Source organism: Anolis sagrei, chromosome 5, assembly GCF_037176765.1.
Source record: "Anolis sagrei isolate rAnoSag1 chromosome 5, rAnoSag1.mat, whole genome shotgun sequence".
NCBI lineage: Eukaryota > Metazoa > Chordata > Lepidosauria > Squamata > Dactyloidae > Anolis > Anolis sagrei.
Window position 1 is genome coordinate 23,409,996 of NC_090025.1, and position 60,948 is coordinate 23,470,943.

Sequence of the window (60,948 nt, forward strand, 5' to 3'; positions counted from 1 at the left end):
TCATGATGTATGGAAATCTCTGAGATCATCACCAGAAAGATGGGAAACTTAGTCATACTTATGAGTATAGCAATTGGAATCAATAGGTCTTAAGATGATCTATCTTGGATACAGTTCAGCCATTTGATTCTATTTTCTTTAACAGCACTCAATGAAGGATAGTGTGTCTCCTCTGAATGAATGCCTGGAGGAGGTAATGGGATGAAGAAAACCAAAGGAAACTGAATCCAGACAAGTCAGAGGTGCTTGCCATCAAGAGTCTTAACCTAGGAATGGAGGTGTGTCAATCATTTCTGTATGTGGTTGCACTCTCCTGAAAGACTGTGGTCACTGCTTGGGAGTGCTTCTGAATCTGTCTCTCCAAATGTCAGCCCAGGTAGATGCGACAGTCAGGAGTGCTTACTATCAGCTTCAGTTCATATGTCAGCTGCACCCCTTCCTAGATCTGGAGAATCTAAAGATGGTAGTACACATGCTGGTAACCTTAAGGTTGGACTTCTGCAATGTGCTTTACATTGGGCTATCTTTGTTTCAAGTTTGGAAACTCCAGTTGGTTCAAAATACAACAGACAGATTGGCTACAGGAACATCCAGGAATATATTACACATATACTCAAGTCACTACACTGACTGCCAATTAGTTTCCGGGCAAAGCACAAAGTGTTGGTTTTGACCTTTAAAGCCCTACATGGTTTGGGTCCAGGTTACCTACAGGATCACATTCTCCCATACAATCCACCCCAAAAACTCTGGGGGTGTCTGCTTCAGCCTGCCAGAACTAGAGTGGCGACCATCACCCAGAGGACCTTTTCATTGGTCACCCCAAGACTGTGAAACAATCTGTCAGAAGAGATCCAACTGCTAAATGAGATGTAAGAATTTTAAAACCACCTAAAGATTTTTCTCTTCCAACTGGTCTACCCAGCCAGTTGTAATCACAAATTTTAAACTTGCATCATATATTTAATCTTTGTTCTGTGTATTTTAATATTCATTTCATAAAAATATGTTTCTGTATGTGTATTTCTATAATGTTTTTAGATTATTGTGTGTTTTTAGCAATGTTCTAACCTGTCTCCAGGAGAAGCGGGTAAGAAATTAAATTATTATATCTTTCCAAGAAGTGTCTTATTCCTATCTCTTGGATTTTCAGTTATATACCAGCCCTTCCAACAAACAGTTCTAATAATTTCTTGGTTTTCCACAAAGCACATTCTTGGCTGATATACTGCATCTCTCAGTTGGTTCTACGCCCACTTTTATTTGCCAGGAAATCATCTTAGCTCCTAACACTGCCATCATAGCAACACTTATTAATTACACTGCCTTTACGTTTTAAAACAGTACAAAAACAATTCATGTACCATGATATTATCTAAACTCCCAGTTGTTTAAATATCTAACAGGCTTTGCCTTGTTCATAATCTCCCACTATCTTAATACTTAAACTTCATATATCCACCTGTCTTTTTCATTTTCTTCACCCTTCACCTCACAACTGTGTTTCTTCCAATATCCTGCCATTTTTCTTCAGTATTTTGCTTTGATGGGTGGTGGAAAATCACTCAATCATTATCGCCTTCCCTGCTTTTGTGTTGAGGCTGAACAATCTGTTAGTTTGGCAATGTCATATATATGTAAATTCACTTTAAAAAAGAAAAGAAATGTGTGCCTATGCTAGAATGCAGACAGCATAAGATCAACTGACTTTTTGAAGCCAATGGAATATTATTATTAATCCAACTCCTACAGTTTCATCCCACGACCAGCTCCTTTTTCTACCTAGTAGTAACATTTTTGAAATCCAGTGTAGTCAACTAACTGTATATATTAAACAGGTATAAAACTAAAAACGTTACTGAAAAAAAAAATCAGCCCCCAAAAAACTACCTCAACTCATCCAAGGGTGAATGTAGGTACTATGCCTTAACTCTTATTACAAAGGAACCACTTCAGGTCTGGAAAGACCTGAAGACTTGGATGTTCAGTGTGCCTTCGAAGAATAGTTCAGTACTGATCAAGTTCTGCCTTGCCCTCTTCTTTTAATAGGATCTAATAAGAAGTATCTCCAGCACTTTATTCTCAGTCCCCCTGGCCCAACAGCCTGCATTTGCACTAGCTATTGTCCTGCCCTATTAGCCCCAAATCTGCACATGCCCACCTGTCCCAACTATTGGTTGGTTTATGTTTTATGATGTTTTATATTTATTGTTCTTACTGTTTTATTTAGCTGTTTGTTATACGTTTTTAACTGTGTATTTTGTAACCTTGTTTATACCGGGTTTGGTCCCCATATAAGCTGCCCCGACTCCCTTCAGGCAGTGGGATATAAAAACAATGTAGTTGTTATCATCATCATCATCATCATCATCATCACCATACCTGTTCTGGTACAGCTGTACCAGGAGCTCCAGCTTCTTTTTTTTTCTTTGAGTGTTTGCATGTATTTCAAAGTTCCATGAATTTTGCTATAAGGTGGCTTCCCTTGGTTTGCAATTATAGGGCCAATGACCCATCAATCATCATTGGGTTATTTAGTTCCGCCCCTTTTTCTGAGTTTAGGAGGGAAAAAAGGGGACCTCTAGTTCAGTTCTCACAGAGAAGCCTTTCGTACAGGGCGTGAGTCAGTTCCACCTGTAGAAAGCTTCGTCTTTTACAGCAGCTCTTTTGCTGGGGGGAATTCAGTCCCACAGCTCTACAGAGAAGCATAGCTTTTGCTGGGAAATCCAGTCCCACAGCTTTACACCAGCCTTCACTAGGAATTGAAGACCTTCTTTCCCCTTGAAAATCTACAAAAGGACTCTGTTTGGTAAAGACCACTCGCGGCAGTCATAACGCAATTTGGACCGGGTGTAGGGGCCTACGCCAGCAGAGCCTAAGTCAGATTGCCCAGGTAGAGGTCAAAGATTTCCCTGATAGAAAAGAAGCAGTTCATGAAGATAGTTGCCTGTCTCTTGTGGACAAGATTAAGAAAGCCACCAGTTGATTCAAAGCCTTGAAGTATTTGTTTGATTTATTGAAGACCTAAGCACTAATAAAGAACTTTGTTAAACTTTCCAAATTTCTAAAGACTAATCATTTTGGGACTTTTTGAATGTCTGGGTGGGGAAAAGACAGTTGTGCCCCTTCCCTCTCTTCATGGACTTTGATTTATCCACAGGTCATAACAAAATCCATAATTTTGCCCTCCCCAAACCTGTTCTCAACTTTTACATGAGGTCCACCTCATCTGTGGTTCAACTTTACACTGGATCAGATACATTTATGTGCCTATTCATAAAGTGTTTTCGTATTTCTGGCATCAGTTAGAACTGTGACATAACTGGTTAAATTGGGAATGTTTGTCATGAGTGCAAATCAAGCTGAGCCAACATTGTAAAAACATGAATGAGTCCACCTTACTAATGTAGATTGAAGGGAGACACACTAAGTGTTGCTTTTGTAATGAATTGGGGCTCTTCCACTAGGCAGATAAGAGTCCTTGTTAGCATCATGGCCAAGGACAGAAAGGTATAGTTTGTTACCTATTGTTGAATTAGCTTGGCAGTTTGTGACTGATGCTTCACTATCACTGTAGAAGGAATGCAGTCTGATACTATTGTCATGGCTCAAGGGTATAGTTTGGTGTTGCAGTTTGGTGTAGTTTGGTGCGGCACCAGCACTCTTTGACAGAAAAGGCTAAAAACTTTGTAAAACTACAACTCCTACAATTCCATAGCCTTGAGCGACGGCAGTTCAAGATGTGTCAAACTGCATTAATTCCACAGTAAAGATGCGTAAAAGACATGAAAACGGAGAACAACTGGAAGAGATTATTTTTCTATTATTAAGAAGCCTAAACCGTTTTATGGGGAGACAGATCACACTTGTGCACTTTGATTTTCATCTTTTGCTTCTGCATAACTCTTGGAGATCCAAAAATACATCTAAAACTACAAATATGGTCTGCTATCTGAACAAATGTAATGCAGTAACATTTTGTTCTACAACCAACAAAGTCAGGTTTTGAATGGCCTAAGTTGTTTCATCCACTCAGTGAAAAGGATGCTTTTAAATAATTGCTCTACCATGTATTATTGTTTTAGATTAGCTGGATAATTTTTGATATATCTATTGATTTGTATTTTAACTACAATGTGGTGTATGTTGAATGGCACTGAATGGCTGCCGTATGTTAGCCGCTCCGAGTCTCTCAACGAGGGAGAGAGGGTGGGATATAAAACGAAGTAAGTAAATAATAAATAAATAAATTGTCCTGCATTTTAGGTCTCCCCAAAGCTGGGATTATGTTGTCATCACTCTTTCAATGATGATTTAATAAGAGTTACAAATTAAAGTTGAAATCAGTTTGATGTAAGACATTTAAACTGTCACCCATGTGAAGCAATGCATGATTTCTTACATTATTAAGGCAGAGTTACAAACCTCATTTAAAAAATTGTCTTGCAATTTTGAGACACTTTTCTAGTATTGAAGTCTTTACTTAGAGCCCTTTCATGCAGCCACATAACCCAGAATATCAAGGCAGAAAATCCCACAATATCTGTTTTGAACTGGGTTATCGGAGTCCACATTCCCATATATTCCAGTTCAAAGCAGATAATGTGGGCTTTTATCCAGCTGTGTGGAAGAGGCCTGAGGGCCATTCTAGACAGCACTGTATCTCAGGTTATCTGGCAGTGCGGGGTCATAAATCCAGTTTAAAGCCGAAAACCTGGGATTGGATCCTGGCATATGGGGCCTTTCTGGAAGGGCCCAGAAGGATATATGAGTGTGTGTATATATATGTGTATGTCTGCAAAAAATGGATTACAAAATGGTTGTTCCAGTGTGCCTTCCCAGAATAAGGAAAACTCTCAGCAATATGCCCTCAAAATGCACTTTACCACTGATTTAGGACTGACTGCGTTCCCTCATTTCTCTCCGAAAATCCTATCCCAGTTATATCCTACCTTGTTCACGTCAGCATTATTTTTTAAATTTTAATCTATTACATTTGGCCCGGCCATTGGTTTTAAATGTTTGTATGTCACTGTTGATTGTTTATTGTTTACCTCTCTGAACGTATTCTCCCCTACGAACCATCAAGACCACTAAGATCGTCTGGAGGGGCCCTGCTCTCGGTCCCACCGCCTGCACAAGCACGGCTGGTGGGGACGAGGGACAGGGCCTTCTCGATGGTGGCCCCTCGACTTTGGAACTCCCTGCCATTAGAGATCAGAACTGGCCCCTCCCTCATGACGTTCAGGAAACTAACAAAGACCTGGTTGTGGAACGCGGCATTTGACAAGTGATTTAATTCTTTGCCCACATGAAAGGAGGATGATGAATGGGATTGTGATGGTGTCGGACGACTTGGCTCTTTTAACTGGGATGATAATGTTTTAATGTGTATGGTGCTGATATTTTAATCGTGTAATGAAGTGGCATTGTGTTGTTATTGTATATTTTTTGTATGTTAACACATGTTGTGAACCAGTCCGAATCCCTCTTTGAAGGTGAGAGGGTCGGTATATAAAACCTTGAAATAAATAAATAATAAATAGATAAATATTGCCTTTTTTGTTTGTTTATGTGATTTATATGAATTGTATTGATTGTTTTATTGATGTATTGTGGGCTTGGCCTCATGTAAGCCACACCGAGTCCCTTGGGGAGATGGTAGTGGGGTACAAATAAAAGTTATTATTATTATTATTATTATTATTAGTTTCCCACAGACCTCACAATCTCTGAGAATGCTTCTAGTACATGGTCCTAGAGCCTGAAAAACCTACAACAAACCCATAATGATAAACCTGTCCTAGAGAGGGAGAGAGAGAGGGAGGGAGAGAAAGAGAGAGGGGGGAGGGAGACTGAGAGAGAAAGAGGGAGGGAGAGAGAGAGAGAGAGGGAGAGAAAGAGAGAGGGGGGAGGGAGAGTGAGAGAGAAAGAGGGGGAGAGGGAGAGAGAGAAAGAGAGGAAGAGGGAGGGAGAGAAAGAGAGGAAGAGGGAGGGAGAGAGAGAGAGGGAGAGAGAGAGGGAGAGAAAGAGAGGAGGGAGGGAGAGAGGGAGGGAGAGAGAGGGGAGAGAGAGAGAGGGAGGGAGAGAGGGAGGGAGGGGGAGAGAGAGGGGGGGGAGAGAGAGGGAGGGAGAGAGAGGGGGGTGAGAGGGGGGAGGGAGATAGAGAGGAAGAGAGAGGGAGGGACAGAGGGAGAGAGGGGGGAGAGAGAGAGGGAGGGAGGGAGAGAAAGAGAGAGGAGGGAGGGAGAGAGAGAGGGGGAGAGGGGGGAGGGAGAGAGAGAGGAAGAGAGAGGGAGGGACAGAGGGAGGGAGAGAGGGAGGGAGGGAGGGAGGGAGGGAGAGAGGGAGGGAGAGAAAGAGAGAGGAGGGAGGGAGAGGGAGAGGGGGGAGAGGGGGGAGGGAGAGAGAGAGGAAGAGAGAGGGAGGGACAGAGGGAGGGAGAGAGGGAGGGAGGGAGAGAAAGAGGGAGGGAGGGAGAGAGAGAGAGGGAGGGAAAGAGGGGGGAGAGAGAGAGGAGAGAGAGAAAGGGGGGAGAGAGAGAGAGAGAGAGAGAGAGAGAGAGGATGCACCTCGCCTGGCGCTGGGCAAGAAAGCAGCCTCACCTGTGGCGCATGCGCAGGGGCAAGCGAACCGCGCGCCGCTCAGCTGACGCGCCTGCGCAGTGCAGCCTGCGCGTGCCCATCCATGTAGAACCTCACTCCCTTTTTTCTCTCTTTTGTTCTTGTTGGCCAAGAACACCCCTCCCTGCTCCCTCCCTCCCCGAAGCGGCGTGCGTCATCACCGCGCGCGCCTCCTTTCCCTCACGATCCCCTTTTTTTCTGTTTTCTGGAATCCCATTGAGTGAGGTCATTACTAAGCGCCTCAGAATCCTCACAGAGCTTGCTTTTTTTTCCCCCTTTCGTCGCCTGAGTGTGTCGTCATTGCCGGGTGCCTCCTCCTCCTCCTCCTCCTGCTGCTGCTGCTTCCTTCCTCGCCGCTTTGCCGGTGCCGGCACTGAGAGGGCCTCCTCGGCGTGGGGGCGGGGTAAGGAGAAACTACACTGGGCGGAAGAGGAGGAGGAGGAGGAGGGAGACACACACACAGAGAGAGAGATGAGAGGCCTTTATGCCCCCGGTTCCTCTTTTCCCTTTGTCTAATGGTTCTCTTTCACACACCCTTCTGCTCCTTCTTTGAGAGGCGAGAGAAAGGGGGGGAGTTAGGACGAGCAGATTCTGAGCGGATGTCGTCCTTTCAGTCAGTTGGAATGTGAGGGAAGAATTAAAAATGGTGGAAAGGAAAGGAAATGGAGATTGTGGAGAAGAGGAGGAGGAGAGTTAACAGATTTCGGCCCCGGTTGGATTGTGGGAAGGAGAAGAAGGCGCCGCAGGGAAAGGAGATGTGGAGGTGCTGGGACTCCAAGGTAGATTGAGGCACATCCTGTATTATCAGTTAGAACAGGGGTTCTCAACCTGTGGGTCTACAGATGTTTTGGCCTTCAGCTCCCAGAAATCCTAACAGCTGAAGGCCAACATCTGTAGACCCACAGGTTAAGAACCACTGGTTAAGAACCACTAACAGCTGGTAAACTGGCTGGGATTTCTGGGAGTTGTAGGCCAAAACATCTGTAGACCCACAGGTTGAGAACCACTGGTTAAAAACCACTAACAGCTGGTAAACTGGCTGGGATTTCTGGGAGTTGTAGGCCAAAACATCTGTAGACCCACAGGTTGAGAACCACTGTGTTAGAACTGTGCTAAATGATATGAGAAATATTGTATTTGAGCCCTCTGGAATATCAAAATGCAGACAGTCTGAACTATTCACACTTCCACAGGAGAGAATGAAGAGAAGGAGGGCCCTATGAGGAGCAGCTTAAAGAGCTGGGCAAGTTTAGCCGCCATAAGAGAAGGCTTTTGGCCGTGTCAGGAGTGACTCCTGTGTGAGAGAATTGGCCATCTGCAAGGACATTGCCCGGGGGACGCCTGGATGATTTGATGTTTTTATCATCCTTGTGGGAGACTTCTCTCATGTCCCCTCATGAGGAGCTGGAGCTGATAGAGGGAGCTCATCCGCCTCTCCCCGGCTTCGAACCTGTGATCTGTCAGTCTTCAGTCCTGCTGGCACAGGGGTTTAACCCACTGCTCCACAAGGGGCTCCATAAGAGAAGGCTGAGAGGAGACATGATGATGGACATGTATAACTATGTGAGGGGAAGTCATAGGGAGGAGGGAGTAAGCTTGCTTTCTGCTGCCCTGGAAACTAGGATGTAGAACAATGTCTTCAAACTACAGGAAAGGAGATTCCACCTGAACATTAGGAAGAACTTGTGAGGGGAAGTCATAGGGAGGAGGGAGTAAGCTTGCTTTCTTCTGCCTTGGAGACGTAGAACAATGTATTCAAATGACAGGAAAGGAGATTCCACCTGAACATTAGGAAGAACTTCTGAACTGAGAGCTGTTCAGCAGTGGAACTCTCTGCCCTGGAATGTGGTGGCGGCTCCTTCTTTGGAGGCTTTTAAGCAGAGGCTGGGTGGCCATCTGTCAGGGGTTCTTTGAATGCAATTTTCTTGCTTCTTGGCAGGAGGTTGGACTGGCTGGCCCATGAGGTCTCTTCCAACTCTGTGATCCTATGATTCCGAAGTAGACATTGGGCTTGTAGCAATCTTCAGATTTAAAGGTATTTAAATAATAATGGAGGAGAAATGTCACCCCCCCCCCACACACACACACCAAGTGCAAGTAGTCAAAATTAAAAATAACCTGTCTGCCAATGGGGAATCCCCCCCCCCCCCCCCCCCCCACACACACACCAACAGATTTGGTGTTCCTGGTGCCACTACCTTTGTGGGCTTCACAGGAAGCTATCTTGAGGTTCTTTTATATCGGCAAATGAATAAAAATTCTGTATTTAAAATTCACTGCAGAATTTTCAAATCCATGGCATAGTGTCAGACTGAGTTAAGGTACCATACAGGCAGATGTCTGAGGGAATTCTTGAGAAGAAAGATTGCTCCTCTTTTGTCGCCTCCATGTTCTGTCACAAGAGTCTGGAGGAGGAGGAGGAGGAGGATGATGATGATAAAAAAACTTTATTTACTTACCACCCTATGCTCCCAAAGGGACTCAGGGTGGAAAAGAAATGGTGATTGCTTGAAAATAATGTCAGGGCAGGATAGGATCCTTGGAAAAGGGTGGGATCTCAGGAAAGGGATCGGACTTCTCTTTGCAGGGTTACTGCTTTACCTCTTTCTAAAACCACAGGGCAGACTGAATATGTAATTAAACGACCATTAAAAAGGCAAGGGTATTTAAACTAATGGCTAAGAATATAAACCACCTTATCAGGTAGGGCTTTTGTATGGATATTCAGGCTATAGCTTATAATGATGGATACCCTGATAATAGGAATTGGCTGGTTTTAAGTGATGTTTATATATGTACTGTTTTTAGAGGGTTAAATAATGTTTTAAGCTGTTGATTTATTTAGCTGTTCTGTTTTATTAATCAATATGTGATTATTGTCTGTGTTATATTGTTTATTTGTTACATCATGTATTCCTTTGTTTTGCTGTAAGCCGCCTCAAGTTCCTTCGGGGAGAGGGGGCGGGATATAAATAAAGCTTATTATTATTAAACTAGTCCACAGAGCACAGCAGGACTCAAGTGGAGCTTTGGTATTACCAATCAATCAAACTTTATTTATATCTCCCCTTGGAGACTCAGGGCTGCTTACAACATAGATGGCAACCATTTGATGCCACACAAATACATAATAAAAATACAAATGCATAATCAAGTTAAAATACAAATAATTAATATAAACAATTTATCATAACTAAGCATAATAACAAATCAATAAAACATGATTCACAGGAGCAATTAAACGCAAGATTAAAATCCAGATCAGTAAATTAAAAACCATCATTAAAGCCCTAACCATAGACATTAATTGTGTGGAAAGCCAGATATTCAAACTTTTGATTTTCTATAAGCCTGGGATCATAGGTAAGTTTATAGTTGTTTTCTGAAAGAGGGGAGCATGGGGGTCATTCTAATCTCCTTTGGGGGAGAGTTCCAGAAGTGTTGAGCAGTTGCAAAAAAGGCCCTCTCTCTCGTCCCCAGCAGCCAGGTTTGGGCCAGGCACGACCAAGAGGAGGGCCTCATTTGATGAATGCGGTGTCCGGGCAGGTTCATATGAGGCGAAACGGATGATCAGGTAGTCTGGAGCCGAACCATTTAGGGCTTTAAAGGTAACAGCCAGCATGATAGCGAACTGGGAGTCAGTGGAGCTGCTGTAGCATGGGAGTTGTATTGTATAAAAAGTCTTAAATGAAAAGTTGGTTTCTATATCAGTGTAGATCTCACATACAAGGGATTTGCAGTTTCCATTCCAGTAAGGACTCTTTCATACTATGAAACTGAGTAATCTGACCCAGGTTTTTTACACTGATATTTTGATTAAAGTTTCTAAACTTATATATGAATATATACTAGGCATGGGCAAACTTCGACCCTCCAAGTCAACTCCCACAATTCCTAACATGCCTGCTGTATAGAGTCCCAGGGTCTATTATCTACACTATAGAAGTCATGCAGCGTGACACCACTTTAACTGGTCTGGCACAAGGCTGTGGTACTCTGGGTGAAGTACTGACACTCTTTTGAAGAGAAGACTAATGCCCCTGCACAACTACAACTTCCTTGATTTCGTAAGCATTGAGCCATTTCAGTTAAACTGGTTTTGGACTGCATTCATTCTATAGTGCAGATACACCTATTGAAGGCATGTAAGGGTGTTGAATATGCGGAATGTGTCAAGGAATATGAAGCCCTGCATTTACAAAGCCTATTGTAAAATAATTACGCACATTTTCCTTAGTCGTGAGGATGCAGTACCATTGTAAAAATGGTGGCTGAGATTTCCAGGGTCTAGGATGTTTCAAGGAAAGAAGATCTGAACCTGCAAATTTAGTTATGTGATAGTTCAGGTTGAGTATCACTTATCCAAAATGTTTGGGACAAACAGTGTTTTGGATTTAGGATTTTTTTTAAAAAAATGGAATACTTGTATTATGTACATATTTGCATATATATGCATAATGAAATATCTTGGCAGTGGTACCCAAGATGACATGGGATTCATTTATGTTTTATATACATAATATACGCATGGCCTGATGATATTTCTAATCAAGATTTTAAGATAATTTATTAAATGAAGCAAAATGTGAATATGGAACCAAAGGTGTCACTATTGGCCACCCATCCAGAAAGCTTTGGATTTGGGAGTGTTATGGGTTTCAAAATTCCAGAAAAGAACCTGGACTGTTGTTTTAATGGTTTTTAATATCCCAGCAAAATGCTCTAGAAAAATAAAGTTTCAGGGCATTTCCCACCATTTGGAACATCACAATAGCTAAAGAATAGCCTTCTGTAGCATATAATGGCAATACAGTTGTAGTGCGTGTCCATATAAATATTTGTTGAGAAGCTGAAATAGTATATTGTGTGCTGGTTTCTATGATATATTTTTGCCAACCAATGATATACATGTCAAATGACAGGAGTTTGAGCAAAGATAGCAGATAAACATAATTTTCCTGTATAATGGGCATCCATGTTCTCCTTGCATCATTGTACATTTCACTGAGTTGGGATGTAATTTCAGTTGGTCTACTTTCACATCAGGGTCATATAGTGAACTAGCACTCTGACAGCAAAATTTGCAGGAATGGTGTAGATTTGTCCACCATCAGTCTACTGATAGATGCACTTCAGTTGGAGAAAACAGATGGAAATAGTAGATATAAATAGATTATATTGACTGATATTTTAAGTTATTGGGTATTGTAATAAGGGATGTCCTTCATTCACTCAACTTCTGTCATGTCTTTTCTGCCCACACCCTTCTTTTTCTCTCTCTCCAGATATTCTTGAGCTATATGGTGCTTGTAACATTCCCCCAGGAATTCTAAAATTCAACTCCCTAAACTCTGGCAAAAGTTAAAAACTGAAATAATGAGTTCGTTCAATCTAGACCGCTTTCGCTTTGAAAAGAAAGCAAAAATGGGAGGAAGGGATTCTCCATCTCCTCGCCTTCCTATAGATCAGGAGGAGGCTACCTCTTCTTCATCTTTGGATGCTGTAGATAAGGATGGTTCTCTTTCTTCTGCTTCAGAAGACCATGCTGCTGCTGCTAATGATAGGGAAGATGATGATGTTATTAGTCGTGATAATAGGTCGTCCACTCCAACATCAGATGTGTCAGAGAAAACTGGTAAGTTCTGCTTTATCCAATTCATAAGAAAATAAAAAATCTCCCAGAGATTTATGTTGGTTGGAGAGACCCTACTTTGTGTCCGGCAATTGAGGGATGAAGGAAGGCCACCTGTGCTGTAATATCCCCACTGTGTTATAATGCCCACACAACCACTCTGTAGAGCCCAGGTGGCATTCTAGCATCAAATTAAAATGTTTTGTTTACATTAAAGTGTTTGGGATGTAAATGTAAACCTATCCACATGCCTTATAAGGTAATATGGGCTGAAAACATTTTAATTGATTATATTGTTAAATTAAATATTGTTAAATTAAATATGCTTTCTGATTTCACTGTAGGCATCCACTATTATCATTTCTTCCCCATGTTTTGTTTACACAGCTTTCAAAAATCACGGTTCATTGATAATGTGCTCTCTCTCTCTCTCTCTCTCTCTCCTTTCACTGAAATTGGAAAGCTAGAACTTTATTTACACACACACAACTTCTTGACTTGATAGAAAGCAGCAAGCTAGCAGCCTTAGTTCAGGTGTAGTAATACACTTTTACTGTTTGGTGGGTTCTTTGTTGGATGTCTAAATTCCCTCAAACAACAGATCATGTCTGTTCTTGGAAGTGAAGCAGCGTTAGCCCTGGTTGGTAGTTGGATGGGATACTGACAATGAATCTTAGGTGTAGTAAATACACTTTTACTGTTAGATGTGTTCTTTGTTAGATATCTAAATGCCTTCAAAGCAACAGATCATGTCTGATCTTGGAAGCTAAGCAAGATTAGCCTTGGTTAGTGGTTGGAATCTTAGGTGCTATAGGCTATATTTCAAATGAAGAAACTGGCAAAACCATATTTGAATATTCATGGTCTAAGACAGGGGTCCTCAAACTTTTTAAACAGAGGACCCGGTCACAGTCCCTCAAACTGTTGGAGGGCCAGATTATAATTTGAAGGGAAAAAAAGAATGAATTCCTATGCACACGTCACATATCTTATTTGTAGTGTAAAAACACTTAAAAACAATACAATAATTACAATGAAGAACAATTTTAACAAATATAAACAATAGTATTTCAAGTGTGGGCCTGCTTATGGCTGATGAGATAGGATTGTTGTTGTGTGCTTTCAAGTCGTTTCAGACTTAGGTTGACCCTGAGCGAGGGCCGGGTAAATGACCTTGGAGGGCCGTATCCGGCCCCCGGGCCTTAGTTTGAGAACCCCATGACTAAGAAATCCTATGAAAAAGGGTCTCCATAAGTAGACAGTTGACTAGAAGCATTCCTTGTTTGTTTTGCTACATTTCTTGGGAAGAGCCAAATAATACTAGTCAGGTAGTGTTTAGCAGTATAAATCTGCCAACCAGAGATTATTCTTTCTTATTCCCTGGCTACTGGCAAACAGTGAAAAGGTTATTTATTGTTTTATTAGTCCAGAGCACCATCTCTCATTACTACAGTTTCCATCATTCTGCTGTTCTGTGAGATTTTTGCATCAGGTTGTTTTGTTTATTTATAAGAAACATTTTAAGATTTGGGTTGCTGTGAGTTTTCTGGGCTGTATGGCCATGTTCCAGGTTTATATATCTATGGAATGTCCAGGGTGGGAAAAAGAACTCTTGTCTGTTTGAGCCAAGTGAGAATATTGTAATTGGCCACCTTGATTAGCATTGATTTGCAGCTTCAAACTCTGGCTGGTTGCTACCTAGGGAGATCCTTTGTTGCGAGGTGTTAGCTGGCCCTGATTGATTATTGTCTGGACTTCCCCTGTTTTTTTAGTGCTTCTCTTTATTTGCTGTCCTGATTTTAGAGTTGTTTAATGCAGCAACCAGCCAGACTTTGAAGCGGCAAGGCCATTAAATGTAATCATGGTGGCCAATTGCAACATTCACGCTTTCCTCAAACTTGCCTTTTTCCCACCTTGGATATTCAACATATATATATAAACATCACTTGCCTAACTTCCAACAGACTTGACCTCTGAGGATGCCTGCCATAGATGTGGGCGAAACATCAGGAGAGAATGCTTCTTGAACATGGCCATACAGCCTGGAAAACTCACAGCAACTCAATGATTCCGGCCACGTAATCCTTCAACAACACATTTTAAGATTTCTTTTCAGGGATGAGTAGGTGCATTATCTCCTTGGATGTAGGACTCTGTTAAGTCAAAATAATTGTGTGTCTTTGGGTCTGGAATATATGCATCAGTCAATGTAGAATGATCCCAAGGTGAATTACAAAATGTACTATAAGACCAAAATATGTAATAGCTTATAAGAATTAAAAATTCCTTACACCCTGATTTAAAAGTCCTTATATATTAATATATACTGTGAAACTAGGGTTTATTACATATCTCCCTGGTACATCATAATTTTCATAGGCAGAACAATAAGGGGAAGGTTGCTACTTCGACTGTGTTCTAAATTGTTCAAGGTTTTATTCTTCAAAATACTTTTTTGAAAATCACAGTCCTCTTCTTTACTGGAGATAACGCATTTCCTCTAAAATTCTTTGAGTGCTTTTAAGATAACAGATTCTACAAGCTTTCCTCCTCCTCATTATATCATCCAATTTGTTCCTCAGTAAGCAGAAAAAGGAACCTGAGGCATCTTTCACAAATTAGGCTGTGAAAACAAGAATGTGCCAATAGCTGTGTTTTGATACAGGCAGCCTTTGGCATCCATGGATTCAACCATCCACAACTTAAAAATATTTTTAAAACTTTTTATGTTACAATTTTTATATTAATTACACCATTTTAATATGCTATTGTATATAATAGGAATTGTGTATCCCTGGTTTTTGGTATCTGTGTGTGTATCTGTGTGTGTATCTGTGTGTGTGTGCCACAGCTTTGTTTCAAGAACCTACTGAAATTATATATCTGCTTAACCCTATGTAGGGGAGCCCCCGTGGCACAATGGGTTAAACCCTTGTGCCGGCAGGACTGAAGACCAACAGGTCAGAGGTTCGAATTTGGGGACAGCACAAATGAGTTCCCTCTGTCAGCTACAGCTCCCCATGTGGAAACATGAGAGCAGCCTCCCACAAGGATGGTAAAGGGCAGAACTGAAGACCGACAGGTTGGAGGTTCGAATTCGGGGAGAGCATGGATGAGTTCCCTCTGTCAGCTCCAGCTCCCCATGTGGGAACATGGGAGCAGCCTCCCACAAGGATGGTAAAACATTAAAACATGTGGGCATCTCTTGGTCATCATCTTTGCAGACAGCCAATTCTCTTACACCCAAAGCGACGTGCAGTTTCTCAAGTGTTCCTCACACACACATAAGCCCCTATGAAGACTAACACACATATTCCTTTCTGCTCTCCCTTTTTTATCTCATAAAATGGTGTTGTCTCTAATTAACCATAGTTTTCTGTTTTGCCCTGAATTACTCTGCTAACGGGGAGGGCATGTTCTCACTGGTGGCAGAGAATATAATTAAGATGTAGAAGTTATTTGGTCACTTCACAACTCTCCCTAAAATGAACTTAAGCAGTGAGGCTGTAAGACACAGAATCATTGAGTTGGAAGAGACCTCGTGGGCCATCCAGTCCAACCCCTGCCTTCTGATTTTGTTCTCAGGAAACACCCATCAAAGTGTACACTATCAGGCTAGATGCCTTTGGAAAACTGGAGCTTGATTAAGTTGTGCCTTAAATTCCCCTCATTGTCTTTCTCTGTTGGGAAAAAAATACTCTAAAACTTAGAGGGGCCCTTTCCCCCTCTGTAATGATTATTAAAAAAAATATTGGCTAGAATCTTTACTGAACAAACAGGTGTGTATCTGACTGTTTTCACTTATAGAAGACAAGTCAATTATTTGGTTTTTGAGCTATGAGCAGAAACATTTCTAGCTACTGCTCTTTTTAAACTTTTGACTGCCAAGTTCTGATATTGCAAGTTTCATAAACCCAATAAATATCATCTCAATCAATCAGAGTAGCCTTAATTCCAAGAAATTTTATTTAGGCCCAAATATGTGACATTTCCTTAAATCTAAGGTGCACTTTTCCAGTTTAAAGGGCCTCAGAATACATACTCACTCCAAAACCACCTGTTACTCCTGAGAGATGTTATCCTCAGCCAGATGGCTGTTCACGCTGCTTCCTCTGCCCCCAACGGGCCCATAGACTTAATAATATAGACTCATGCAGACAAGATGACTTCCAGGTTTCTTCGCATCCCCTCCTCACCCAACAAGAAAGATTGCACTATTGAGCTGCATTGAAACAAAAAGGAGTATTGTGCATGCAAAGGAAAGTAAAAAAAATCTGAGAAAATTGTTTCTCTTTTAAAATTGAAGCTTATAAACAGGGAGCGCCTTACGTTTGATGACGTCTTAGATTTTGTAAAATGCAATATACTTTAAGAATTAAGGTTTCTAATTTTGTGGCACTTGGTTGGAATGATTTTAACACACACCAGTTTTGTCTTTTTATAGGAGACTCAGAATTAAACCAGGAAAATACCACTTTTACACCTCTGTGTAAATACCACTTTCTTACCCAATTAAGTTTTTTGCAACCGGAGAGCTTCTCTTAAAAAGTTGCTTTGGTAACTTTTAAACCAACAAGTTAAATTCTGTTGGATATTAGATGGCTATAATAAGAATTTCCCATTGAACTGTCATACTGTGTTTACCTTCTTGTATCTGGAGTCCATTCCTATTCAGCCCTGGTTTAAGGGTTAGGAACAGACTGTGTGTCTGAAATTCATGCAACATTAAAATCTGTGCTGTCTGTTAGAATCCCATTCCCTATGCTATGAACTGAGATTTTGTTAATTAGTTCCAATTAGAGCGTACTATGCAATCAGTTGTTGAATGCTGAGCCAACGTATCAAAAAATCTAATGGATTCAATAGGAAATTAAACAAGATTTAGGAATATATCTCATGCAGTGATTATCCTTAGTGCTTGGGTTAATGAGTACTCCAATGCAGGTATTCCACAGTGTAATTAACGTCTCTTTACTCAGTCTTGATAATGGTAAAGTGAATAATTGAAGAACAGGTGTCTGGTCCCAAGGTCTAATAAACAATGGTAATCTTATTGTACTACTAAATAGAGCAGCTATCTGGGAGTTGCATCTTGCTAATTCAAAATCTACTGTACACTAACTAGCAAGAGGCTTCTTGATATTTGTCCCTCCATCCTTGTACATCTCTCCAATTATACGTTCTTGTTATCACTTTGCAATATTCAGCTGCAAGTCAAGGAATATGTCACACCTCTCATTTACAAAGTTTATAATGTATAGTCATTTTCAATGCGAAGGACTTGTTTAGGGTTATGAAAGCTCTATATTTATTGAAATGTCCAGCAAGTAACTCTTGTGCAGTTTTACGTTTTAAATTTATTTCCCCTAAACTTAACTCAGACTGGAAAACCTTTCTGCAGCTGTTCTCTTTTTCCTATGCATGTTGCCTTATTTCCTGTTTAGTCTTACCTGCCTCCTTGGTCAGAATATTTCTAGTCTTGAAAATAACCATAGATAGCTTTCTGGTTTTGCTTAGGTAATACTGTGGGAACCATCTCCTTTTTGTTTCTCTCTCTGACTCCCTCCTGTGATCTGATAGTACCAAGAAGATACTGAATGCCCTTCGATTCTCAAAGACCTGTGGAGGCATACTCTAGCTTCCGACCCCACCAATTTATTTATTTATTGTGTCAGAAGTGAGCTGAGGGGACAGTTAAAATGCATTTAAAAACACCAACAAAGTTGTTTTTTAAAAAAGAACTAGGCATAACGCTAAGTGTCGTTTGACCAGTAGCTGGCCACTTGTAGTGCCTCTGGTGTCGCTGTGAGAAGGCCCTCCATTGCACGTGTGGCACGGCTCAGACTGCATTGTAATAGGTGGTCTGTGGTTTGCTCTTCTCCACACTCACATGTTGTGGACTCCACTTTGTAGCCCCATTTATTAAGGTTAGCTCTGCATCTTGTGGTGCCAGAGCACAGCCTGTTCAGTGCCTTCCAGGTCGCCCAATCTTTTGTGTGCCTAGGAGGGAGTTTCTCATCCGATCTCAGCCACTGATTGAGGTTTTAGCCTGCCACTTTTGGGCTCTCGCTTGCTGATGTGTTCCTGCAAGTATCTCTGTATGTCTTAGAAAACGATTTTTTGATTTAAGACATTGGGATGCTGTCTGATATCTGAACAGAGGTTGGGCTGAAGATGTCAATGCTGACATTGGTCCTTTCATTGTTGGCTGCTACTTCCCGGCAGATGTCAAGTGGTGGAATACTAGCGAAACAGTATAATTTCTCCAGTGGTGTGGAGCATGGACATCCTGTGATAATGCAGCATGTTTCATTAAGAGCCACATCCACTGTTTCAATGTGGTGAGATGTAATCCACACTGGGCATGCATATTCAGCAGCAGTGTAGCAAAGCACAAGGGCGGATCTTTTCACTGTGTCTAGTTGTGATCCCCTGGTTGTGCCAGTCACCTTTCGTACTATATTATTTCTAACACCCACTTTTTGCTTGATATTCAAGCAGTGTTTCAGGTATTTTGGTGTGCTGCAATGAGTGGGATTCCTTCCCAGGTAATCCTTGTCTGTTCTTAAGATTAAAAACCGACATCTGCATTTTAGATGGATTAGGAATCAGCTGGTTTTCTACTAATGACAAATATCTATTTTAATAAGAAAAATTCTAGTATTTATTCTGACAACTTTAGAGTTTGGAAACTTTTTTTTCAGTAATCTGAGATTTTCAGCAGTGCATGCTTTGTGCCAGAATTTTATTTTCCATATTTGCATCCTGGCTTTGAACACATATTTTGGACTGTTAGTTTATATGTAAGAAATGGCCCAAAGTATAGAATATTTAATAAAGCAATTTTAATTCTGAAGTAGCAATAAACACACACCTTTGATCAGCACAATTATTTCTACTAATGCATCAGTTGTGATAAGCTCTGTTTGTGTGTAACATATATTCTTTCTCTTTCTCAATGCTTCCCAAGATGATTCCAGTGTTCCAGAAACCCCTGAAGCTAAGCGAACAACGAGGATATCTTTTTTTAGGTATCGAAAAGATGTTATTGAATTGTCATCTGAAAGTGAAGAAGAAATCCCAGCAAAAACCTCTCATACAAAGCAGACCACTGCTCCAAGGAAGGATATAATCGTAATGTAAGCCACTGTAATTCCTTTTTTATTATCTGCTCATTTGTTATCAAATACGACTTTTTAGTTGTACCTGCAACATATTTCTTAATGTTTCCTTCTCGTCAAATAGCGACTTCAGTTGTTAATATAAAAAGTAACAAGGCTACAGTCTTGTATTCACTTACTCAGCATCAAGATGCCTTGAATTCAGTAGAAGTTTGAATTGTTAATAATAAAAGTAACTAGGCTACAGTCTTGAATTCACTTATCCAGCAACAAGCATTCTTGCATTCATTTGGAGTAAATATTTATAGGATTTGGATGGTAAATGATATTTTTAATCAGTATGCTTCTTAGGGTCACTGATTGAAGTGTGGGATTCAGTCATATATCTGCCCAATAATGTAGACACTGAGTATTTGCATCTTGATTTAAATGGGTTTATATATCTGTGGAATGACCAGGGTGGGACAAAGGACTCTTGTCTGTTGGAACTAGGTATGAATGTTTGAACTGATCACCTTGATTAGCATTTGAAGGCGTGGCAGTGCCTGGATCAATCTTTTGTTGAGAGGTGATTAGATGTCCTTGTTTGTTTCCTCTCAGTTGTTGTGCTGTTTTAATTTTAGAGTTTTTTTAATACTGGTAGCCAGATTTTGTTCATTTTCATGGTCTCTTCCTTTCTGTTGAAATTGTCCACATGCTTGTGGATTTCAATGGCTTCTCTGTGTAGTCTGACATGGTAGTTGTTGGAGTGGTCCAGCATTTCTAAAAATTAGAACACTCTAAAATTAGAAGCACTCTAAAATTAGAACAGCACAACAACAGAGAGGAAACAAACAAGGACATCTAATCACCTCTCAACAAAAAATTGCTCCAGGCTCTGCCAGGCCTTCAAATGCTAATCAAGGTGATCAGTTGAAACATTCACACCTAGCTCCAACAGACAAGAGTCCTTTGTCCCACCCTGGTCATTCCACAGATATATAAACCCTTTTTCCTAGTTCCAACAGACCTCACTACCTCTGAGGATGCTTGCCATAGATGTAGGCGAAACGTCAGGAGAAAATGCCTCTAGAACATGGCCATATAGCCCGAAAAAACCTACAACAACCCACAACATAATGTATTGCATCCCTCAAGAATTCTACACTTTTGAAAGGAAAGGGATGAATTTTAAAATACTGAAATCAATAGTGCACCTTAAAAAACCTTTCCTAATATCTGTGTGTATCTTTTTCATTCTGAATTTAAATCTTATTTAGTATTAACTTCATAAAATATTCAGAAAATAACAATAGTATTATTTGAGAACTATTCTTCAAAACTGCTTGATTTTTTTAAAACAAATTAAGCTTCAGCCTATTCTGTAGAGCGCATTTTGGATGTGCTAATAATTTTTATGTTCTCTATTTATACAACATCATCAAGAAAAAGAGATTATAAGTGACAACAGCTTGGTAATTAGATGTGCATTTTAACATGCCCTCAAGGATTCAAAGATGTAAAAGATAATGACTTGTGCATTAACTTTTCAGAGAAACAAATGGAGCTTTGGAAGTGCTTGTTACCTTTGCAATTAACCTAAATACAGAATACTTTCTCTCAAGGCAAATCCAAAGCAAATTGACATGCACATAACATCTTTAAAAAACACCTTTTTCCATGTTTTATGATGTTACAGTGCAAAGAGGTATGAAACCTGTGGCTGTCTGCTGCTCCTGTTCTAGTGTATCATTGGCCAGAATAGCATACACTGCTGGACATTGAAGGAATTCAGGCTTTCCAGTGCTGTTATACACTAGTTGTTGTAGGGAAAGAACATCTCATTCCTTTATTTTTCTAGGTTGTGTGTCTTTGTGTGTATGTTTTTTGATTTTTGTTAAATCTGTCTGCTGATGAAAAAGAGAGAAATTTTTATTTTGCACCTATTCTATCTTGGTATATTCAAGATCTTTTTTATTTCAGTTCTTGTGGGTTTTTTCGGGCTATATGGCCATGTTCTAGAGGCATTTCTCCTGACGTTTCGCCTGCATCTATGGCAGGCTTCCTCAGAGGTCTGCAGGAAGCCTGCCATAGATGCAGGCGAAACGTCAGGAGAAATGCCTCTAGAACATGGCCATATAGCCCGAAAAAACCCACAAGAACTGAGTGATTCCGGCCATGAAAGCCTTCGACAATCTTTTTTATTTACTTAGAAATAAAATAAAGACCTTTTTTATTTGCTAAGAAGGAGGCCCCAGTGATGCAGTGATTTAAACCTTTGTTCTGGCAGGACTGCTGATCGAAAAGTCAGCGGTTCAAATCTGGGGAACAGGGTTAGCTCCCGTCTGTAAGCTCCAGCTTCCAATGCGGGGACATGAGAGAAGCCTCCCACAGGATAGTAAAACATCCGGGTGTCCCCTGGACTACATCTTTGCAGATGGTCAATCCTATCACACCAGAAGCGACTTGAAGTTTCTCAAGTAGCTCCTGACTTTTTTTTTCTTTTTCCTTTGAATAACGACATATTCCTATGCGTTATATACTAATTCCCTAGGTTAGACAAGGTTTTATAAATTGCAGATATGGGATTTTCCCCTTGTGCCCACATCCAGAAATGACATAGAATGAATTGATAAAATAATTACCTGAAACGAATGCACAATCCTTCCAGTCCTGAGCCATCTATTAAAATAGTACACCTTTCCCTTTTTTTCTATTTCATGTAATGATCCTTGTTTGTCTAAAAGGTTTGTGTTTACTAGTTTCACTCATGTACCCCAGGGCATTATTGAATGTGCAAGTGAATAGATGTGATTGTACAAGGTAGCATGTCTCAGGTACATGTTTAGAACATTGACCCAAATATATTTCACAATATAGCTACTGTATATCTTTAGATCTACTGCTATCAAAATATTAAGAAAAGGCATGCAAATTTTTCTTGAGCTAGAGATGAAACTATTTTTTGATAAAAGTTTGTAGTTAGGCAACATGAGAACATGACTGGTGGCATGGCAATATCTTTTCAAAAGTTACATTTTTATAGATGTTGATTGGTATGTTTCTTCAAAATGCAGTTTTACAACTTTAGACTAAAACGATGTTGATATTAATAATTGTTGTCTTCTTACATGATAGTTCTGAACCTTCTGAAAGTGAAGAAGATGGAGACAAGCCATTACAATCTCCATGTAGCAATGGTCCAGCCCAACGCTCAAATGTAATAAAGGAAAACGAGGAGGAGGAGGAGGATTTAAACTACTGTAAACTCCAAACACTAAAAGAACTTTTCCCTCAAAAAAGTGACAAAGAGTTATTACAAGTACAGTAATATAATTTTGGATTCTTACCAGTTTTGAAGGGAGCATTCTCACACATAGGACTCTGGTATATTTGAAGACAAATTTATTTCACAAAAATCTTGTTGTAGTTATGAAGATAGGCTCATTTAGTCTACTTGAGCAACATTGTATAGAATATGAAGTAAGCTTCTTATATACACTACATTACTAATTTAGCATTGTGACAAAATGTAGCTATGTGTTGGGATGTATTGTTTCAAATCTTGTCTTATAAATTCACTGTGCCGTTGTGGGCTTGGTCACCTTCTCAATACATATATTTATTTTTATTTACTTCATTTATATACCACTTTTCTCAGCCCTCAGCAGGTTAAGAACTGGGGTGAGGGGGGGGGGGGGTATTCTACTTACATGTCATGTTTTATGCATTTGTTTATTAATATATTTACCCAGTCACTTTATTTCTCAAAGCAGTTGTCACAAACATTTTTTTTAAAAAGATAGACAAAGACAGCAATGGTTCTTGTTCTCAGTGCCTCATACAAATATTTAATGACCTAATCAGAATGTTCCATAACTGCATAGTTTGATGGGAGTCCCCATCTATTGAAATCTTCTAGCTTGCTAGAACTACTGACCCCTCAGTTTCTCTTCATCTATCAATGAAGTAACTTCTCTCAGAGCGTTCTGTGTGATTGAGTAGCTAACCATACAGAAAAATCTGCCTTCATCTTCTTTCTTAGATTGTCTCTTGCTGTATTTCTTACTTCTTCTTCAGTCATTTGTTTTTCTTTCTTTTTGTATTGTACTGCTAAAAAGTATGTATATATTTCTCTTCACTTTGGAGGTCTTTCTTTTCTCTTCTTCACTTTTATGACCTCAACGTTTATCTTTAGACTTTGCTCTTCTTGACACAAAAAGGTTTCTTTGTTGGATAGGCATTCTTACGTGGCAAAGGACATCTACTATAGCAGTGCTCCACTTATAACAGCCGTTAAAAATAGGACTTCATGGTTCAAGTTTTATTGCTGCAAGTTGGGGACCAGGCTACTCCAAATAGAACCTTTTTTCTCAGCCTCAAGGAGGGCATCAAACCTCCAGAAGCAGGTTGCTCATCAGAAATTGATAATGGCTTTGATAAAAATGGCATTGGAATAGATAAAGGTCTAAATGCCAATTCCAACACCCAGTAGCAATCTCTTTCATCCAGAACAAACTGGCAGCCAGTGGAGCTGCTGCAACATAGGGGTTGTCCACTCCCTGTAGCCAGCCCCAGTGAGCAACTTGGCTGCAGCTCTTTAGACCAAAGTTTCTGAACACTCTTCAAAGGAAGCTCCACATAGAGCTTGTTACAGTAATCCAGACAGGTTGTAACTAAAGCATGTACCACTATGGCCAGATCTGACTTCTCAAAGAACAAGCTCAGTCGGGACATATGTTTTAATTGTTCAGCGACCTTCCTGGCCACCACAGATACCTGGGCTTCTAGGCTCAGTGCCGAGTCAAGGAGGACCCCCAAAGTGCAGACCTGTGTCTTCAGGAGGAGTGTAACCCCATCCATCACAGGCTGGATCCTTATTTCCTGATCTGCCTTCCAGTTGACCAGGAATACCTCTATCTTGTCTGGATTAAATTTCAATTTGTCTGCCCTCATCCAGTCCGTTACTGACGACAGACACTGGTTTAGGGTTAGGGCGGCTTCTTTGGGTTTAGCTGTAGTAGAGTTGGGTGTCATCTGCATATAGGTGGCACCACATTCCAAAACTCCAGATGACCTCTCCCAGCGGTTGTATGTATATGTTAAAAAGAATGGAGGACAAAACAGAACCCTGAGGAACCCCACAGGACAATGTCCAGGGGTTCGAACAGGAGTCTCCGAGCACCACCTTCTGGATATGGCCCCCCCAGGAAGGACCATAGCAACTGTAAAACAGTGCCTCCCAGTCTCATCCCAGCAAGATGACCCAGAAGGATACCATAGTTAATGATATTGAAAGTCACTGAGAGGTCCAGGAGAACCAACAGGGAACACTCCCCCTGTCTAGCTTGAAATGGATTGAAATGGGTCTAGGTAATCTGTTTCATCCAGAAATCCCTGCAGTTGGGAGGCCACCACATGCTCCAAAATCTTGCTCAAAAAGGGAAGGTTGGACACTGATCAATAGTTGTTCATTATGGAGGGGTTCAGGGATGGCTTTCTAAATATAGGTCTCACATCTTCCTCCTTTTAGGGAAATGGAATTTTGCCTTGTTCCAAGGAGGCATTGACCATCATCTTCACCCACTCTGCCAGTCCCCCTCTGGTCTGTTTGATCAGCCCAGAAGGGCAAGTGCTTGAGTTTGTGGACAGTGTCAGAAGCCAAACAGACAGATAAAAGGATGGATAAGAGTTTGCATGGCTAGTCATACAACTTTTGTTCATTTCACTTTTCTTTAACTTTAATAAATTACACAAGTTATATTTTTTTGTAAATTTGCGTAGTTTCCATAACATATACATGTTGCAAGAATCAATTTTTCATGGTATAAAATTTAAACACACTTGAACCACGTAACCATGCATAGAAATTTACTTTTCAGATCTTTTAAATATAGTTTAAATGCATCTAATTTTAAAAAAATCTTGGTTTTGTTCTCCCGTTAGCTGATACAATCAACAAATACAATGGATGAAGCTATAGCTGCTGGCTTGAAATTGGCTGAGGAAGGTATGTAGTCATTTTATATTAATAATTCTTGCCAGGTATCCAAAATGATGCAGTTCCTTCCCCAAAAAGAGACTCTAGATAAGCAATATGTTAGTTAAGGAATTTTAAAGGAATGTTTAGGGATTGTTAATTTTATGCATGTGGCACTTTACAAACATGAGAGAGTAGATTTCTTCTCTAAGGAGTTTACATTCTTCAAAATAAATAAAAGAGGCAATAGAAGAATTGTAGAAACTGTTGGCAGGACTTTTCACTTTATTTCCTGTGTCTCCAAAGAGTCTTCTCTCTTCCTATTCTCTCGTGTCAGACCTAGCCATTTAATTTGATGCATCTGTGCTGTTGGACATGATTTTTGTCAATGGAACAAAAAGCAGACCTGATCAAATTTTATTTTATCTTTCTTTGCTAAAGTGTATAAATTCAGTGGATTACATTTGCAGTTTTGAAAAGAAACCAGCGTGGTTTTTCTTTGACTTTTATATAGAGGGATTTAAATATTATTTTTAGTATTTCAGGGAGGAATTAACTGGAATTTAACATGGCATATTTCATTTCTATTACCTTAGTCTTTGGTCTGGAGGACATCAGGATTAGGATCGTAATTTAGGATAGTTTGAAAAGCCTCAACTCTTGATCTTTAATGCATTTTAATATTTAATGCTTTTAACAGCACAAATGGCACGATTGTTCTTTCATGTTTGTATTTATATTTTAGTGCATTTACATAGTATTAGGTTTGTATTGTTTTATATTTGTAATTAGCCATCTTGCATCTGTATATTGGGAGAAAGCCAGGATAAAAATTAAATACATAATAATAAATAATACCTTTACTCACATTTTGAAAAAGAGTTATGATTTTACAATTTTAAAAGTGACTTCTGTTTTATCTATTTTAATTACTAGAAAAATTCTAAACAACTTAAATTGCATTAATATTAGACTGCAAGTAGTTTCTGGTTACACTAAACTATTTTGTTGTTGTTTTAGAAGCTGGATCTCGAAAGAGGAAACTTGAGGAACGTGCTAAAGATGATTCTGAAGATAATGAGGACCAAAGTGCAAAAAAGAAAAAGGTGGATCCTGTAAGTAGTTGAGCATATCCTTCTTATATACAGTATAGCAAGTGGTAGAAATCAAATGCTCATTATAGAAACTCTTGTATTCATTTAGTATGCAGTGCACAATTTAATATCTGCATTTTCAAATCAGTTTGTAGAAAAGCACTATTTACATTTGGTCAGGTTACCAGTCCTTTTTGCATAATTTTAAACTTCCTTTTTCTCATTAGAAAGGTGAAGTTTCAAAAAATGAAGAATACAGCCAAACACTGTTGATACTAATATTTTAAACCTTGTTTTTCCCAGTGAAATAATTCAGTCTTTAAATCTAACCCACAAAGACTAGGGAATATCTGGCTACAAAGTAATTACTTCTGTAAATGTTAGTACTATGTGTTGATTCTGCAAAAAGCAAACACTGAAAACCTCCAGGAGTAGGCTGTTCTACAGGGTATTTTAATTGGTATAATGAGATGAACTGAACTGTAAAAGAAATAAACCTTTTTCTGAACCATAGCTGCAAAATCCTGAAAATCAGTGGGAAAGGCGTGAAAGTTTGGTGTGCAGACTGCACAAAGAATTTCCCCACTTGGATAAGGAGGTATGTTGTGTCTGATACAAAAATTAGTGACTAATGTAATCAATGTATCTGAATTATACAGAAAGCTTATCATGGCTGCTCCTTATTTTAAAAGCAGATTCTGGTTTTATAAACGAAACCAAATGTTCCATCTTTAGTCTTCTGTGATATTCAAGTGTTTATCTGATGGAGTGTGTAGCATATCTTTTCATCCTACCTGACAGCTGAAGTTATGGAGCTCCCAGTGGCGCAATAGGTTAAAACCTTGTGCCGGCTGAACTGCTGACCGAAAGGTTGGCGGTTTGAACCCGGGGAGTGGAGTGAGCTCCTGTATGTCAGCTCCAACTTCCCATGCAGGGACATGAGAGAAGCCTCCCACAGGATGGTAAAACATCCAGGTGTCCCCTGGGCAGCTTCCTTGCAGATGGCCAATTCTCTCACACCAGAAGTGACTTGCAGTTTCTCCAATCACTCCTGACACAAAAAAAGTTAAAGTTATGGGCACTTGGGAATTTGCTATAAATCAACAGTCACATGACTTTGGACTTTTCTAAGCTTGAAAGCATTTGTATATTTTACTTGGGCACAGGTTTTATTGAATTCAGTGGCACTGTTCCCTAAGTAAACATACATAGCATTGTGTTGTTCTTTTTTACTTAATTGGCTTTTGTTCAATCTGTTCCCACATGAATCTTTGCTACACAGAGTTGCCTTGCATACTGTGATCATTAATGGTTTAAGTATTAGTTGGGGCAGGAGCAGAATTTTGCAGCATGCAGTGTTTTTGTTCAGGACTATATCTTTTCAGAATATTAAATTTCATTCTCTTCTACCCCATGGGCCGCCCATCCCCACCCCTGCATCCCATGACTGTTTATCATTGAGCATGCCCAGATCACACTTAACTCTTTGTGTTCCGTCCCGTCCCCCACACACACAGACACACACACATACAATTTTTTTTCCAAACTAGTTTTTTTTTAAAAAAATAATAATTTTTGTTTTAAAAATAAATAGCGTGGAATTTTCTTCAAACATATTTATACTCTTCTGTGTGCATGGTGCTGTTTTGTCCACATAATTATCAGCACTTAGAGTTGGATAATACTTTCGTATTAATATATAGTTTTGGAGCAGTCTGGCTGAAGACTCAATGAATAATCAGTCCGTCCCCCCGTTCCCCCCCCCCCGTCCAAAAATAGAAAATAAATTGTTCTTTTGTTCAAAAATAGTTGATTAAAGTCTTGTGTATATTGTTTTGGAACTTAGGGAGTTTTGATTCTTCTGGACTATTTTCAGTTATTTTGATACACATAATGAAAATGTGTGCAATAAGTGTGATAATACCTTGCTCTTTATAGGTTACTATTTCAGTGACTGTACAGAAAATCTTGTGATATCTTTCCTAATTAGGAACTGAGGGATGTGCTTCGGGAACATAACTGGATATATCAGGAAGCTATGGAGTCTTTAAGGGTCTTTATGGAAGATCAAGAGGGTAACAACTACTTAATTTTTATCAATATGTATTGTCAAGAAGCATAATCTGTTTACTGCCTTAATATGTTTTATTTCTGTGAGGGAGTTCCATAACCTCTTGTATGGATATTTGGTAATTGTTTCAAATATGGGGGGAAAAGTATATTGCATTTAGTGTGAGGAAATTTATCCCTTAATATTAAGGGTCTTGCAAATGATTAAAACATGAAAACCTGCCATTCTTTGAAACTTTGCACAAGAATTTTCAGCAGAGCTATTGAGATATAGTTTTATAATGTCTGTGTCTTTTTGTAAAAGCTTAGTGCATAGATCCTTTCCTTGTAAAAACATGGACAAAAATTGTATAGCACTTTACATGTTGTTGAACTGCAATTCCCAGCAATCAATCAAATAAACATATATATATACACACAATTCCCATCAAACACATGTACACACAATTCCCTTCTGTCCTGAGCAGCAGAAACAGAGTCAATAATGCTAATAGTTGAATATCTAAAAACATGGAGAGCCACATAGGCTCTCTCACATAGAGTGTCATCATCTGTTGTTCTTTCTACTTGCAGTCCTTTAAATGACATGTTATTTGACCTTCACAGTAGACATCAGGGCATGGGTGACTTTGCTATCCAGGGAGGGAAGGCAAGAGAAACTCATAACATTCTCAGCACTTGAGCAGAAGTAACTTGCTTTTGTGGATCCCTTATCATTCTTATTTTAGTCAACTTTTCCACACGCAGAGATTTGTAAGACTTCAGCAACACTGTATGCATTTCATGTAACCTAAGCAACCACTATCATTCTTCCTTAATGTACATTCATTTCTGCAGCTACTGTTAGATTCATTTAGACAGCAAGCTGTGATAGTTGTAGCATGTTCCAATCTTTATATAGCCTGAAACACTTATTACAGTTCTGTCAAGATACATACAAGCATTTTGATATCCTCCCTCCCTTGTTCCTAAATCCCACTTCTGATATGCAAGTACATCGCTTCCTTAGTACAGGCATGATCGGAATTTTTGCTGGCATTTAAGTAAATGTTCACATATTTTCTCTGCCAGAGAACTGGCACATGCTAGTATTAGTATTCCTAACACCAATGGCTTCTCTTTCCTTGCCATCATATTGCTTTCATTGACTTTTCAATAGAAAATGCTTGCTTCTAGGAAAAAATAAAAACATCCTTAGAATTATCTTACCTTAAATATAGCATTCCAGGCAGATGAGACTTTGAACTAATTTATGTTAATATTTATGAGGGCCCGTGGTGGCACAGTGAGTTAAACCACTGAGCTGCTGAACTTGCTGACCGAAAGGTTGGCAGTTCGATTCTGGAGAGTGGGGTGAGCTCTTGCTGTTAGGCTCAGCGTCTGCCAACCTAGCAATTTGAAAACATGCAAATATGAGTAGATCAATAGGTACCGCTTTGGTGGGAAGGTAACGGCGCTCCATGCAGTCATTCTGGCCACATGCCTTTGAGATGTCTATGGACAATGCTAGCTCTTCGGCGTAGAAATGGAGATGAGCACCACCCCCAGAGTTGGACATAACTAGACTTAATGTCAGGGAAAACCTTTACCCTTAATTATGAGGGTTTCCTATCTTCTCCTTCCCTCTGTAAGATATTGCCTTCATTCAAATCTTGTTATGGGGGTTGGGACACCCCATGAAGAAAGATGGCATCTAGCACTGGAGACTGTAACATTGTGGGGGCTTAAATACAAGTGCTTTTTACTTGAAGAAGAGAACCTTAGGATAAAACCTTTTAAAAGTTTTCAAAGAATGTGTTGAAAGGTACTGGCCATGGAATACAACAGAAATGAGTACCAAGCAAAGTGGCAAGTTCTCATATTGTCTTCAGAAAGATACACATGTGCAAATTATGCTTCCATGTAGCCATTTCTGACATTGAAGAACCACAAATTAGATGTTAGGTGTCATAAAATTAGGCAAAGCCACCTTTTCTAATTTATCCAGCCAGTCTGCTTCTTCCTACATTAGTTTCCCCATCCAAATAGCATAAAGTTTGACGATATTCTCCCTCCCTTGACACCAGGCTGATGAGAAAAATCTCCCCTTTGTGGAGTCAGCTAATAAAAGTATACATTTTATGAATGTCACATTGTATGCGCTGGCAACTCCATCTGTTCTTCTTGTTAGCTTCTGTACATTAAATGCTTAATCCTTGCAGATACAGCCTAGAACTATGTCCATGCTGACTGCATGTGTGTACAAGCTGCTGTCGCTTACTGGGCTCATGCCAGTAACTAACAACATTACATATAAATGAATAAAGAACTGGCTGTACTCACAAAAATCTTCAAGCTAGCTGGAATAATAATTAAGACACAATTCCTAATGTGTCAGGCTACTGTCATGTTTGAAAGCAGGGGTAGACAGGTGGGGTGGTTTTGAGGGCCAATTTTCTGCTCCTAGATTTGTGGGGGAAGATAACAAGAAATGAAAAAGGGTAAACATCAAAGACCTTGAAATGATGAGTTATTGGGTATTTTGTTTGTGATGCAGTGCAAGGAAGGACCCTGTTACCAGTGTTGTGATGCGAAGGAGGGTCCTGATTTCAGTTGCTGTAATAGGAATCTTACTTTTGGGGGGTAGGGGTGTCTGGTTATTTGTTTCTTTCTGCATAACAATTGCCATGGCAGTGGGGTTGGACCGGATACCCTTTGTGGTCTCTTTCAACTCCAGCTAATAGTGATAATTAAATTTAATGCGAAAAAGTGCCATCTTAAAAGTGTTGTGAATGAAGGAGCTGAGTGGAATAAATAAAATGGGCTATCCCTATTTCTTAGACAAGGCTTGTGCAACCTGTGGCTCATGGTGCCTATGAATGGGCCCAGTACAAAATCGTATGCTTACTTAAAACATGAAGAGATTGTGGGGGTTTTTTTGTAACTCAATTGTGTAGTTTTAGATCATGAACTTTGTAGACACAGAATGGAATAGAATAATCTGAGTCTTAAATTTACAAAGATTGGAGGTTATCCATAATTTGTATTATAATTGCAAAAAGTTCAGCCAGAAGATCTGATCAATGCTTTTTAAAGACCCTCTGAATAGGGTGGTGCATAATTAGGATTATTGTGCAAGGGTGGGTATCACAAAAATTATGCACTGGCACTTTTTCCTTTCTTTCTTTTTTTCTTTCTTTCTTTCTTTCTTTTTGCTCATCGAGTATTGTTACTATTAGCATATTTTATGTGTGGCTCAACAGTTTGAGATGCACTGTACGAGGAGCTAGCTGCTGTTTCAAGGAAAATGGCTTCTTACCCAGACATTAGGACAGTTTGTAGATCCTGATGCTTCTTTGCAGCAGTAGTTACTGATGAAAGTTTTGAGGGTAATGATGATAAACTGTTTCCGTATGAGGAATGGGACATCTTTGACCCTTCAAAAGTTTTAGACCTCAGCTGCCAAAACCTTTAGTTGTCATGGCCAGTTGTAAGGATTTCTAGGAGTAGTTGTGCAAATATCTGGAGATGCAAAGTTTCCCCAGGTTTCCCATATATTTTGATATGGCTCTAGCAGTTATTTAGGAGATTGCACTGTTTCATTAAATATAGGTTTTAATATCTATGCTACACTGAAGACTTTCTAAAGTCTGGCCAACATCCTCACAAGAACTCCAATGGAATGCTTATGCTTATTTTCACACACACACACACACACACATATGGGCACATAAAAACCATATTAGAGATTTCCTTAATTGAAAAAGCAGTTTACTTAATGTATGAGAGTTGCAGTTTGAGGAGCACAAGGCTAAAATCTCATTTGGATCAGTTTTCGAGATCCTGATCTTCATATACTAGGGTGAGCTGCGCTAAGTATTTCTTCCTCTGCAAGTATGGTGCTCCTTTAACTTCCAGTTTAAGTATAATGTGAATAGATTTAATTGCAGTAGCTTGGAAGTGCAAAGTTCTTAATTGTAGTAAACTTAACTGTCTTGATTTTAAATAATGTGCAGCTAAAGTCCTGCTGAATGCACTATAAAATTTATTTATTTATTTATTTATTTACAGTATTTATAGTCCACCCTTCTCACCCCGAAGGGTGAGATGTACGTTGTGATCAGGGCGGATCACAATGTACATATACACTGCAAATATTCAATGCCGTTTTTGACATACAAGACATACAAAGAGATAGAGGCCATTCAGCAGTTCTTCCATTTTGGATCCTCCTGGAGGTTGCTTGATTCGGTCACAAGGGGAGCTGTCGCTTTGTCCACTATGACTTCGAGCCTTTTTTGATCGTAGTATTGCCTTCTTGCTCTCCGGAATTTTTTTATGGTGTCATAAATTAGCCTCCCCACTTTAAGCGGTGCCTAATTTCTCTACTCACAGCTCACAGCTGTTTTCGAAGTGCTTAGGTCGACAGTGAGCTGGGCATTTTTTTAATAGCTATGTTTTTAACAGCTGTTTACAGTTGGGTGCTCAACCCTGACTCGGGCTTCGAACTTGCCACCTTTCGGTTGGCAGTGATTTATTGCAACTGATTAACCAGTTGTGCTACCAGGATGTATATATCTACAGTTTAGCATTCAGTGTATTTGTTAAAAAGGGCTAAAATGCAAATCTAATTTATTGGAGTTCAACTGTCCCCTGAAAGCAATATTTGTTACTGCAGAGCAGTATAAATAAGTGAACATATATTTAAATAACTATAGTTTTAGAAGAACTGAAAATAGGATACTTGACAAAAAGGTCTGCAATAGTGTTCTGAAAATAAAAATTACTCAAAAAAAATTAAGTGTTTCCTAGATGCAGAATTTTAAAATGTAAGGTTATATAGGGCAGGTTTTAATTACTGCTGTAGAAGGATGCTTTACTGTTACTGATAAATGTATTCATCTAATGTAAAGCACATCATGTTATGCAAAATACTGTTCAATAATATTTTAAAGAACAAGACACTGTATTTAATATGTACATAACTTTACTGTGATTATAGCTTTTCACTGCATTTAATAATATGCAAGAAGCAGTCCTAGTTAATGCTCTGCTTTAACCAGGTAAGATTTATATAGAAGTTGGGTAATATCAAACGGTTACTGATTTTAAAATGTACTTCTACCCTCTGTACTGTAATGAAAAAGGAAAAAAAATTAAGTATACTGTATTTGTACAAAAATCTGCTTCAAATATGTCAAGTACCAGAGTAGTAATATGAACATGGGAAATTAGGATATACTGGACAAAATGTATTGAAATGAAGCAATAGAAACATATTCCCAACCTAAGCATTGGTAGTTTCTTATTTCCCACAGATTTTCTCTTTTATTTGTAAGTTCTCTGCATTTTTTATTATTGTTGTGTATACAGTGGCACAGAACCCTTCCAAAAATGAAGTTTCAAATGGAAAGGAGGTCACTATTAATACCCATTATCACCAGAATGACACTAATACAAAGTTTGAAGAGACACTTTCTACAAAATCTCAGAATGACTTCAGGAAAAAAGATAGAAAGAAAAAAATCTGCAGCACTAAAAAGGACTCGCAGGTTGTGGACTATGAATCTGCCTCGGAAGCTGGTAGCTCCCTTGACGAAGACTACAGCAGCGGGGATGAAATGATGGAAGATGGTTACAGAACGAAAATCCTTAGCTTTCTACAAAAGGCTTCCCTTAGTGAACTCACTTTGATCCCACAGTGTTCTCAGAAAAAGGCTCAGAGAATAATAGAAGTCCGTCCCTTTAACAGTTGGGAAGCTCTGGTAAGTCTGCCTTCATTTTTTTCTTTCAAATATCCACAGTATGTAATGCAGTCAAAGATGCCTTAAATCCAAGAAGACACAGATGGGTGGCCTTTTCCTGATTAGGCTAAAGCACTATGCTTGTTCTAAGCCAATAGCATTTCAAATAGTGTCAGATGACCTAATTTTGAATGAATTAAGGGGTGATTTTCCTGAAAAACACAAGCTGATTGGCTGGCAATACTGTCACTCACTCTTGAGCACTTGAAACTTGGTTCATTTCACAGCAGGAGAAGAATTTAGCTCTCATTTAGAGAGCAGTTGTTTGCAAGCCTGTTATGATCTGCTGTAGCCGAGAAACCATGAACAAGGCAAGAATGTGGCAGAATTTTTACTTCAGCTGCTTCAAAGATTCAGTAGCTCACATCCAGGGTGGCTCCATGATTGAAAACCCCAGGATGGATTGTTTTAAAAGCTTATCTTTTTCAGGGAATTATTTTTTTAACATTAGTATTATCTTGTTGCTGATTCCCATCTGAATCATATTGGGCTGTGTTTTTTAACTTTGGTTTTGGGAACTAAGTAACATGGCAATTTCACGAAGAGCTGTAAGATTTTATTTTTAAAAGCAAAGATGGAAAGAAGAAAATTGGTGAGTACTTGGTACACTGTATCAAACTCTGGTACTGTTTTTTCAGGTTTCCCCCCTGTTATTATGTATTTCAGGCTAGGTATATTCCAGTAAAGTGAACAGCCTCTAGCATGACTTTGCAAATTAATATGTAGTTCTTTGAAGCAAAAGTTATGGGATTTCAGTATGCCTGACTGCATAATTTTTACTCATTTTGTTTTTAGAAAAATAGAAGAAAATGGACCTTTAGCCTAATTAGTTGATATGCTGATAATTTTTTTCCCTTCAAGTAGCATTTTGTGGGGAAGGGATGCTTAAAGTACTGTGGTTTTTTTGTATGTAATTTGTTTTTAAAAGTTGTTTTAAAGAAAACTTTTTAAATGTACTGAGGTGTATCGAGTATTTGATTTTGCGAGGCCCTAAGATAACTTGGTTGAGTTTTTGAATTAAAAGGAAATAGAATACCCATATATATATCTTAAAAAGCATACGTGAATGATGTGGAAGCACAGCTTTGCAGAGACATTTCTCCAGAGACTGTTTTGCCTGCAGCCTTTCACTTTGAATGGAACATCTGTCCCTTTGGAAAACGTGTTGAGTTTTGCCTAAACGGATTATTTTCAAAAGTTACTGCTATAAGGCTGCTGTTCTTTGAAATAGTTCCGTAGGATTAAGTTGTGTGGGCCTGCTTAGATTCAAAATCCCTTTTATAAAAGGTGCTTTTGTCAGCAGGCAGAGATCTACAAAATTGCTGTAGCTACATGTCTGAAGAATTTTTAAAATGCTTGGAAGTTCAAAAAGGAGTAACTTTTACATGTTTTTAAGGGAGACCATACTGAAATACAGCACGAGGATTACTTTGTTCTTTTCTTATGTTTAGCTATTACATTAAATATTTCTTAAATACTTGTAGATCGCCTTTCTGACCAGTTGGGTTTAATAACAGAAAACTATGTCATAGAAAAAGAAGCTGGGGTATTCTTCACAACAAAGTTGTGAAGAACCATTTAAATCATATCAGACAAGCATAATGAAGAGTGGATCAGGGAGATCTAAATATGTAAAAGCTGCTCCTCAAATTATGAAAACTACCCCTTATCTAAGAAACAGCATTCTCTGTATCTTCTATATGGAGAAATAGGCTGATTTAGATTCAAATTTAATCAATAATTGTATTCTTGAAGCATGTATGCATTTAATACCTGTGCATGATAGACTGTCCAGTTAGTCAGGGATTTCAGGAATTGGAAGAAGCATTTCCTAACCAGAGAAGTGCTGAAGTTGTATATTTATAATATAGCTTCAGATACCTTATTATTGTTAATTGTCTATGCACATTAAAAGCCAGCATGCTTAAGTCCAAGTAAAAAAGCCATTGTGTTGTCGAATTTTAGTTATCATGGCCGGAATTAAGCAACAGAATATTGGTGTCACATATCCCGTTGCCTGCTTTCATCTACAGCTGGATCATCTGGTTTTTTAATTTATTTTATTGCAATCCCTGAAGTTGCAGAACCACCTTTAAAGGTAGCTCAATGTAGTGTGTAATACAGTAATCTAGACAAGACAGACCAGTGATCTGGTTTTATATAAGAAAACTTCCAATATTCATAACTAAAGCTCTTGTAGTTGTTGACTTAAACTTACGTCAGTTTTAAGACTGTGGGACTCTTTAACAAGTTTAATGTGAACTGGATTGCAACCGAGTCTCCAGGGGAAATAGGGAAGAATATAAATAAAGTAGTATTATTATTATTATTATTATTATTATTATTATTATTATTGGACTTAACAAATGGAATCATGGTGCTCATCTCCATTTCCAAGCTGAAGAGGCGGCAATGCCATGCGGCCAGCATAACTGCATGGAATGCCATTACTTTACCACTGAAGTGGTATCTATTGATGTACTCACATTTGCATGTTTTCAAACTGCTAGGTTGGTAGGAGCTGGGGCCTAACAGCGGGAACTCACCCCGCTTTACCGGATTCAAACTGCCAACCTTTTGGTCAGCAAGTTCAGCAGCTCAGTGGTTTAACCTGCTATGCCGTCTTATGTAGCCTTATTAAAAAATATCATGGTGGTGTAAAGAGAAACCCAGCTGCATCCTTAGTGGTTCAGTGTTGTGTAAATTGACAAATATTTTGTGAATGTTTAAACATACTTTCAACAAGGTGTCACTTAAACTTGTAATCATCACTTCAAAGTGTTTTTTTAGATGCTTTCTAGGATTACTTTCTGTGTCGTGCTACTCAATACTGGATTTTTCTCATATAAATCCATCATTCAACCATTTAAAAGATTAAATTGTATTAATCCTATTTATGGTGTATTGGTGTATTGGTGTGTGTGTGTGTGTGTGTGTTTGTGTGTGTGTTTGATCGGGAAATAACTTATGGCCAAATAAGAAAGGATCACTATTTTTAAAAAGATGCTCTGAATTTGTAAGCACAAGACAGAAAAGCTATTGCACTTGATCTCTCTTTCTTTTAAGCACCATATGGTGTTTACTCCTGAACACCCATTTCTCTTTGAATCACCTGTAGATGGGCAATCACAAGCCACTAGATTTCATGCTCCATCTCCGGCCTCTTCTACACTGCCATATAATTCTGATTATCAAAGGAGATAATCCACATTATCTGCTTTGAACTAGATTATATGATTCTACACTGCCTTATAATCCAGTTCAAAGCAGTTAATCTGGATGCTATATGGCAGTGTAGAAGGGGGCTCTTTTGAAGCACCTTCCATCCATAACCAGAGTTTTGTCAGCTCATTAATCATGATTAATGCTAACCAGGGTTCACTTTTTAAACTGGTTTTGGAGCAAGTATTGGCTCATGTAACCTGCTTTAAAAAGTGTATATTGCAGTTGTACTTTTGAGGCCATCGGAGGAGTGTGAGATGTAAAGTTGAATTAAATGTTATTTTCTTTTTTCTGTACATACAAGCTCAGATTTTCTGAGCAACTACTATCTCATACCAGCATTTGGTAATGCAGTTACATAGGTAGAATTATTGGTAAAATCGAGTGTTGTACTATGAGTGGGAACACTTCTGAATGCCCCAGAAGTATAATTGCCCCCTTGGAAATAAAAAAGAATAAAATGTGGAAAGACTTCTCTCACAGCCCATTGCCAGTTGTGTTGACTTTTTTTGCAGGGAATTTTTGGCACAGATCATATTTGTATGACCCATGTCATTTTGACAGTCTGTAATGGCTCAGTCTACTACATTCAGATGTACTTTAGATCAAACCAGATTCTTAATTCAAAAGGAGTACAGTGGGACCTTGACTTAAGAGTGTTCCAACTTAAGAGCAGTTTGAGTTAAAAGCTAGTGCCAGAGGGAGTGCCAGTATCAGAGGGAGCTATAGTGCCAGAGAAAGCTCTAGCGCCAGAGTACAAGGCTTTAGGGCTCCAAGGAAGCCGCCTCTATGCCTCGTGCTCTTACCCATTTCAGGAAATTATTTTCTGTTCTTGTTCACTTTAGGAGATTGCTGTCTGCTTTGCTCTTGTCCGCTTTGAGGAACTTTGGGTTAGTTGATTTTGTGTGATTTTTATTCCTGGTATGTTCGGCTTCATAAAGAGAGAGAGCAAGAGAGGGAGGGAGACTGGAATGAATACAGTATGAAGAAAATGATTCTTCTGCCTCTTTGCTTTGTGCCACAACTTTGTACTTCTACCTTTTAAAAGTTGATCTTTCTTTGTTTATTGTTGCATGTGAATGTGCATGTTTTCCCTTGCTGTTACGCTGGCCAACACACATTTTGTTTCTTCAAATTTGTTTCCTTGCCACAACTTTGTACTTCTTCCTTTTTAAAGCTTCCTTTTTTATTGTTCCATCTGAATGTGCATTTGTACATAATTTGTTATAAAGTATATTTTCTTGTTTTAAAACATCTAATAAACAATGGGGGAATGCTTTGAGATGAGAACAATTTGAGTTAAAAACTCAGTCATGGAAATAATCAGATTATTAAGTCAAGGTATTATTGAGATGTTGCTTTTTAACTTGAGCAGTTTCTTTTTTTCTTTTTTGTCAAACTGAATTTGAAGAGAGCATTAGTCATCAAGCTACATCTTGGCAAGGCAAAAGATAGCAGAAAGGGTCCCCCTGGGGAGATAGGACGAGATAAAAATAAAGTTTTATTATTGTAAAGGGCCATTGACTTTCATATTATGCATGAGATTAACTTCTGTAGAAAGAGAATAATAGATGCAGTGTCTGATTTTCTTTAATGGTCACAACAAGGCTCTCACAACTTCAGGATTAGGAAAATATCAGCTTATTATGCATTCTCTTTCTCATATCCTTGAGTCACTTCCTTGTTTCGACAAGCATGGAGGGTGGTTCTCTGGTGCTAGAGGCAATCTTGGAATATCAGCCAGATCTTTGACAAGAATTGTCCTGGCTATTATAACTTTGAAAGGGTACCCTCCCTTCTATATGGGGGGGGGGGGGGGTGTAGTAAAATTGAAGTCTTTAGCTTTCTTTGACAGTGATAGTTTAACATACAGCAGATTTTATCCACAGTAGCCCACCATGGCAAGCTAGGGCCATACATCCTCTAAAATCCCTGCCAAGACTATGTGATTGTTCAGTGGTTTTAATTTTATTTGTTTTTGGAGGAGTGTGTGTGTTTATTGTGTGAATAATATTTTCTTTGTTGTCTGCAGTTTAGACCTAAAAAATAGATACAAAGCACAGACCAAAAGTTGCAAATCTACTGGAATGTGCCATGTCCTCAATTCTGTATTTATAGTGCCCTCTATTGTTGAAATAGGGATTTTCCTTTTTTGTACAGTGAACTAAATGTGATAGCTAAAAACAAAATTAGTGTTGAAAAATGTAGCATTTTCAGCTAAGGGTAATAATGCACAATCAATTCCTTTTTCACATTAATTTCCACAGATTTGTATTCTGCATTATATATAGATCATGTGCTTAGTCTACTTGAATTTTCATAAGGAGTTAGTACCTGATCCAGTTGGTTTGGAAAGAGTAAGTAGTCTAGAGTGCTTAGTAGTCTGAGCTATTAATATAGTTTCTTCAAGCTGGGGATGTGAGAGAATCCCCCCACAAGGATGGTAAAGCATAAAAAAATCGGAGCATCCCCTGGGCTACATCCTAGCAGACGGCCAATTCTCTCACACCAGAAGCGACTTGAGGTTTCTCAAGTCACTCCTGACACTGGAAAAAAAAGCTGGTTTTGATTTAGTTTTGATTCCGTACTGGTGGCTAATATTTTTCTTTCTTTCTCCTTTAAGTTCACAAAAATGTGTAGGACCAACGGCTTGTCAGAAGATATTATATGGAACTGCAAGACATTATTAAGAGAAAGGGATGTTGTTTTAAAACTAATGAATAAATGTGAAGAGATCTCAAATAAACTGAACAAACAAGTGACAAGAATCACTGGAAAGGAGGGAGGTGGATGGAATATTGAGCAGCCTTCCATTCTGAATCAAAGGTTGGTACAATTTCTCTTTATTGCTGAAAGTGTGCACAATACAGATTCATAGAAAGCAGTCTTCAAAAATTAAATAGAGACTGGGTTTTAAAAGTGGGCGGCAGCCAGAAGCTTACTTGAGTCTGTGCATCCAGTCTTAAAGGCTTACATGGAGTTATATTTCTCTTTTTCTTGTAAATGGTTGTCTGTATTGAATATTATTTTTTAAAAATACACAATGTGACTAGCTTTTCCAGAGACTTGCTATCATTTCATAAGTTGCTGATCATCCATTTGGAGTTTCCATGAGAACTTAATGATGTCCTTTCTTTTATATGTTCAGCATGGAGCTTAAGCCATATCAGAAGATTGGTTTAAACTGGCTAGCACTTTTGCATAAACATTCACTGAATGGCATTTTAGCTGATGAAATGGTAAGTTGAAAATTCAGATATTAATTTAATTAGATAACTTTCTATTATGCTCTTTTGCACTTTACATTTTCCAACCTTGCAACCAAAAATAGCTCACATAACAAAGTTAAACAGTGAAATGTTGGTTTCTAATCACAATCTGAAATAGTGATTACATTCTGTTTTATATTTGCTCCACTTTTCACATAGGGCTTAGGAAAAACCATCCAAGCAATTGCATTTCTGGCATATCTTTATGAAAAAGATGATACAGGTCCACATTTGATTGTAGTGCCAGCATCAACAATAGGTAAGATATGTCATAAGTAGTTTTTAAGACAGCAGTTAAATAGAAGTTACATAGGAATGAGCTTAGCTGAACTGACTATCACATAACTTTCAAGTAAGTAAAGTAAAGATAAAGGTTTCTCCTGACATTAAGTCTAGTCGTGTCCAACTCTGAGGGGTGGTGCCAATCTCTTTCAAGTAAACTTCCATAGAATTTGCTTCATGTGCTCTGATTTTTTTTTTAAAAAAAAACTACATGCCTATGCAGGAATGTCGATTTCATTGTTTCACTTTGTACAGTATCATGTTTATCAGCAATGCTGTTGTCATGATGGTATAAATGATTTACATGTATAACTTTATAATGTTTTATTTTTAAAAAATACATGTATTATTCTTTGCCCAAGGAATTTAGAGTAGCATATATGGGATTACGCTTTAGCAGGAGAATCTTACTCATTTCTTTACAACAGTGGTTCCCAACCTGTGGTCTGTAGACCACCAGTGGTCCACAAGAACTAAAATATGGTCCGCTGCCTCACCGTTACTACACAATTGCAATGAGAGCAACTGGTCTCGCAAAACCCTGTTAAAGTGCCGAGGCTTATTAGATATGGTTTTCCTTGGGCGAGCAGATGGCAAGTACTGGATTGCATATGTTCTGTATCAGAAACTAGAGCTGATGTGGTCTGTCCAATGCAATTTTCTTAATCAGCACCCTAAATAACCAAACCAAACCTAAAGTTGACCAAAAACTGATTCATATTCCTTTTGGTACTAATGTTGGAGAGTGGTCCCTGGTCAAAGTGGTCACTGGTCAAGTGGTCCCTAGTCACAAAAAGGTTGGAAACTACTGCTTTAGAGAAACACAATTGATTTCAATGGATTTCTCAGATACATGCGACACAAGTTCAGCTGAGAGATGTGAACAGACTGAAGGATGCCAAATGAATTTCATGGCTAACCATGATGATCCTTTCAATCTATCTTCATATTACAGATTTATTAAAACAGTTTTAGAATTGTATATTAATGTGGGGACTCATGTTGATCTGAATGTGCAATTGTAAATACCTTCACAGTAATTACTCAGACCTTCTTTTAAAAACTAGATAACTGGATAAGAGAAGTTAACCTGTGGTGTCCTGAACTTCAAGTCTTATTTTATTATGGTAAGAAATTCTGTTTAAAATAAAATGTAAGTTGATACACAAACCTTTGAATCGATTTATTTACCAAGACGGCATATAAGAAAAGCAACATATATGCCCGAAATGCTTCTACTGGTGTCGCATAAGAGCATTATCATGTGCAGTCAAATTATTTGTTTAGGGTTTTCTAGAACTGCAATGAGAAATATTTTTCCCTTCTAGGATCTCAGGATGACAGGAGGCATCTGAGAATGGATATCCATAATAAAGCGGTAGATTTCAATGTGATCATAACAACGTAAGCATATAAGGAAATTTTAGCTATTTCTTTTCTCCCCAGAAGGCATTTTGCTCTATCATATCTTCCCACTTCATCATGAAGGTGGATCTGATCCAGACATTCCATGTAAAGTCCAGGTTGTTACTATACAAAGAAGGAGGCGCATTGTGTATTGTCTGGAATTATAGGAAGGAGGTTAAATTCTAGTAGAATTCCCACTGAGGCATTTATTTCCTTCTTCTATGCAATGAATGTCACAGTGTGGAAAATAGTTAGCGTTAAAGGATAGATATAACCATTTGCTCGTGGTGGTGCATGCTGCAGAGTTCCTATGTGTTGTTTTGGCTCATGAAAAGCCTAATAATTGGTGCTCCAGGATGGCATGAAAAGTGAACTTGGAACCAAAATGTCAATTGCATGAGGGTTATCCAGAAAGTAAGGTTACAAGGCATGTAGCTCTCGCAGGGAATTTTCACGGGGGAAGTTGGTATCTCTTCCGTGTAGCGGGAAGCCAACGGAAGCGAACGAGCACTGCTAGTTGTCAGTAGCTCATCTACTGCCGTTGTGGTGAAGGTTAGAGATGGGCGTCCTCATTCCGTTTCCCTCCAAGTGCCAAGTTCATGCTATAATATGCTACCTAAATGCTAAGGGTATGAACGCCGCTGCAATTCATTGCGAAATTGTTCCCTTTATGGAGAGGATGTAATATCAAGACAGCTTGTGACAAAATGGGTATGGAATATATTGTGAGACCATGAAGAAACTTCGCAGAGCCATCCAAAACAAACATTGTGGGATGCTGATGGTGGGAGTCTGTCTCCTTCATGACAATGCACGTCCGCACACCGCTCATGAAAAACAAGAGTTGCTGACTTCATTTGGTTGGGGTGTTTTAAGCCACCCCTCTCACAGCCCCGATCTCGCACACAGTGACTCTCATCTGTTCACTAAATTGAAGGAACACCTTGGTGGAAAACACTTTCCCAACAACAATGAGGTTAAAATCGGAGTGACAAACTGACTGAAAATGGCAGAAGGAAACTCCTTTGATACAGCCATTAAAAACCCGTCCCACAGTTAAGTAGCTGTTATGTGTAAATGAGTGTTAGCTGCAAGACATTAAGATTAAAAGTGCATCTTTTTATCTGCCTTTCTAGATTTTATGACTGTCAAAAGGTAATTTATTTTTACAGAAGAAGAAATATGTTATTGTTTGTTCTCTTGATAGGTATAATTGTGCAATTAGCAGTTCAGATGATCGGAGCCTGTTCCGACGAATGAAGCTAAACTATGCAATCTTTGATGAAGGTCACATGTTAAAAAACATGGGTTCTATACGCTATCAGCATCTGATGACTATCAATGTAAGACTTTGATTTGTCCTTACTTAGGGCATTTTTAAAATGTTCAAGAATAAATTATGATTCTGTCAAAAGAAAATTATTTTCATATGCCATACTTATAGGAATAATTCATTTTATTTTTAACCTGCCCTCTCTCCCCAGAGGGCGCTTTCCAAAGGCAAAAAAATGGCAAACATTTAATGTCATATGCAGTAACACAAAGGACATTAATGCAAACTATTAAAAATAAACAAATCAAACACCATTAACTGAATCAAATCAATCAGTCTTGTACTTAAATAAATTACAGTAACAAGGTAGCATTTAGTATTGAGTAAGCATACTCAGGATTATAATTTAATCCAGATACACCAGTATTTGTTTCTCAAATTCTAAAAACAATTAAAATTGGCATTAAATTGTTCCCTTGGATTGAAGTTTAAATCTGTTCATTAAAAATTCTTTTGAAGGCCAAGAGAGAAGAAGCCTTTGCCCCGTAGTACCATAAGATTGTCGTTATTTGCTTTTTCACATATGGGATTCCTGTTTATAAAAAGCAGCTTTTACTCATAATAATAATAATTATAGCAACAACAACGACCATCTCAGCGAAGGGACTCAGGGCATCTTACATGTGGGACCAAGCCCAGAGACAACAACAAAGTTTACCAACTAAAACATAATGAAAAACATAATGAGCTATCACAATCCAATTAAACAATAAAAAACAACAGGGTGTAAAAATTATTAAATGTATAAGAAGTAAACCTCGATATCCAGGGACCAGAAATATAGGGGACATAATCAGAATTAATGAGAGCTGGGTATGAGAGTGTGCAAAAACATAGACTATAGGGCCAGGGCTTGGGGTAAAGTGCTGAGTATAATCTATCTGTCAATTAGGGCTAAGCACTCGTGAACAGGGGCTGAACCAAATGCACACTTGAACATCCAGGTTTTAAGGTCCTTGCAGAAGGTGGAGAGAGTAGGGGCTAGCCTAATCTCCCTGGGGAGGGAGTTCCAGAGCCATGGGACCATCACCAAGAAGACCCTCTCTCTTGTCCCCACCAACCTTGCTTGTGACGGTGGCAAAAGCAAGAGAAGGGCCTCCCCAGCAGATCTTAGTGTCCGCGCTGGTTCACGGGAAAATGTGGTCATGAAGATAGGCAGGGCCCAAACCATTTAGGGCTTTGTAGACCTGCACTTTGAATTGGGGAAACTTATCGTCAACCAATTCCTTGTTGCACAAGTGGCAGAATGTGAAACCACTCTTTTTACAATCAATTGCATGAGTCGTTTTGACATAGTGGGGAGTCTGTCTTTTATTTTCTGTGTTTGTGTACTACACACATCTAAATAACTTCTTGGCTATGCATTCAATAGATTGTAGAGAACTTTTTTGGATATTTAGCTATTATTGATCTGAATCTTTAGCAGATAAATGGCTGTAGATATGATAAAATGACCCAGAAGTTCAAATGTTGTAAACTTTAGTTTTCCTGTCGTAGTCCCTGTGAATTGTACATTTGGTATTCTTGCGCTTGCGCAGTGCAACTTCCGGAACCTTCTAGAAAGTAAAAGAAGCATCTTAGCCCCAGCTAGACCCGCCCCCCCTCCTCCCGAGTATATATACCCCAAAGGCGGGGCTAGCCAACAGTTCTCTTAATCCGCTTCGCGTGTGCATAGCCGGAGAGAACCTTCGAATTTCGATCTTTTCAAACTCCTGACTGATCTACAAACAATTTGACTTGGACTGATTTCGACTACTCTTCTGCTTAGCCCCTGGATTTGACGCTCGTTGGACTGATTAAGGTGCCCTGACCCCGGACCGGCCTCTGATTATTCTCAAGCCACAACCATGGCTACTACCACTTCTTTTAAAAAGTGCACGAAGTGCCCGAATATCCTGCCGGATACGGACGGGCACTCCCTTTGCCTCACCTGCTTGGGCGAGGCCCATCCGACCCAGGCGTGCTCTATCTGCTCCTCGTTCACTCCTCAAACGAGGAAGAACAGGGTCTCGAGGCTTCGAGCGGCCCTTTACGAAAGGGCCTTGCTGCCGCCTGTTACTCCGGGGCGAACGTTGGAGCGCCAGGACTTACCTTCACTGGCCGCGGCCGCGGCAAAGAAAAAGTCCAAAAGGCCCAAGTCTAAGGCCTCTCAAGATGGCGCCCATACCTCCCTCCAGGGAAGGAGCCCGCTGGAAAGAGCGGGAAGGCCCTTGGGCCCCGACCGCGAGCCTGTGCCGCTCCCGACTCCTGGCGGCCAAGCGGAGGACAGGCAACAGGCTCCGGCTCCCTTTGCGGCAGTCGCGACTTCGACCCTGCGAGTCGCGCATGCGCCGGTCCCGGAGCCGGCGTCCCAGGCACCTCCCACTTCTGCGCTGCCTCTCCTCTCGCCCCCGCCCATCACCCGGGCTCAGGAGCCGATGCCGCTCCCGATGAGGATGGAAGCCTCCCCGATGCCGACACCCTTACTGCTGCCCTCGATCCCGCAGCCGGAGGCTCTGACCAACCCTGCCTCCTCGGGTGTCGGGAGCACACTGGAGGGCTCCGCTGACGCCGCCATGGAGGCGGTTCCCCGGGGAGAGGAGGGGCCCGCCCCCGATACCGCTGACCCGATACCGGCGCTCCCTGCTCCTGCTTCGGGACCCTGGCCGCAACGCCAGCCTCATCGTCGGAGCAGGAGGCCAAGGAGATCCAGATCGCCCTCCCGGAGGAGCGAGAGATCGCGCCGCCGCCGCCGCCGCCGCTCGGCATCGAGGCGCACCCGCTCCTCCTCGTCATCATCTTCTTCTTCGTCCTCCTCATCGTCTTCCTCCGGGCGGTCGAGGCGCAGCAGACGGTCCAGGTCCGTGAGGACCTCGCGTTGGGGGCGCCCTCCCTTGGCTCCCTTGCCTTGCCCCGGGTTCTGGCAAATGGGACCCACGGGCCAAATGATCTTCGTGCAGGCTCCTTTGCAGGCTCCCCCCGCACCATCCGTGGCGATGCCTCCTGCGGGAACTATAACTGCTCCAGTGGTCCAGCCCTCGACATCGGCTGAAGGCCCTTCTACTTCCCACGCTGGCCAGGGTAGGGCTTCCTCTTATGGACCCTCGGCTACGCTGAACTCTAATGACATGAACTCATGTAATTCAGTGTCTGTGTTAAATAATATGACCTCGTGTGCTACGGCCCCTGTGCTGGCCTCTTCCCTCCCTCCTCCCCATGCGGGTGTTATTGAGACTGGCCCTATGGCCGTGAGTGCTTCTTTGTCACAGGGGGACGCAACCCCTATGCGGCCTGGGCAAGCTACCGCTGAAGGCGATACCTCGGGCTCGGAACAAGAGCCCCCGGATCCATCCCAACAAGGGGAGGGTGAAAGTGCCTCATTTATACATCCCGCTGACATCAATCGGTTCGCGGCACTGATAGATAAAATGATAAAGGCATTGGATATTCCTGCCCCGAAACCCCCCGAACATGTGGAGGATCCAATGTTCCCGTCCGAGGAACAGGTTATATCTCCTGCCTCCCCATTACCTGTCTTACCATACCTTTTGAAATTAGCTAAAGTAGCCGACATGTCGCCCTCCCTGGTTCCTGCCATCCCAAGAAGGTTAGACTCACTCTACAGAATTGACGTCTCCTCCGCAAAATGGGTTACGGCTCCACCTAAGCCGAACACGGTGGTGGCCGAAGTGGCGAAAACGAAACGCCCAAAAAATTCACTAACCGCCCATCCAGATAGAGAGGGCAAGAAAATAGATACCTTAGGGAAGAAGGCGCATTCCGCCGCCGGGCTATTCACCCGGATGGCGCATTGTGCGACTTATGCCAGTGGCTACCAGACCTTCCTATGGGGAAAGATCTTGCCTTACATCGAGGCGCTACCAACTGACCAACAACGATTTCCTAAGGCGCTGCAAGCCGAAGGTCTTGCGGTGGCAAGGATGCAAAAAGACTTTGCGAAGCACATGGCCGAGGCCGCGGGCAACCTCTATTCCACCGCCACCTCTATGAGGAGGCATGCCTGGCTCCGTGCTTCCAACCTCTCCGAAGAAGGGAAGGCCCTAGCGGAGGACCTTCCCTTCCATGAGGACGGGTTGTTCAATCCCCAAACTGATGACAATCTAAAACAAAAGCAGGATGTGAGACAGGCCGCGGGCAAATTCGGCTACGCCTGGCAGCCTTACCCCCAGCAACGCCAGAGGTGGAACCCAACCTCCTCTGGCTTCCGCAGAAACTACGGGAACTCTTATGGGGGCCCGTTTAGAAACAGGAATAATAACCCCTCTAGATTCCAGGGCGGGAGAAAGTCCCCCTACTTTACTAGGCCCCGCAATCAACCCTTCAACAACAAGGCAAAGAGCCAGGGTGGCCCTAAGAAGCGTCTTTGACGCGCTGCTTCCTGAGAATCATCCTGAACAGGTTGAGACGCCTCTGCCGGTTGCAGAGCGATTGGTTCCTGCCATACAAACCGGGCCGCTGGGGGTGCACCACTTTAAGGATAGATTGTTTCCTTTCTTCCAAGCCTGGTCAAGCATTACCACGGATAATTGGGTGCTTTCTATCATCGCTCAGGGTTACTCAATTGAGTTTATTGACCAGCCAAGGGTTGGACACATTCGGTGTACCCCACCTTCAGCTCCCCTGTTAGACGAAGTTAAAATGATGTTGAATAAGGGTGCGGTTTCACCCCTAAGTTCCTCGATGTTTCCATATTGTTTCTTTTCTCGTTACTTCTTGGTCAGCAAACGCGGAGGTGGGCTGCGTCCCATCCTCGACCTCAGGGGTCTAAATAAACATATCCGGCCTAAAAAATTCCGGATGGTGACACTTGCCTCCATCTTGCCTTTATTGTCCGAGGGTGTTTGGTTTGCCACCATAGACCTAAAAGATGCGTATTTTCACTTGTCAATTGCCCAACACCACCGCAGGTTTTTAGCCTTTATGGTAGGTAATGACGCCTACTGTTTTAATGTTCTCCCCTTTGGGTTGTCTGCAGCCCCCCGGGTTTTCACGAAATGCATGGCGGTGGTGGCGGCCTACCTACGCACAAGGGGCGTTACGGTGTACCCATACATTGACGACTGGTTGATCGTTTCGAGGTCGCGAGAGAAGCTTCAAACCCAATTATCTTGTGTTTTGTCCCTTCTCCAGTCGCTGGGCCTTGTGGTCAATCTCGAGAAGTCGTCCCTCTGCCCGTCGCAGCAAATCACATTCATCGGAGCCATGCTGGATTCCGTCTCTCAGAGGGTCTTCCTTCCACGGGACCGCTTCGTCAACCTGAGGGACCTTGTGCAGCAGACCATCCAGTCTCCCTTTGTGACAGCCAAACACCTCCAGATTCTACTGGGGCACATGGCCTCCACCACCTCCGTCACACCTTATGCCAGGCTGCGAATGCGACCCCTCCAGTCTTGGTTTATCTCAGTTTTCAACCCTATCACGGACAGCTCGTCCACACACCTCACATTGCCCTCCCCAGTTCGACAATCCCTCCGATGTTGGCAGGATGCCCTCTGGGTGTGTGCGGGCCTCCCCTTCCATCCTCCTCCTGCCACTGTGGTGCTCACTACGGATTCTTCTCTCATGGGTTGGGGAGCTCATACCCAAGGTCTCGTCGCTCAGGGCGTGTGGGTAGGAGAAGAGACCGCACTTCACATAAACGTCTTAGAACTCTTGGCGGTAGAGAGGGCCCTGATGTCTTTCGAGAGGGTCATACGAGGTCAGGTAGTACAGGTGCTCACCGACAACACCACGGTGATGTACTACCTGAACAAACAGGGCGGCACCCACTCTCTCCCACTGTTACATCTGACCATCCGAATCTGGGATTGGTGCCTCGCTCGGGGCGTGCACCTCCTGGTGACACATCTCCCTGGGGAACAAAACCTGCTAGCGGACGCACTCAGCAGGAGCCCATTGACCCACCACGAGTGGGCCCTCAACCAATGGGAGACTCTGAGACTCTTTCGAGCCTGGGGCATCCCGGAGGTGGACCTCTTTGCGACCCAATCCAACGCGAAATGCGCTCTGTTCTGCGCCCGAGCTCAGGCCTCGCCCGAGAGGGGGTGTCTGGGGGATGCCTTCCTGCTGGACTGGTCGAGCCGAACCTTTTACGCATTCCCTCCTTTTCCCCTCCTCCTGAGGGTAGTGGCCAAGATCCAAAGACAAGCCACTCGGTGCATTTTAGTGACCCCTTGGTGGCCCCGACAGCCGTGGTTCGCCCCCCTACACCAGATGGCGAGGGGCGTCTTCTTTCGCTTTCCGGCCAGAGTGGACCTCCTGACGTCCCAGGACGGCAGAGTCCTCTACCCAGAGGTCCACAAGCTGAAGCTTACGGCGTGGAGGATCGGTCCAACTCAGTAGTTCCCTTTGGGACGCTTTCCGCACCCGTGTTGGCGATCCTGGAGGCTGCTCACAGGAACTCCACGAAGCGGTCTTACGTTTACAAGTGGTCTAGGTTTAGCTCCTTTGCCCGCTCCAGAGACCTCGACCCCGCTAGGGCCCCTATTCCTGTTGTTCTGGATTTTTTAGCTCAGTTAGCGGAAGCGGGTTTATCCCATTCCTCTTTGAAATGTTATGTTGCTGCTATTTCGTGGTTTAGGCGAAAATCGGGTTTACAGTCATGTTTTGTTGATCCTTTGGTCAAAACTTTCCTTAGGGGATTTGCTAATGTTCGACCTTCGGTAGCTCCGATTACCCCGTCGTGGAGCTTGGAGGTCGTGTTATCCTGTTTGTCAAAGCCCCCGTTTGAACCCTTAGCTAAAGTTGACCTGTCTTTCTTGTCATGGAAAACTGCCTTTTTGATGGCGATAACGTCAGCAAGACGCTCTAGTGAATTGTGTGCCCTGCGGGTGGATCCCCCCTACCTCAGGTTTCACAGGGACAGGGCGGTTCTGCGAACGGACGTGGCTTTCCTGCCTAAGGTTGCTTCAAGATTTCACATGTCCCAGGAGTTGGTGTTACCAGGGTTCTTTCAAAACCCGTCCACTCCTACCGAACGTTCTTTGCACCTACTGGACGTTCGCAGGGCGTTGGCTTTCTACGTGGAAAGAACAGCCGCTATTAGGAAGACGACTAGATTGTTTATTAAATATCGGAAAGATACATTAGGCTTACCTTTGTCTTCCCAGAGGTTATCGTCTTGGATAGTCTCTACTATCCGGTTGGGTTACCGCATGGCTGGGAAAGACCTGCCTGTGCAAGTTAGGGGCCATTCCACAAGGGCTGTAGCAACATCGGTGGCCTTTATGAAGGGAGTGTCCTTAGAGGCCATTTGTCGGGCAGCAATTTGGTCATCTCCTTTGACGTTCGTGTCTCATTATAAGGTTGACGCGGCGTCGGAGAGAGATTTAGAGTTTGGTAGAGCGGTGCTATCCTCGGCGGTGGCATGATCCCGCCGGCCGTGCTGATAGCTCGTTAGTCTACCAAATGTACAATTCACAGGGACTACGACAGGAAATTATAAGTTGCTTACCTGTAACTGTAGTTTCCTGAGTAGTCACCTGTGAATTTGTACATACCCGCCCTTCCTCCCCTCGAGTATCATGCCACGCCTTCTAGCTGCTTTGCGGTTGAAGAGAACTGTTGGCTAGCCCCGCCTTTGGGGTATATATACTCGGGAGGAGGGGGGGCGGGTCTAGCTGGGGCTAAGATGCTTCTTTTACTTTCTAGAAGGTTCCGGAAGTTGCACTGCGCAAGCGCAAGAATACCAAATGTACAAATTCACAGGTGACTACTCAGGAAACTACAGTTACAGGTAAGCAACTTATAATTCTTACTTTCACCATCTTACAAAAAAAATTTTTTTTTCATGAGTCCTACTTAATCACAGTTATTTTTTTATTTTTTTTGGAAATAGGCAAAAAACCGTTTGCTGCTAACAGGAACTCCAGTGCAAAACAATCTTTTGGAACTGATGTCTCTCTTGAATTTTGTGATGCCGCACATGTTCAGTAGTAGCACCAGTGAAATTCGGAGGATATTCTCTTCTAAAACAGTAAGTATATTTCGAGTGTATTTTAACTGCTCATAAGCACAGATTGTTGGGTTTTTATATCTTATCCTAACAGACAATTAAAAGCCATGTTTCAGAGACATGTCCCTGTGTCTTTACCCTGACAGCTTCATAATTATCCCTTTTTAAAAATAATAATTAGTGGGTATAGTAATATCAATAATAATAATATAAATAATATATAATAATATAAACCAACATTTCTCCCTGCAGGGATTCAGGGTGGTTTACAAAAAGAACAAAAATGGCAAACATTCAATGCCAAAAAACAAATAAACAACAATCAAAGCAAAGAAGAAATCAAATAACTCAATATAAATAACAAACAAACTAAAGTCAAGGGTAAGACTAAGTAGACGTAATAAGTACAAGGAGTCAAACAAATTAAAACACATTAAAAGCACAATATAATATATTGTGTCAGCAGGCTAAGGAAGTATCCAATGTTGGGCAAGAATATGTATAAAAGATGAGCGTGTTAAAAATCAAATCCATACATCGCAGTATTTCATAGAGCAAAATATTTATACTTAGAAATCATGTCTATTTATCATAATATTACATTCACCAGAGCATTAATCGCATTACACTGGGATAAATACTATTTTAATTCAGGTTCATGTAGCTTGATTGCACTGTATATGTTTTTTGCTTTTGCTTTTTCTTATTAGAAGACCTCTGAGGAACACAGTGCATATGAAAAAGAGAGAATTGCACACGCCAAGCAGATAATCAAGCCTTTCATCTTGAGAAGAGTAAAGGAAGAGGTATGTTTTCATTTTAAATTACTAAAATTGCTACAGTGCGAAAAAATCAGATTGGTTCTTAAACAGAACTATTTTCCAAGCCAGTGTATATTATGACCCATGTCTAGTCCCCAAATTATTTAAAAGTTTGTTTTTGGCCCACCAGGTCCTCAAACAGCTACCTCCCAAAAAGGATATTGTGGAGTGGTGTGAAATGTCTGAGAAACAAGAAAAGCTATACCAAGACCTCTTCAGCTCCTTAAAGAAATCTATTGACAGTCACGGTAAGAATGTTGTAATTTTTCTCTCCAGCCTTCCCCCATTCCCATTTTGTTCTACAAAATAAGTTGCTGACCTCTGTTGAGTTTGCAGGAGTGTGTTGCCTTCAAATCTCCTGTCAACTTAGATGGATCCCATGAATTTCATGGAGTTTCCTTAAGCTTGGAATATACAGTGGTAGTTTTGCCTGTATCGTCCCCTGAAAGATTGCCTTAAGCACTTAGTATTTATTGCCAGGCTCTCAAAAAGGAGAAGGAGTGCCAACAAATTTTACTGCACACACTTGGAGGTAGTAGTATAATTTATAATTTGTCCATCCTTTTTTGTTTATAGAAAAAAATACAGAAATGGGAAATGTAATGATGCAGCTAAGAAAAATGGCCAACCATCCTCTCTTACATCGCCAGTATTATACATCTGAAAAACTTAAGGTGATGTCACAACTCATGCTCAAGGTAAGATGCTAGATTTAAATGCTACAGTGTTCTATTGGTGCCTTTTATGTCTGGGATTGAGCCAAACAGCAATCATTCATGCCTGTGTTTGGCATTAAGGAACAGTTTTGAGCAAGGCAAAAAAAAATAATAATCAGAGTATCTTTAGCAAAAGATTGGTGCAGTTGTAAACGTGTCACAAATTGTAGGAAGAAATAAATAAAGGGTGAAATGTTTTATGATCTATCATGAAAGGATGATAAATAGAAAGTGAATATGAGATTCATTGGTTGTGTCTAAAGCACAGTTCAGTGTAAAATGCAGGATCCACAACGAACATTCAGGTCTCCTTTTCTCTCTTCTTGCATATGATCAAGAGAGGTTTGGATATTTTAAAACTGATTAACACCATGTTGGAATTTAATGTTTCCCCATATCCATTGATTCCAAAAGACTCTCCTCTTCTACACCTTCACCATTTGCACAGTCCAATTTAAAATAGGGATAAGGCTTCGTATTGGCATTATGTCTGAAAAACAGTTATTGTGCTAATCCTGTGATCAACAGTTCATATGTGGTGTGATGGTTTTATAACTATATGCACAACTGTTAATGTATTTGTTTTTGAATGATCTCATTAATTCCTAAACAGCTCCCTCAATTTCTACCTGTTTGTTTTTAGGAACCTACGCACTGTGAAGCAAACCCTGACCTTATATATGAAGATATGTCTGTAATGACAGATTATGAATTGCATCTGCTTTGTAAACAATATGCAAATATCAATGACTTCAAACTTGAGATGGACCTTATTTTGGATTCTGGAAAATTTAGAACATTGATACACATTTTAACTGAGTTCAAAGAAAAGGTTGGTTTTACCTGTGTATCCTGGACATTTTGTAATGCTACATTTATAACATTTTGTAGTGTCATATTTGCAGTGTAATGAACTCAACTATCTCCTGTTCTGATTGCATAAAAGCCTGTAGAAACCATTAAGGGTGTCAGGCTTGGATATGGAAATCCTGGTTTCAAATCTCTGTGAAGTTTTTTAGGTGGCATTATAGGCATAATACTAACCATATCTAATGTGCCAGCATTTTTCATACTATTCTGAACTCTTTTTTCACTAGCCTCGCTATGTTGATTATTAACCCTGTTCATCATTCTGACTGGCATTCATTGCGTCTATGATAGTGTACCATCCTTAAATATGTAAACAGGTGGCTTCAGCTTCCTTGGAGAAAGGGTGGCATCATGTATCATAGAAATTGAAGGTGCAGATATTTAAAAAAATGTGCATTAGGTTCTTGAATATTCAAATCTGAAACAAAAAGGTTTGTGTTGTCGAAGGCTTTCATCGCTGGAATCACTGTGTTGCTGTGAGTTTTCTGGGCTGTGTGACCATGTTTCAGAAACATTCTCTTCTGTCGTTTTGCCCACATCTATGCAGGCATCCCCAGAGGTTGTGATAACTTCTGGAACATGGCCATACAGCCCGGAAAACACACAACAACCTACACAAAGGTTTGTTTACAAAATACCTTAGAGCTCCAACTGCAGAAACTGACAGAAACACTGTCTGCAGTATTGTACTTACATTCATGTATCTTTTTAGACTGTTTTAGACCAATAATATGATTACTCTTGGACCAGTGTCAATGTATTTTATCTATTTCACTTACCTACAGCTTAGTGTGGTCAAGTTTTGCTTTACTACTAGCGTAGTAGAGGTTTATTTAGTAGTGGACTGTCATCAGGCAAAGATGGGAATGAGATAGTCTTTTCTCTCTGCTTAATTTTTGAATGCGGACTTTCAGGTAACTCTGATTCAAGTCATATATGCATCAAACTGAAATAGATACTTGAAAAATATCTCCAGTTTTTTGTACTCCTGGTTCTCAGAAAGGATGTGGTTTTACTTATAAATCTGCTCTTTCCTCCTTTAGGGTAATAGAGTTGTCCTTTTTAGCCAGTTTACCATGATGCTGGATATCCTAGAAATTCTTCTGAAACATGAGCAGCATCGATACCTTAGGCTGGATGGAAAAACACAGATTGCTGACAGGTTGGTAAAACCACAGTGATAATACAAGAACACCATAAGCAGGTCCAGCTAATATTAATGTTCTTGTATTTGGATTTGATTATGGGTATTTGGATGCAGTTTGGACAAAACCTCAGATGTAGTTTGGAGGAAACATTTCAGTGGTCTCTAGAAGGTTCAAAATATTCTTGTTTACTAATGCAAGGCATATCTGATCTAGTCATTTCATTTTGTGTTGAATACTATTAGCTTTGAATTAAAAAAAAAACCCTTCAGTGAAACATTGAATTGTTCTTTTTTGGCATTGGAACATTTCCCCATTATTTCCATTTTTATTTCTACCTTTGGTTCCAAATTTTCTGCTAAAGAAGTAATGTTCAGGAACTTGTCTACTTCACTAATTGCGGTTTATCTGTATTACGTACAATGCCCGTTGATCTATAATTAATAGCAAACAGAGTAACTGAAAAGAAAACTGTAAGTGACTGATAAGATGAACGAAGAAGTTTGAAACTGATTGCATGTTCATGTATGCCATTGATTTGTTTATCTAAATTCAGTGGATGACAACTAAAATGTGCATTGGCGCAATTGAAATACTTTGTGACTGAGGTAATAGGAAAACCACGTCTGTGGGCTGAGGTCAGGGATGGGCCATTTGCTCACACACTTGATGCCTCAATCCATGTGAACAGGCATGGGTATATTTTTCCCTATAATGTGGTAAAATTGTGGAAGGCAACCCAAAGTTTCACACTAATGAATATTTTGTTTTCACTCTGTTCTGTAGGATACATCTGATAGATGAGTTCAATTCAGATATGGGCATCTTCATTTTCTTGCTTTCAACTAAAGCTGGAGGTCTTGGGATTAATCTCACCTCAGCCAATGTGGTCATTCTTCATGATATTGATTGTAACCCTTATAATGACAAGCAAGCAGAAGACAGATGTCACAGAGTAGGGCAAACCAGGTATGGACTTTTTTGTTAAATGTATGACTGGAGCAGAGTTATATGTTACATACGTTTTGAATTCATACAGGATGGGTGAGTGTAAACTGGCATAAGTGACGTATCATGTTGAATAAAGCTTGCATCTGTTTCCCATGTATCTCCAACCAATACTTAAATGGTAAACCAGTTGATTGCTCTAGAGAAGAAACTCTTTGCTATACAAGAAGGTTTTTCACATTCCTAGGAGTATGCTTCCTAGTTACAGAAAAAGTCTCCAAATGTTGAAGAGATGCTCTTCGGTTCAGATGGTTGTTCTCTATGTGCTAAGAGTTGATGATCAAAGAAACAGGGCCAGTGTATTTTCTCCCTCTCACAAGCTTATGGTAATCCTGGTTTGGATTCCTGAAGAGAGTTTAGTTGTTCTTGCCACTGCATGGAAACAAGTGTTTTCACTCAGGTAGTTCAGAATTAAGTTTATAGTGATACTAGTTGTACCCACCATGCATTGCTGTGGCCAACCTTTACACCCTCTTTATCTCCTTCTTTCTCTCCTTCCTCCCCCCCCTTTTCTTCCTTCCCTTTTTTTCTTTCCCTCCTTTCTTCTCTACCTATTCTTGGACTGTAACCCCCTGCAGTCCTCCTGATTGATCTATCTATCTATATCTATCTATCTAATCTATATATCTTATCTATCTGGAGGATTGCTAGTAGTTGCAGTCCAGGAATAGGAAATAGGATGCTCTCAAAGAAATCCGAAAAGAAGCAAGCTTGCAGCTTGGAAGCAGGGCATTTAAATCATCCTCCTCCACTAAAGGGCCTGGTCTAGGGGATGCTGTTGTTTTTGTGCAGGTGCTGTATTGTCATTTAGCTTTTTGGAGTTTTTAAGTCCTTACTGCTGTTTTTTGGGAGGGATTTATGAGTAATAGTTACTCGTTGGTCTGTTAGGGGTGTGGTGTCCAAATTTTGTGTCAGTTTGTCCAGTGGTTTTAAAGTTATATTAATCCCACAAACGAACATTACATTTCTATTTAAGTAGATATTAGTTCTTTAGAGAGGTGTGTTTAAGAGGACACCAAACTCCCTTCAAATATAAATTAGGGCACAAGACTGTTTTCTGTAAAAAGTGAAATGCAAGCAATAAGTTGCTCTGGCTAAATCAGTAACATTGGTTTACAGAATTATATAAACATTGGGTCTAGGCCTGTTTGATCAAGAAAAAATTTGTTTCTAAAATCGATTCGTAATTGGGGTGTTTTTTTGTTTCGATATTTAAAATATTTACAAAACTTTCCAAAAAAATGTTTTGTTATTTACGAAATTTCGTAAATATTTACAAAACATTTTTTAAACTCCATTTGCCTAGTATTTTAAATATCGAAATTTTTTCTTGATCAAACAGGCCTAGTTTCCAACAGACCTCTGAGGATGCCTGCCATAGATGTGGGCAAAATGTCAGGAGAGAATGCTTCTGGAACATGGTCATACATACAGCCCTGAAAAATCACAGCAAAAGAGCCTGAAAACTCACAGCAAGAGCGCCATCCGATCGGCTCCGGCTCCTGCGCCCTCCTCCTCCTCCTCCTCGGGTGAGCGCGCGCGCGCCATCCAATTTAATCTGCTGGGGCAGAGCGGCTGCCTTATCGCGCCGTCCTTCTGCTGCCTCCATCTCATTACCGCTCCCGGGACCGCAGCACCGCCGCCGCCGCCGGACGCGCGCACCAGCGCAGGCACAAGCCCAGGCAGCCGGCAAGAGAGAGCGGCGGGCTTAAGGCTCGGCTAAGACCCGCCTCGGGCAAAGGCGGCCAAAGCGGCAGCGAGGGACGCCTGCCAGGCCCAAGCGGCGCCCCAGGCAGCCTTATCGCAGGGACACGCGCGCACACGCGCGCACACGCGCACGCTCCCTGCTTAGAGGCACGCAGAAGCATCGCCCTTCCATCAACACAGCTGGTAGGAGGAGGAGGAGGAGGGGGGCGCAGGAGCCCGAGCGCCATCCAGTCGGCTCCTGCCACGGTGCACTCACTGCTGGGGTGCTTGGGAGCGCCGGATTGGCTCCCAGGCACCAGCAGCACTCAGCACAGCAGCCTCCATCCCATTAACGACACGAGCTGAAGCTCGTAAAAAAAATGGGGCTGCTGTTTCGATATTTTTAAACCCTTCTGGGTTTGAAGATGTGTTTCAAAATCGCTTCGGATATGGTAAAAATAACGATTTAATTACGAAATAACGAATTAACGAACTAAAACCGACAGGCCTAATTGGGTCTTTTGATTTCATTTTTAGAGAAGTGAAAGTTATAAGGCTCATAAGTAAAGGGACTATAGAAGAATCTATGCTCAAAATAAGCCAACAGAAGTTAAAACTTGAACAAGACATGACAGCAGCAGATGCAGGTAAGTTCTAATAATAATAATAATAATAATAATAATAACAACAACAACAACAATAACTACTACTACTACTACTACTACTACTACTTTATTTTTATACCCCACCACCATCTCCCCTAGGGGACCCGGGGCAGCTTACAAAGGGACAAGCCTGAAGATTACAAATAAAACAAACACATCTGACTAAAGACATCTGACTACATAAATAAATTGCAGTTCAAGCAAAACCTAGTTTAGTTAATCTGCAACACAAAAGGAGTGCCAAAAGGAAAGTTTGTTGGTTTGCAAAATCATCTTAAGACACGGAAAGGCCAAGAGCGAAATGTCTAATCTCCTTGCCTTGGATCAGTGTGGTTAGAGTTTTGAGATTTAGCTGTGATGAGCATTGGTTGCCCTTGAGCTAATGTCTGCCTTGGAATCGTCCTAGGATTGTTGTGATGATAAAATGGGGAGGAGAAAGAAACATGTTAAGTTTCTCAGAGGGAAAACCTAGAGATATAAATATAATTAAATATGTCTTAGATTAATTGGGCTGGGTTGCTGCTTTTAATGCCACCTGTGAGTGCAACTACCTTATGCTGCCATGCAACCAGTTAGAGGTTGTTTGTTTCACTGTTTTCTTCGTTACTTAAAGGAATTCCTGAAAGAAAGAAATTGGCAACAAAACACAAGTGTCAAAGTGTGAGGTCGTGTGTTAGGGGCCTGGGGCAATTGGTTCCTGACTGTTTGCTTTCATTGTATAGGTTATAAACACTGTGTTTTATGAAATGCTTCATACATGTGCCTCTCTGATACATTCCTTTTCTTCTGCAGGGGAAGAAGGGGCCATTCCAGCTGATATAGCAACCCTATTAAAAACGTCGTTAGGTCTCTAATAATTATGTAAAGAGAGGCGTTGTACATATTTTTTTTATTGGAGGAAAAATAAAAATGTGGTGCTTCAAGACGTTTTTGTTATTAAATACATTTGTATGGACATTTCTAACTTTTTGTAATTACCTGTTGTCTTGCTCATGACATAGTTCCTCCTCCCCTCCCCACCCAAAAAAAAAAAAAAAAGACTGGTACTCAAAGGCAAAATGTAGATTGAGGCAAAAACATAGTGCATAAAAACATTTAAGGTAACTCACCAATGCAGTTTTAAAGGGGACCCCAATTGTAATGGAACAGCTAAGACTTAAAATTGTTCCATATTTTTGTAATTATTTCTACCTCCAAATATATATATAGAACCTATTTCACTGGATGTGTGGTTTTTTTTAATGTGCCTTATTTTAAATGCTCATATTTGTTGTCTCTTTGCTTGTTTTTATTTGAAGTACTGTAATGTTTTGTATGCAATTTGTTCACATAATAAAATTTGACCCTCACAGATGTGTTTTGTTAAATGGTTATTTGAAAGACAAGAGGGAACAGGGTCATCACATGTACTTTAAGCGAAATACTGTAACTTTATAATGAGGCCTTCTTCGTACTGGTTCTTCAGAATTCTTTAACTGGGACTCTTTATATTTCTGGAGAGCATCCTTTGATGATTTTCAGAAAATGTATTAAATTATTATTTTTTAATTTAATGTTCCTAATCACTTTTCATTTGTCCAACTATGTAAGGTTAAGAATGTATGGACTGAGTTTCTTGTTAAGGTGTAATCCTGTGGCTTTATAGAGAAAGCTTCTTTGAATTTTATGAGACTAGGCAAGATTATAACTGAAGTGTCTAAGATACTGTGCGCTGTACAAAAACACAATAAAAAGGATAGGTCCAGTATAATCTAATTAAATGCAATAAAGTGTTTCCTGACTCTTATCCTTTCGCTTTCCTGGAGTAATTGATCTTTTTTTGTCATTGTGTCTTCCTCTACATCTCTCAGTATCTTTTATGAGACTCATATTAGGTCTAGTAGTTTGTGTACGCCAATGTTGTATTTTAAATCATGATCAGTTAAAAGAGTATGATTACAATAAGTCCGCCAAAAAAAAAAAATTCAAAAGGGGAAGAATTGGAATAATGAACTCCAGAATTTTGTCAGTGTATTATGAAAAGTTATTACTTTATACAAAGGACAGTCCAGCAAGTCATATCTGGCCAGGAAAAGGTACATCTGGCATACCAGTCATAGCTGATAAAGGGTACCATTTGAGTACCCAAAAGTAATATATTTATATTTAATACTCCTTGAAAGAGAGTGAATTGTAAGACTATAGATAATATATGTGTTGTCGAAGGCTTTCATGGCCGGAATCATTGGGTTGCTGTGAGTTTTTTGTGCTTGTATAGTCATGTTCCAGTAGCATTCTCTCCTGTTTCA

General features: G+C 40.4%; 1 protein-coding gene across 7 annotated transcripts; it reads left to right on the top strand.

Moving 5' to 3' along the window:
* Positions 1–6,609: 6,609 nt before the first annotated feature.
* Positions 6,610–60,446, top strand: SMARCAD1 (SWI/SNF-related, matrix-associated actin-dependent regulator of chromatin, subfamily a, containing DEAD/H box 1). Of its 7 annotated transcripts, none has more exons than XM_067468594.1 (25): positions 6,942–7,026; positions 10,107–10,231; positions 11,909–12,258; positions 19,226–19,394; positions 22,494–22,677; positions 25,302–25,365; positions 26,356–26,450; positions 26,944–27,027; positions 28,420–28,504; positions 33,852–34,243; positions 40,128–40,330; positions 40,653–40,743; positions 40,933–41,032; positions 42,123–42,182; positions 42,384–42,459; positions 43,670–43,805; positions 51,633–51,770; positions 52,460–52,555; positions 52,701–52,818; positions 53,147–53,268; positions 53,930–54,118; positions 55,200–55,318; positions 56,088–56,270; positions 58,533–58,642; positions 59,453–60,446. In XM_067468594.1, the coding sequence occupies exons 3-25, from the start codon at positions 12,000–12,002 to the stop codon at positions 59,512–59,514; spliced, it is 3,135 nt and encodes a 1,044-aa protein (XP_067324695.1). In that variant the 5' UTR covers positions 6,942–7,026; positions 10,107–10,231; positions 11,909–11,999; the 3' UTR covers positions 59,515–60,446. The 7 variants fall into 7 exon arrangements, with proteins under 7 accessions (XP_067324691.1, XP_067324692.1, XP_067324695.1 ...); XM_067468592.1 differs by having other exon boundaries at positions 6,943–7,026; positions 10,104–10,231; XM_067468593.1 differs by having other exon boundaries at positions 6,943–7,026; positions 10,104–10,197.
* Positions 60,447–60,948: the final 502 nt, after the last annotated feature.

What these genes read in the sequence shown, in the direction of transcription:
- SMARCAD1 (XM_067468590.1), top strand. Translation starts at nt 6,615, where the DNA reads ATGCGCAGGGGCAAGCGAACCGCGCGCCGCTCAGCTGACGCGCCTGCG. An exon ending in CTTGAAATTGGCTGAGGAAG is followed by an intron (nt 25,366 to 26,355) that starts GTATGTAGTCAT and finishes TTGTTGTTTTAG; the next exon opens with AAGCTGGATCTCGAAAGAGG. An exon ending in TGAGAAGAGTAAAGGAAGAG is followed by an intron (nt 52,556 to 52,700) that starts GTATGTTTTCAT and finishes TTGGCCCACCAG; the next exon opens with GTCCTCAAACAGCTACCTCC.